Raw genomic sequence first — 72,089 nt, forward strand, 5'->3', positions numbered from 1 at the left:
CATCTTCATTTTAGTTGTCATTTATTCGCTATTAATAAAAAAAACAGTGTTTTATTTATAGCTGTGTTTAGAATATTTGATTATTGAAATATAAAACATATTTTTGAATATAGAATAAATTAATATATCAAGAAAAACATAATTACAATATACATAATCTTTTCCGCGTTAGAATAAAAAAAAACAAATTAAACTTTGCCCATAGATATAGTTAAACCCTACAAATTTATATACATAAAATATAGTCAAAATGTTTTATTTTATTAAACTAACAAAAAATAATAATAAATGGGGTAAAAATACTGTGGCTATTGAGCCATTATAATTATTTGCAATTTCTTAAAGATTTATTTTTATTTACAGCAGAAATGTAATATCCAATGACATTCTAATAGTGTTATTATTGTATTTTGATATATTTATCAATGAATATTTAAATTGATGCGTTCTAATCTCAAATAAACAAGAACTATCTGTTTGAGAGGGGAGCGAGAGTAGATTGAAGAGCTATATAAGTTGAAGCAACTGGCTATTAGATCATAGTTCAACATAGTTTGTAACATCACAACAACAACATGAAATTCGTTAGTACCATTATTCTAATTAAAGCATAATATTAAATCATGCTTTTTATTTCTTTGTTCATAGATTGTAGCTTTCGCCGCCCTCGTTGCCGTAGCTTTGGCTGCTCCACAACACCAAGACAAGGATGCTCACATCGTTAAATTCGACTCTGACAACATTGGAGTTGAAGGATACAAATACGGGTAATTAAAACATTTAAGGAATCTTTACAATGATACTAAATCTTGTACAATATTTAGATACGAAACCAGCAACGGAATCGCTGCTTCTGAGGAAGGACAAGTAATCAACGCCGGTACCGACAACGAAGCCATCGCCGTCAGGGGTGAATTCAAATATGTTGGCCCAGATGGTGTCACCTACACTGTAACCTATGTAGCTGATGAGAACGGTTTCCAACCACAAGGCGCTCACATCCCACAACCAGAACAATAAATAAAAACGATTTTCCATCCTGATATTCTCATGTAAATAGTAGCTAAATAAATTGTTGAATCTTAAAATATTTAGTTTATTTATTCTTTGAATCTGCACACCTCAACTTTTGTCGCTAAGATGAAAATGTGACATAAACCATGAATAGAAGTACTACATAATTTCTCAACCAAACATTTTAATTTGTACTTCTACTGCAAACCAATAGTTTATAATGGTATTGTACTACAAATATTAACGTCACTGCGTTTTTTTATGCATGGTAACAGCTGTCATTTCTCTACACATTAATCATTTAATGTATTGATTGGGTCACGATACATAAGTTGAAAAACGCTGATATAGATACAATAATATAAACTAAAATTCTATTTAGGCAAAAATATTACAAGTTTCCTATCAAACTTTATAAGTCTAGTTATTATATTTCTCACTTAAGCACGTTTTTATTCTATTTTATATAACAATGTCCCTCCATTACCTAGGTTACATCAATGATTTTTTCTTTTTCAAAATAATGATGAATCGAAATGTTTTTATTTTATAGTATGAATATTTTAGTCTTTAAATAATATATATTCAAATTAGTTATACATTTTGTAAATAAAAAAAACATATTGAAAGTCATTGACCCTTGCACATACGAAAAATAAAGTCTGTCAGTCACTCTGTACAAACTATGAACATAACGAATGTTTGGTTACATACTTCTGTTTTTGCTTGATTTATGATATAATTCATCTAATGCGACTAGTTTTTGAATTAATTTAGTATAATGGATGATTTTCTAGGAAGAGTAACAAGTTTTAACATCCGATTCAGCAACTTAATGTATATTTTATGATGAATATACTTTAAATGTTATTTTTATTGATTTAATCTTTATAACAGAATAACACTGTAATTAATGGTAACTTTATTTGGAAGTTTTTATATTGTTAATTTAGAAATACATTTTATTTACATTGATTTGTTATTAATCTAAAATCAATTTTAATGAACAATTAATTTTTTCAGAATATTTTCATCCTATATTATTCTTCTATTCTTAGTTAGCAAATGAAAGAAATATGCTAATATTTTTATAACAAAAAAAACTTGAAATCATGTAAAAACAAGAATCCACTTTAATGTTTCAATATTAAAATTATTATGCACAAATGATATAAAAACTGACTAGGGTTAAACCTTGAAATGCTCATATAATAATTTGATAATCATGAGACTAAAAGAGAGAGTGCATCTGGACAAATCTCGACAGTATAAAAGATTAACTAATCAAACGGATGAGCACAGTTCTACACACACTCGAACTCAATCAACAACCATGAAATTCGTTAGTTACAATTCGTTAATTACCAATTAAGCAATGGATAATAATGTTTCTTGCAGATTGTTGCTTTCGCCGCCCTCGTCGCCGTAGCTTTGGCTGCCCCACAACATCCAGACAAGGATGCCCATGTTGTGAAGTTCGACTCTGAGAACATTGGAGTTGAAGGATTCAAATATGGGTACTGTTATTACTTCATCATTTGCACAATTATTGTACTAATATCAAATTAAATATTTAGATACGAAACCAGCAACGGAATCGCCGCTTCTGAGGAAGGACATGTCATCAACGCCGGTACCGAGAACGAAGCCATAGCCGTCAGTGGTGAATTCAAATACGTTGGTGCTGATGGTGTCACTTACACTGTAACCTACATCGCCGATGAGAATGGTTTCCAACCACAAGGCGAACACATCCCAAAAGCTGACCACTAAACATACCCTTTGACTTCGACATTGATTTCCTGTTGTAAATAGTATTCCAATAAAATGTTTGTTTCATATATTTGAATTTTTCTTAATGGAAACAAGTAATATTGCAAATATTTCCCTCTCAAATCTACACAAGTTTTTTCTTCTAAATCACATCAATCTAATCTATATTATTTTGATACACAAAACATTATTTTGAAAACATAATTTGACATTTGACAAATCAATAAAAAGCATTCTGACTTTATCAACTAATGACTAATAAACATTAGGACTATTTATAAAATAAATATAGTTGAAAGATGTCAATCGATGTCTACTTAGAATATTAATTTCTTTACAAACAATATCTTAATTTTTCAACTTAAAACAAATAGAGTGGCAATTACATAATGTGTTAAACTAAAATATGTATAAGTTGTTCTAAATGTGTTTTGAAGTGCTGAAAATATATTGAAATATTCAATATATTTGAAAACATAAAAAATCATTTGCATACTTGGACATTTACACTTTATTCAACAACCCTTTGATACAAATTAGTACCAATACAAATGTGTATATAATATTTTTTAATTATAAGAGCTGACCTTCATTATCCATGAATACTTATTCAAAACCCCGACAATCCCATTAAAATAGTTAAATAATATAGAGGAGAGTCAAATAAACAAGTGCTGAGAACATGTCGAAATGGATATGCATTAATTAGAAGAAGAAAAAAACTAGTTGTCTAAAGTTGTTGACTTTGAGATGATTTTTCAAATACCATCTCTTCGATTTATTATTGCAAGTATAGAAGATAATTAATTATCTACTTTTTTATCAACTTTTTGTAATTAAATTTTAAATAAGTAATATAAACGATACATTACAATGTGTTTATTTTAAATTAAATTAAATTAATATATAATTTTTCTTTCATTAAAAACACATATTTTTAATAATATTAAAAACTATTTTGGCTTTGCTTTCTCAATTTGCATTAATATCTTTCTTAATCTTTGAATTATCTTGATTTGGTATATATGCAATATAATTATCTTAATATAAATATTTCATTAACTCTAACACTAGCAACTCTCGTTTTTATAATTTCAAATAATCCATTAATCCATTTACACTAAATCAATTTCCATCATGTAATATTGATGTTTAATGCAATGCAGATGTTCAGTGTTCAATCTACTGATGTTTCCATATTATATAAGAAAGACACTTTTTTTATTAAAGAGTTGAATATTATAATATTAGATAGTTTTAGTCTATTTTATAATGAATTTTTGATGACATCAAGGTGGGGGATTCACCGTATAAAAGATTGTCAAAACTATGATTCTTCACAGTTCACAATAGACTTGTAAACATCAACCAACAACATGAAATTCGTAAGTTGACTAGTTTCACTTGTTTAGGGCAACACAATTTAATAAATGCCTTCTAGATCGTCGCTTTCGCCGCCCTCGTTGCCGTAGCTTTGGCTGCTCCACAACACGAAGACAAGGATGCCCACATCGTAAAATTCGACTCTGACAACATTGGAGTTGAAGGATACAAATACGGGTAATTAAAGCATTTAAGGAATCTTTACAACGATATTAAATCTTGTACAATATTTAGATACGAAACCAGCAACGGAATCGCTGCTTCTGAGGAAGGACAAGTAATCAACGCCGGTACCGAGAACGAAGCCATCGCCGTCAGGGGTGAATTCAAATACGTTGGCCCAGATGGTGTCACCTACACTGTAACCTATGTAGCTGATGAGAACGGTTTCCAACCACAAGGAGCTCACATCCCACAACCAGAACAATAAATGCACCTATTTTCCTCAATTTGATCTTGATTATGTAAATAGTATCTTAATAAAACAATTGTTGTAATTATATTCTTATTTCATTACTACGGTAACCACCCTTCATTCAAATAATAAAAAAATATAATTTAAAAATTCGTAATTTATATTAGTCAAATATATATAAAATATTTTATTATCTTATTATTTCGTAAGATTTTTATTAAAATAAAATATAATACATTGATTTATTAAATATTAATCTTAATAAAAAAATTACTTAACATTAATGAGGAGAAATAATGAATTTTCAAAGAGCAAAATATATTGCATTATGCATAATTAATGTCGACTAATAACCAATCGAGGTATGAAATGGACGTGATTAAAGCATGTGTAATTTCATCTCGATTTGCCACCGATTACGGCGCTCGACGCGACTGGAATGGAAATTGCGGATTGTGCATTCCGTATGCAACGCGAAAGAAGCGCATCTCTGTTTTTAGCATTAATATCAATTGTGTGTGTGTTTATGTATGTATGTATGTAAATATGAGTGTGTATGTGTGTACAAGGAGGGTACATTAACATATAAATAAATAAATGAAATAAAACGGAGAGAAACGAGTTCCAAAAGGTTACATAGTAAGAAGTAGGATGCGGTTGTGGAGAGAAAAAAAAAAGGTATGCAGGAGAAGAAGTAATGAAGATGCAATTGCACAAATAGCTTTGGAGTAAGCATATAAAAGCGCTAATTGTCGAAGCAGTCGTCAGTTATTAGATATTTTAGCTATCAAACGCATCGCCGATTTTCCATCAAGAACAACATGAAAGTGGTCAGTGCAGAAGAAAATCCGTTTTGGTTACGTACCTATATTATTGTAAAATTAATTAATCTTCCAGTTTATCGCCCTGTTCGCACTCGCCACGATTGTTTTGGCCGCGCCGCAAGGAGCCGACAAAGATGCTCAAATTGTGAAAAGCGAATTGGAAAATATTGGCGTAGATGGATATAACTGGCTGTAAGATTCACTCATTTATTTGATAACTAATTCATACAATTAATATCATTTGTGTTGCGTGAAAACTGGTTGTAAAATTATAAAATATTTATTGTCTTCGTTAATATAATAACATTGGTTTATTTGATGCGACTGAAACAATCTATGTTATCTGAAAATTTAAAAAAAAAATCACTAATTATTTATTTAAATAGTTTTGCATGATTTTAATGATTCCAATATGTTGCTTGAAAATGATTAACACGCTGTTATTACCAATATTAATGTATCTTTATGAAACTACAACCTATAATTTATATATTGATTGGTATAATATGTATAATTTTCTAAACAATTTATCTACTAAATATTAACATAACTATGGTTGTTAGAATGATGGAATAATTGTTGTCGTGGAACAGATGAGAGGATGTCTTCTGGTGAATCGATTCATAATTGCGTGTGCACTTTCTGTCATTAGTTATGAAACAAGCAATGGAATTTCCGCCAACGAGCAGGGCCAATTGAATAATGCCGGAAGTGAAAACGAGGCAATCTCCGTTCGAGGAACGTATTCGTATACCGGAGCTGATGGGGTTAAATATACAGTGAACTACGTCGCCGACGAGAATGGTTTCCAACCGGAAGGCGCCCATATTCCCAAGTAATTGGGCATCATCGATTGTGATACAGTTTCTATTGCGCAGATCTGCAGTGTACATATTATATTTTATGTTATATAATAAAGCAAATTGAAAATAAAAATCATATATAAACATTGATTATATTCATTTACTTAGAAAACTGTCTCCTCAGTCTAGAATTTACAATTTTAGATTTAGATTCACAAGGAAATTAAAAATGTTAAAATTGGATTAAATAAATTAGTCCAAATCTACAATTGTGTCATATCTTAGACTTGAGTACATAAGGAAGCATATTATGTTCTAAGAGATTTTCTACAAGTTTATTTATTTAGGTGCGACTCAAGTTTACAAACAAACTTTTCACTAAATTAGAAATTACATAACACTATTGAATAGTTGGAAAGGTGCGTTAGCGATTATATATTGAAAATAACAAAACATTTAACTCAATGACTTGTTATTATAGCTTACCGAAAATAATCATCATCAATTACTAAATTATTGTAAAATTCAATGAGTATAATATTTCAAATAAAAAAATGCATATACAAAGTGCAATTAATATTATTTGCTCATAAATATGTAAATATTAATTATTACTAACAGCGATGAATAAATTAGTAATAATTAATTTCACTTGTAAATATTATATCAATATCTGTAATTGTTTAATGCAGTTGCAATAAGAATACAAAGTAAAAAGTTAAAGTTTTCCAGGATAATTCGATTTGGGTTTCGACAGAAAACAATTAAACGTGATTACAGTGTAACGTTATTAAAACTTGTGTGGAAACTAAAGAGTTGCGCGGCATTTTGCTCCTTCCTTCCAATGAGCCGAGAAAAAGAAACAATAAATTTTAATTAAGGAAGGCAAATCTATGACCAAACAATGATCAATATAAAATTTCATGGACGAAACAGTCTCTTTTATCCGAGACAATCACGCATGGAGAAATCATGTCGCAACGGTCGCCTCTTCTTATCCTCTTCTCTTTTTTTTTTGTTCATTCATGCAATAAAATCTATTGAAATAAATACGTTTTATTGCACTTCGATTTGCATTAATTGTAATAAGCATCCGCGCTCACCCGTCGACATTAATTCGATAAAACTACAAATAGTATTTGCATTTTCTTTTTTAATATAACAATTACGCAATCGTATGTAAATCCTCCTTTCAGTTATTAATTACGTCCTTTACGCAGATGACATTTTGCAAGTCGTTTTCGCTTTTACCGTGTGATGATTAATCAATTAACTTATTTCAGAATAATTAATAAGTGTGAAACAATACCAAATTGAATAATATATAATTGTTTGAATACATAATACGATTTACATAAAATGATAGACCACACTTAATAAAAAAAATCTTTAAATCAACATAAATTACATCACTTAAAGTTTCGAAGATTCGAAAAGAAACCCGAAAAAAACAGTAATAAATTAACATTCTTTCGAAGGTTGAAACACATCTTCAATAACTTTTACTTGAATCTAACGATCATATTTTACGGATTCACAAATAACGATAAGAAAATGTCAACGACATCCATTTAATTACTATGTAACAAACCAAAAAACTGGTTGAAAAACTCCAACTTATTATATTTCGATTATTTTACTATAGCGCCAGATCAAAAAAAAAAAACACGAATATTATTGCGTCAAGTTCATCCTATGGCAATAAAGAAAATGTGAATATTATGATAATTTTTGGCCCGATGTCCTCTTCACTTGGAACCTGTTTTATTTTTTTTCTGTTAAAGAAAAGGTCAAAACCAATTAATCAATGGTATTGCAAATTAGTATATAAACGGTTTTCGGCAGTTTGTAATCACACTTGAAGTCTACCCACAGTCCCATCAAGATGAAACTGGTAAGGATTTCTGATGGTTTAGTATCAACTTGTATTTATTTTTAATTGTTTTTCTAGATCATTGTTCTCGCCGCTTTGGTTGCCGTGGCTTTGGCCAAGCCTTTGGACTCCGACAAGGATGCCCAAATCTTGAAGAACGACTTCGACAACATTGGAGTCGATGGATACCAACACGCGTAAGTATTATTTGCAATTGCGAAATGTGTTTGTCTCTAATGGAAAGTATTGCTTGCAGCTATGAGACCAGCAACGGAATCTCCGCTTCCGAAGAAGGACATATCATCAACGCCGGTACCGACAACGAAGCCATCGCCGTCCGTGGACAATTTTCCTACGTCGGTGCCGATGGTGTCACTTACACTGTCACCTATGTAGCTGATGAGAACGGTTTCCAACCACAAGGCGCTCACATCCCACAACCAGAATAAGAATTGACCCAAGCTATGAATTTGAACTCTAGTACCTTTAAATAAACATTTCAAAATCTAAATTTGTTGTTTACCTTTTCTTTGACACACAATCCGTAATTCTTTTGACTATATTAAACAAATTTAATATTTAATAATAATATACAAAAAATCTCAATTCAAACTAACCAATTTTGATAAACTTTAATACTTTACATTGATCTTTTAGTATTAAAATAAATTATTTAATAATTTATTAATTAATAAATTATTAAATATTTATGAGTAATATTTTAATTACAAGAAACCGGATTCATCGACAATTAATAATAATAAGGTTCAAAATAGAATCTATGTAAATATTTTATAAAAATATCGATGTTCGAATCTATTATTAAGCGATTATATAAGCATTCATTATTTATTAAAATCTTCATCCCAAACAAGGAATTATTGTTTTTTAGCATGAAAAAATGTAAATATAATATTATAATTTATCGGTATAATAACACTTCCGTGATTTTTACATAATTCAAACGATATTTCATCGAAACTTCCATAATATTTACATATTATTAATTTCCTCTATTTAAATACACCAAATCGACGTATGTATTCAATTAAGTAATGAAAATTGAATTTTTATAGAAGCTTCAAAAGCAATTACGTTACTAGCTTGAAATAATAATAAAAAAAAACTTACGTATGTTTAAAAAACTTTTTTTTAACAAATCTTGCAAATGGTTATTATGAAACTTTGATAAATAAAAGGTTACATTCCATGATCGCATACAATTATAGTTATATAAGATTTAATATAGAAACATTTATGCAAGAAGCCTCACGATTTCGCTGTAATCAATCGATGGGGTTCGCACTTTGAAATGTGTAGCTCATCTGCATTCAAATATGCCAAACGTTACATCAATTAAATCTTGTATGCGGTTTTTTCAAAATCAAATTTAAAATTTCTTTTTTTTATTGATTATCAAAACTGACATATTTTAATATTTACTTTAGAAATGAATGTATCTTGAATACTATATTTTATATCTAGACTCGTAAATTTATCTAAATATTGTGGAAATGTATTCATTTTGTAAATGTAATAAAGGTGATTTGATTAATTAAAAAAAAAGTGAGTTACCAGTCAATACCATCTTATATTTAGTAATCATATTATAAAAAAAACAACTACAGGTAAATTTCAGTGTACAAATTAAAAATTATTTTCTTAGTTTCAACATATCTTGAAATTAATTTACATCGATGCAAAATGTACTAGTGGTTGATATGTTACTATTCTAATCAAGTTCTCATATATCTTATCTCATGGTGGCAAGTTGTCCATTTGAAACGGCATTATAAAATATAAAATTGGGTATCCATAAAATAATGTGATGTAAAGATTGCGTTTCAAATGGAAACGGCCACAGCTCATACACAAATAACAACGATAATAATATTAATAATTGCACGAACAAAAATATAAGTTAACATGTGCATTTAGTAAAAAGGCATTTCTGTCGTTAAGTATAATCTCTATACATATCTTATGTACACATAATAGCAAGAAAAAAACAACAACATCTTAAAGCGTCTTATTGTTCTTAACATTAGGTAGGCTAAGTTTCGGCCTGGCCGTTGTTTTGTCCAACAGCGAGATAGGATTGGACGGTCTCAGCACTTTCACCGACGTGGACTTCTCCTTTTCAGACGTGAGCGTCCTTTTCGCTCGTTTAACTTGCTTCGTTTCCTTTTTGGCGTCTGCCTCGACCTGCAACAACCACCCATTCTCGTTGGTCTTCGGTGTCGATGACTTAACACTCACTACTGACGTTGGAGTCAACTTTCTTTGACTACTCCGTCTTGGGGTCTCGTCATTTCTGTCAACATATAATTTAATGCTGACGATTGCAAACTCACAATCCATCTACGATTACCAAGCACGACCACCAAAAGCGGGGAACATCGACATGCAATCCCCGTCTAATTACAAGAATCTTTTTTTATGCAACAACAAATAATAGCAGAAATGAATTAACGTACATGCTAACAGATTGAACCAAAGTATTCTAAGAATGTATATAAACTATCTACAATTGTATTAAAATCAACAAATTAGTAAGTTACACTATAAGTAAAATTTATTAAATAAAAATTGTTTGGCAAGAGTTGGCAATTCCATGCTCAATATTATACGTTATACCAACCTCTTTGTCGTTATAACTCGCGCTGCCGACGAAGCTGTAGGTGTTTTTAAAGTAGACACTGGAGATATTTTGCTTGATCTCAAAACGGCTGTAGTTCTTAATACTGCTGTTTTTCTATCGTTGATCCTACAAACCAAAACATGTAGGTCAACACCGCAAACATCATTATCATCTTACGGTCTTGTAACCAGAGGTCTGGTCTGCCTTCTCAGTGCCTTTATTTGATTCAGCTTATCGCCTTGAGTCAAAGGCGAAGCGTTCTCTTCGCTGGGCGATTTCACTTCTTCCTTGTCATTCAACTTCATCGTGTTAACCTTCTTCAGAATGCAACAGACCTGCTGCGGCACATCATCTTCGAGTCCTTCTGTCGCCATATCAGCATAAATGCCTTTCTTATGACAAAGAGGACTTTTCAGATCCCTCGCCATTCGATACATCTCGCCTTCCTTCCACATTTGATCTTGTTTGCTGAAAATAAGAAAAAATATTTCAACAGGTATAAACCATATATAGTTCGCGAATACTCGTAACATTTCGTGCATATTATCGATTCAATTTAAATTGCGTAGTTACACTTGACAAGGTGACTTCAAATGCAGATAGGAGATAAGATAAAAAAACACAAGAATGAATATTAATATAGCAATGAAACGAAAATATAACACTTGAAAAACATACCATTCCAACCATACTTGTTGATGGCTAATAACAGATCCCGGTCGGCACATACGGATCCAGGCTACAGCTTCTTTAGCGGCAAACTTATAATGCTTCATTAAATAGCAACCAATTAAAGTGCCTGTCCGTCCAAGACCAGCTACAAACGAAACAGAGATAGATTAAACTTGAAATTTATAAAAAAAATAAATAATAATCTTTGTGTGAATTAAGCAAACCTTTGCAGTGTACAGCTACAGCTCCAGGAGCTCTTTCGCAAATATTCATAAAATCGTGCAGAATTTTGTCAGTTGGCGTGCTACCATCTAAAAAGTACAAATCGTAGTGCTCGAAACCGGCGTTCACAAACTTATTAGAGTCGTAAATTTTCTTATTCAACCTAATTATAGTTGTGACGTAGTTCTTTTGAAAATAATTGAAATAAAACTCAGGGGCATGTAAAGGGTACCCATGATGCACTCTGCTTTGGTTGTGAGGTCCACAGAAGCCAAGAAATTTCTCAGGTACAATCCAATTAAGATCGCCGTTCTCCACGTGCTCATAATATTCATAAAGTGTTTGATTGAAGTTTGTGAAATCAAAGAAGCCACATTTCTTTGCTTTGCTCAGGCCTTTCAAGCAGTCCATGAGAGAGATAGTGTATGGCTCTCCAATTGAAGCATCCCTATACTCAATGAATGGTATATGATTGTTCATATTCAAAACATCAAAAGCTTTCTGTGGTGTAAAATCTAAATAAATTATCTAAAAGTAATCAAAGTTTGTTATATATTCCATAAAACTTATTTCAATTGACTACTCACTGCATAGCATCCAATTAAGCAAGCTGCATTTAACCGGTTCCTCTTATGATCTGTAGTTGTGTGTACAATACGTTTGTGTTTCAAAGTTACTGCATTGAGTTTCTTGTTTAGTTTGTTGCAATAACTATATAACATAGAAATATTCAGTGGACCAAAGTCATAAAAGAAACTCTCATAGTTATATATTTTCTCTACAGTAAAGTAGTGAGTGCATGCTGTAGCTCTAGGCTGCTCTTCTGTTCTCAATGTCACAAAATAAAGTCGATCTAGAACATTAACAGTAAATTAATTATTATTAAATTCATATAACATTCAATTGTTTCACATTACCTTTAATGAATTCAGCAGCACTGACCAAAACATCCTCGTCCTGCATTTTGTAATGTATTCTATAATAACCAGTTGTAAAAATAGAATGGCTTCTTAATTAGATCTAACTCAATGTATTACTTTATTTGATCAGAACAATCCCACTATGTGTAGGTGTTGAATTAGTGGGTATACAATAAATATATAACACTAACTGCGTATTTTCTTGAAACGGATTTGGGGATCGGCAGAAAGCGTACACATTTATCGCTGCCTTAAATATATATTTGCATTTTCCGCCTAGGTCGACCCCAGGACAGAAGAAATTGCTCAGGTAAACATAACACCTTCAGACTATTGGGATTTAGCTTTAATCACAGAACGAAAACAACACAGACCGTACCGCCATGACACAATAACAGTTACTAAAAAATAAATTCGCTGCCAACCGTAGGCGACTTCCAAACAAAACAAACAAAATCCCCAAAAGTTATTACAGTTGCCTATTAAATAGATATTATTTGAATTTCATCAGTTAACGGAAACATCGCTGACATTCTATAAATTGTCTAGACATTCTATACAATTCCGTATGGTATTTGATAAAAATAATGATTTTATATTGTATTAGCAGATGTTTATGACTGGAGGGTTATTATGTAAAATAATTATGTTTACAGACAGAAAGATTGTATAAGCATTTTGATTCATACATTGAATATTACTTTACTTATATATTTAAGGAAAGAACCATTAGCCAATTTATTTTTTATTTATGTATTAAATATTTAAGAAGTTGTAGATCTGTAATATTAATTATAATTTTTTATTTCGATCAAAGATGTATCGATCCAAATCTTTCTTTTCTACATAAATATTATATTTTGATATTCTACGATTTGTTTCATGAATTTAAATTAGTTTATTGATCAATGATGTAATTATAAAATACAACGTATATTTTATAATTTCTGTTTAATGTATGTACATTTATTTATTATATATCATAAGTTGAATATCGCTAAAACAATAATCATTAAATTGATTGATTTAATAACCAAATCCATAGAAACAATAGTTTACATACAAGTTCAACTATTAATTATACATGTAATATTAAAATAAGATTCACGCATTCCATATTTGAATGTTGTGAATCGTCTCATCGATTATGGAGTTTCAGCAATAAATTTCGTCTAAAATTTCAAATGGAAATGTCGTCAGTCAAGGCCACTTGCCCGGTTTTTACTCTTCAATTTCATCTAGCATTTCGCAATGTCCCAGTCGATTTAATTGTTTTTGATAAATTACCCTAAATCTTCGTCTCAAGGATTCGATATTCCCAAATGAATCATGATTACGTTCGTATACGGTGTGAAAACCCAAATATAACCGAAACAAGTAATTTGGATTATTGGTAACTGGAGTATATAAATTTAGATTAATTTTATGTATGTAAAGATAAATTGTTTACAATTCTAATGGTTTATTATAATACATTTTAAATAACATCGTATGTTGCATGAGCGTAAAATGTCAGAAGAATAGAAGTTGTTTCCCAATCAATTAATCACCGGTCGCTTAAAGAAGATTTGTACTTTTCTTCTTAGGTGTTACGCAATAATTGATTGTGAATCATATCTGTTCGATAACTTAGTCGTTTGTTACTTTTACTTTTTTTTATATTGAAAAAACCAATTGCAACAACAATTATCCAATACGGCTAATTACGTGGTTATAACATAATAATTGTAATTATAATATTGGTAGTGTAAACGCACATTTTTTGATAATTATGTAACAACGCATTTGCCAAGCGGATTTTAGAAGATAATTAGGATATAAGTGATGGTAATTAACGACATTGATTTGTATGTGTCAACTTATAGAAGAATCATTATTTATTGTTATTGCTCTGGGCAAAAAGCGAAGAAGATAGACGTTCCCAAAAACTAGTTTTGGGAAAGGTTAACATCACTCGGATCAACTGGAAACTTCATTAAAAAAATGTGAAGGATGTTCAAATTTACATGCTACACATATATTTCTATGGTAATAGTTCAAAGAAGACGCGCTCTTCGGGAATGTAAGAGGGGAGAATTGGCCATCCCAAAATTTGCGTATATAAGTTAAATTTGGCGATGGCTTAAGTCACAGTTCACACACTGACTAAGCAAACACAACATTCAAAATGAAACTCGTTAGTATTTCGAATGAACACATTTGAATTGCTTTAAATTAACTTTAAATTATCTTTGATTGCAGCTCGTTGTTTTCGCCGCTTTGGTTGCCGTAGCTTTGGCCAAGCCATTGGATTCTGACAAGGATGCTCAAATCTTGAGGAGCGACTTCGACAACATCGGCGTTGATGGATTCCAACACGCGTAAGTGTTACTGCAATTGATAAATTGGTCTGTTTTTAATGGAAAATCCCGATTGCAGTTATGAGACCAGCAACGGAATCTCTGCTTCTGAACAAGGACAAGTCATCAACGCTGGAACTGAAAACGAAGCCATCGCCGTCCGTGGACAATTCTCTTATGTTGGCCCAGATGGTGTCACCTACACCGTCACTTATGTTGCCGATGAGAACGGTTTCCAACCACAAGGCGCTCACATCCCAAAAGCAGAATAATAAGTATCTCAACAATAACTGAAAATGTCTAAATGAAAAATCGACTCTGTATACGCATTTTAAAACCCCATTGTACAGCAACCAAAAGTAGTGTATTTAATTCTTATTTTGTACATATTGATCTAAAATCGACAACTATTATAATATTTTTCTCAATATTGAAAAATAATATAATAGAAACAATGAATATTACATTAATAAATACTTGATACGATATTCGTCTTTTCATATTTGTGCTTTCCTCAACTGAAAACATTACAAACATTATCCCAAGCAGACAATAATATTTATAAAATAACCATACCTCACACGAAACCAAATGATAAACTAGAATCAAAATCAAATCCAACTTAATCTAAAATTGTAAATAATCAAAAAAAAGTTAGAACAGATTTCTCTAAAACTATGTAACAAAAAGTATAATTTATAAAACTCAAAAGAGAAAATGAACAGTGAGTGTAAATATGTAAATTATTAAATAAATAAATGTAATTCATTTTTTTTAATAATTTACAATATTTTTTAAAAATAATTCAAATTTGTGGTTCATACTAATTAATTATTTATGCTTTTTTCTCTTTAATTTAACAATTTCCTATATGGAGTTATTGCATTTCTTAATTTCGTTGCTAACAAAGATTTATAAATCATCCACATTCAATAAATTTGCTGATTGAGACATCTGAACAACTTCATTTATAATGTCATTTTCTCCTTTCGTTGCGGATTTTGTTATTCGAAGCTTCGCTATCAGAGATATTGTTAACCGAAGTATGACTATAGCTCAGTCTGCAGACAAATAAATCTATCTTTTTTGGATGAGTTAAAACAAGGTGCAGTCATCTCCAGAATCCTGCTTTCACTTGTTGAATCTTAAAATGCAGATTCTGAATAAGATAATTGTAGCTTATGCAATAAATGACTTCTCATTTTAGGTTCAAGAAGTCTTAGATTTATACCAAGAAAATGTAATTTAATAATTTCGAAACAAATTGTACTGAGTTTATATTCCAATCTTATTAAAGAAATAGCTTCGATCGGAGTGTTAAAATTGGTTCTTGAAATGGCACAATTATCGTAAGGCAAATAATTGTGTTATAATGATGATGAGGTTTACGAAAACTCGCCAATTTAGGTGATTATATAGAAATGCGTGATTATTTCAGTGCAAATTAGATTTCTCAATATTCATTTCTCGCTTTTAAACGCTAAAAAACAAAATAATAATTTGATTCGTTTCACAATGAAATGTAAAACTATTAAGGATAAAATAAGAAATACCAATAAATAAAAGTTATTAAATATATTTCAGGGATAAGATTATAGTTTCTTTTTATTTCATATTTTATATACTTAGTTATAAATGTATATCAAAGATTTTTGTACCTGTTTTAAAATTAAGATACTAAATGGGACTGATTGAGATGAGCTAATTTTAAATGCATTCAAATACAAACAAAATTTACATGTCACAAATTAAAAAAGAAGATTGTACTTATGAAATATTCCACAAAAATTCTCAAATTCAATGTTTATTTTCATAAAATGTTAACCTAATTTCTACTAGCACTATCTCCTCTTGAAACCATACTTCTTCCTTTCGTAGAACAAATCTGTTTTGGAACTGCCAAGATTCACAATCTTTGGGCATCCATCCCTGTCCTTTTCTTGTATTGTGCACTCTTTGCAATAATATGCATCCGAGACACCAGGACCTCCACAAATGACACATCTTCCCTGGTATGATCCGTAATTGCATTCATCACAAATCCTAACCAATGTGCAGGGTCTCACATAAGAATCACAGATGACACATTTTCCATCGCACTTCTCACACAAACGACCAATAGCTACACCTGGCTGCTTCCTACAGAAGATCAAATCAGGATGATGCTTTGCCATGGCTAAAACAGTATTATTAATAGGAATGAAAAAAATATGTGAATAAAATGTTTGCTTACCTCAGATGCGGACACGTATAGAACTTTATTCAATAAAATAGTCAAATAGATACAAAATAATACGAAATGGTTATGTTTTCAAATCAAAACATAACCAATAAATGCAGACTGTAGAAAACTCACAACAAATACCAACACCAATAATATGATTTTGGAGACAGGCATGCCAATAAAAGTAAAATAAAGTTATATCAGCAACGTGCTATGCAACCAATATAACACGTAAGGGGATTCACCCATATATTATAACAATTAAGCATTGTGAAATAGAAAAATAGTTAGTAATTCGAAATAAATCAGTTATAATTAATTTCTAGTTATATCAACTGAAAAGCGTTCTTCAATTTATCTACATCAGCGATTCCCAACCTTTTTTTTATAAGCGTACCTCTTGACATGTAATTTACCTAGATTGCACCCCATTTAAGAAATTTAGTAAGTAAACGTCAAGTTAATTGTACGTGTTGTATCTTTAAATTAGGTGAAGAAAAAGACGAAAATTTTGCACATAGAGCAATGAAGAAAGACAAGACGTTCGAGAAACCGATCCTGATTTATGATGTAAGCATACGCATAAGAGAAATTGCTAGAAAAAAAGATTTATCACATCGAGTTATCGTGTTTCAAACTAGGATAATTGCAAAAATACAAAAATTGAACACTGTTACACAGATCACAAACGTTTCTGAAACAATGGCATCTGATGGCATCAAAACTAGTCATCGCCGTTCTCTAAAGTAAACAAATCGTCGATCTCTAAAGTAAACAAAACTATACGCGTCGCGCTTGCGCATTCTCATAAATTGTAATCACGGATCGGAGATCAGACTCGCTTCTATAAAACCGGAGCACACGCCGACTCATAGAGCAACGATGTAACAGCAGAAAGTGATGCCAACTGATGTTTAAATTCAAAATTATTTAATAACATTAAAACTCCCTATTGTGGATCAATTGATAAACATAATAGCGCCAATATGACAAAAATCAATATATTATTAATAATAATCCAATTAAATTAATGTGAATTATAGCCAATACAAAACCAAATAATTGTTAATCAATTAAATGAAATTCATTGAATAGAATATCAAATCACTTACAGCCCAATCGATTAGTTTGCATTTGAACAAAATATTAATACATCCTTCGAGTTTAAATTTGCATCTATTTTATTAGTCATTCACTCACAACTAATCGATTAGGCACTTTTAGAACACTGATAATTCTTTTGAGTCTGATGTAGCATTAATCTACATCTCATATTAGCAGATACACCTAATGATACAGATAGTTTTAAAATAACTATCCAAACAAATTTAGTATAGTTTCAGTTGGGAATCGCTAATCTACATAATTAATCGAAATTACGTATAAACTGAAATGTATATAGTACACGCAATTTACCACATTTTGAACATGCCTAGTAGGGCATTATTTTAATTTTCTATCAAATATACACGAAAAAGGAATTACAATTTTTGGTTCGTCAAGAGATGAATGTTAATAGTTCATACCATCCGAAGTTGTCTGATTCAAATTTGCTGGGTCTAGAAATTTAGTAATTTCTGGTCCCTCAAAGAGTTAATAAATTTTGTAACAATATAAATTTCAATTACGACAAAACTGATGAACTATAAACTTCAGTTTAATACTGATAGATGGCACACACTTCAATTATTAAACAAGCAAAGTTATATAAAGTTTTCTACATAATTTGCTACCAAATACACTATTTATTTACTTTCATCAAAACAGTATATATCTAACACATTTTCAGGCCCATATGTATTCTTGAATTCTAATTCAAATATTTTTTGTGGACCCTAGTAACCAGTTATAAAGTGATGACACTCGCTTCATTAAGGTTGTGGAGGGTGTGTTTGAAGATTTGAGGACCCCTTGATTTAAGAGGTCACAGCCGGGCGCGCGCCTCCTTCGGAAATTCTCCACTGCAAATAAATTGTAGTTAAGCCTATCAATATTTTTTTAAATTTTATGTTAGAATTTATTTATTTTGAGAGTTATTATAATTTTTTAGTTTTTATTATTATCATTTATTTATGAATAGAATATATTTTTTTTCTTTTGTATTGATGTCTGGCCAATAAATCATTATTATTATTTGAAGTTATATTAACACTAGATTAATATAATAAATAAGAAAAGCTGTTCTTCTATTTCAAAATATGATTGTGAAATGAGTATATCTGCAATATTTTTTCATAAAATATAGTAATTATTCAATGTATGAAATCATTACTAAAGATGGAATAACCAAGGACGACAGCCCTTGCATTTGTTTGTTTTATTTAGTATATATAGCTAATAAATGATTAATATTATTTCACTTATTTGTGACTTGGCACTTTCGTGCCAATTGCTCTTCTTTGCCGGGGCCCTACCTGGGCCCTAGGGCGCTCATTGGCCGATAGATAAGACCTTGCGTAGGATGTGGGCCGTTGCCAACAGTGCGATTTGTTTTTCAGTTTTTATAATTCAATTATATTTATAACGTATTACTAGCAGGGTTCACCCTAATTACAGTACTAAATAGGTTATAGGCCTGGGGGCGGCAAATGTTTTCAATTATGAATCGCCCCTATTCTTCTCCTTGTATTTTCTTATGAGCAGGGGCGCATTATTCTCAGTATTTAACTGACGCCAAATATGTTAGGACAGTCCTGATTACTAATATGTGTTTTAGGTTCTCATTTAAATATTAATAAATATTATAATTATACAGGTTATTTACATTTTATCTTGTGTGAGTAAGAAAAATGTCAAAGAATATAACTACTTTTCTATTATTGAAAAAACACGGATACAAAAATAGATTTCGGAACAAAATGTACTGACGTTGTTTTTTTTTCTAAATCGTCAACAGAAATAGTATAATACTGATTTATTGTAATTGGATTTGAGCACCTTGTCGAAATGCATTATTTATGCTCGAAACCATGGACAATCGATTGCAAACACAACACACACACAAACAAGTAAATTGCCAATTAAATCTGTTAATCAATACATTTGGTGACTCGATTATCTATTTGTGTGTGCTTTTTTTTGTTGTTTTCCATTGAAACCATCCTTGATTATCGAACGAACGCAACTCGAATTTCTCGGACAGATATAATAAGTTTATGATTTATGGAGAGCCATTAAATTAATTTAATTGATTTGAAGGTTCCCATTAATCAGGACTCTACGCCGCCATCAGGAAACGGAGAGGATGGGCAAATTGTGAATGGCGTATCCTTGTACGCATTGTTCGTTCATAATTGATATCAAAAACGTGAAGAAAAAATACCGACGGATACACGATATCCATTTGTTGTTGATGCACTTGATATACCGTCACGAAGATTCGACTATGTAAAAGAAGAAGAAAAAAAATGTAATTTAATTTACATAAATATTAATAAGTTGTTAAACCCACGTACAATTTGATTTAAAACGCTCATCTTTACTATAATTACTACAATTCCAAATCCACGATTATCCTAATCGCATCAATTGAATTATAATTCCATCAAAACGTTGGCCATTATGTTCAATTAGTAGATAAATATTATATTTAATATCAGTAATTTATAACTTGATTATTGCAAGTACAACATGAAATTTCTTTAACCTAAATATTTAGATAATAAAACAGAAGGTTAATAGCGATAGTATAAATGACAAAAAATCAAATAAATAAGAGGATTGAGAGTGTTTTCATCAATGACTGACTGACTTTAAATGAATTTTTTTCGCGGTTTGACACGTATGAATAATTAATTCCATTAGACTTTTTGGACAGGATTTTTTTTGTACATATATTGCAATGAAAGTGGTCATAAATTTGATTATAGATGCAATATAATATACACAATTTATTTATTTTTATTTTTTCGAACGGTTATCCCATACCGGATTCATTCTTATTGACATATAAGTGCGGAACGTATCTTTGAGATGGTAAATTCATATTTTTTTTCTCCATTATTCTTGTGTTTGCCTGCAATGTGCATGATTTGCAGACACGGTGATTTGGTTTATAATTGTTTTTAACTATTAAATCACGCACGCGTCACATCTCCATTTCATTCATTAAAACAGCAATTACTTCTGTAAAAATAATTATATATGCTGAGCATAAGTAAGTACTTTCCTGAGTGAATAATTGTATTTCAAATGACTAAAAATAGATCGTTTATAATAAATTACATAACATAACACAATAAATATAAATTATTTTTAACCAATTCAATATTCAAATTGAATGAAAGTAGATTTAAATTTGTTTTTTGTTGCATCTGCTACTGTTTCTTTTCATTGTTATTCCAACTATTTCAGTTTGGAGGACATCGTGTATTCTCTTATTAGTGAACACCATGAACTTTATTAGGATTATCAACTTAATTCACCTATAATAACATTACTTAGTATTTGGCATATTTTCTATCTACATTGAAATTTTTTGTCCCTTTTATTTACGTGACTTTCATGATTAGTTTCCTGTCTAAAATTTGTCTACGACTTTCATATTTGGCAATAAATTATATACTACAATTTGATTTTCAAAAATTGTTTAGAACAGCGTTTCTCAAACTGTGGGTAGTGACCCAACATTAGGTCGCAATAAATGTTATAATGTGTTGCGAAATGACTGCTGTTACATTGTGTTAAAGCGATGATCAGGTGACCCAAAATTAGATCGCAATTTTTTAATGTGTCGTGGAATGACAGCTGTCATCTTGTGTCAAAGCGATGATCAGGTGACCCAAAATTAGGACGCAATAAATGTTATAATGTGTCGTGAAATGACTGCTGTCACCTTGTGACAAAGAAATGATCATGTGACCCAAAATTAGGTCTCAGACAATTTTTTAAAGTGCACCGAAATGACAGCTGTCACCTTGTGTCAAAGTGATGATCAATTGACCCAAAATTAGGTCACAATAAATGTTATAATGTGTTGCGAAATGACTGCTGTTACATTGTGTTAAAGCGATGATCAGGTGACCTAAAATTAGATCGCAATTTTTTAATGTGTCGTGGAATGACAGCTGTCATCTTGTGTCAAAGCGATGATCAGGTGACCCAATATTAGGTCGCATTCATTTTTTTAATGTATCCAGAAATGACAGCTGTCAACTTGTGTCTAAGCGATGATCACTTGACCCAAAATTAGGACGCAATAAATGTTATAATGTGTCGTGAAATGACTGCTGTCACCTTGTGACAAAGAAATGATCAGTTGACCCAAAATTAGGTCGTAGTCAATTTTTTATTGTGTTCTAAAATAACAGCTGTCATCTTGTGTCATCAACGGATGATCAAGTGATGATGTGTAGCTCGCTCGGCGAAAAGTTTGAAAAACGCTGATTTAAAAAATGCTATCGAAATTGTTATGAGTAGAAGCGGAAACTGTATATTAAAGACTTATGTTTCCTGAAAACTTACCGAGAATCTTTCAAGGTATATTAGCGCCTACGCCTGCACACGGTCATGCCTCTGGCATTATAATTATCCAGCTTTACAACATTTATTAATAAAAGAATTTAATGGGTATTTGCATTTTTCAATTAAATTTAACTGCATTTATCATCATCGCACAATGCTAAATATAATTTATTATATCTTACATTGTTCACGGTATGACCGTAGGAAGTTATGCATAAGATTTATTCTTTTCTGCATATAAATTTTATTTTACACATTCATTTTATATGTCTTTATTTACAATTCCTAAAAGGTCAAAAACTAAATTAATTTATCAAGATTATTATCTTATTAAAAATGGAAATCACAAATTAAACATGTATATTTGTTTATTTACAACAATTAATTATAAGTTTAAAATCTTAAGATTATATAGAAATATAATAATAATAATTTATGTACGTTTATAGTAACAAAACTTATTTTAATGAATAATCATAGCATTTTGAAGTAATTTCTACTAGATTTTTAAAAATAAATATATATTTTTCATAAAAACAAATATATGATGGCCGAAAAAGACAATAAATTAAAAGTATAAAAACATATTTTAAAGCTTTACTAATTGTTTTATTAAAATTTAAATAGAAGAAATAGTAGTAAAACCTTGTCAATATGATTTTGTACTGCCTACATACAGAAGTGAACGTCCTCAGTTCAAAATGTTGTAAATTTTGTTAATTTATCGTCCGTGAAATTGTATCTAAATTTCACAAAAAAACAACAACTATTACACACTTTGCAACAGTTGTAAAATCATGGCTATAAATTTGAATATGTTTCGAGTCATCTGAACGATGAATCATTGCGAAATGACAAAATATTTAATAGTGTTATAATTAGCGCTTTCAAATCTGATTAACTTCATTGATTCTTACACAGTTGTAAAAAAAATCTTTAACAGTAATTTTATGTAAATTCATCAAATCTTGTGCAAAATTTATGAATCGATTGAACGTTTGTTATATAATTATATATCGTGTTTCTTTAAAGCATCCCAATAGTTATAATATGTGAAATGAAGTAATTCAAAACATGTTATTATTAGTAACAAAATATTTACTAAACTTACAATTAACGCTTTTTAATTAAATATTAATTAATAATAATAATATATTTTAATGTTCACATCCTGTTAGACATTTCTTTAAAGCATTCAAATAGTTATAATATATGAAATGAATTGATTCAAAAAGTGTTGTAAATAATGAGAAAATGACAAAATAATGACAAATTGTACAATTAACGCTTATAAATAATATTCTTTAACAGCAATATTATGTCGATTCGTCAAATCGCGAAATTTACGAATCAATTAAACGCTTGTTACATAATTAGAGATTTCAATGTTTGAATCCTGGTAAGCATTTCTTTAACTCTTTGAGGGGATACACATTCTCCCACCTGTAGAACATACCTAGTGGTCATTATTTTAATTTTCTAGGAATTGTCCAGGAAATTGGAATTATCCTTTTGATGTCAAAGGATCAAGGTAATGCTATTATATTAACGATTATAAATAATATATTTGACAGTAATTTTAAAATATGTATATTTTAATGTTTAAATCCTAGTACGCATTAAAAAACATTTTATTTTTTAAAAAGATTTATTATCATAAAGAAATAATAAAAAAAATATTTAATAATGATATAATTAGCACTTTAAAATCAGATTAACTACATTTTCGTAACATTCTCGCATAGTTTAAATATTCTTTTATTATTATGAATCAATGTTTCATAATATATTCCAATAATAACATCCCATTAGACGCATATTTAAAGCTTTTAAACTACACCAACAGTTATAATGTTTGAAACACACAAATTTCGTTTTTCGTACGCTAATTTTTCTAAAAATATTCGAAGAAATGACGCATTCCGTAAAGGTGCCCGACGGTCTAATAAAATCAAACTCATTATGGAACCACGAAAGCTAACTGTGTTAACAACCACCGCAATTCCAAATTTAAGTCATTAAATCATTAAATATGAAATAATTATATTTAGATATAATAGAACTAAATTTGGTAAGGTTACAATTCAATGTTTCTTCGATTGCTTTTTGTGATTGTAATTAACAGATTCGTTACACGTGGTTATTGGATGCTTCTGCTGGTGAGGTAGCGGGAGATTCGCATAGAAGATGGTCAAGGAAACTATAAAACATCTCAGTCCTCAATAAAACGCCCGATTTGCTAACAATACACTGCCAATATAACAAGTGCCATATATTATTAGTAAACTGAGAAGTCAACAAACAATTTTTTTGTTCTATTGAATGTGCTTAGTGGTTTCCACAACAAAATGAAGACAATTGCAGTAAGATTTTTTATATTTATTTATTGAACAATTATATCAATTTTATTTAATTTTTAATTATTTCACTAATTATTATAAATTAATAAATTACTACTCTTATTAATATATATTTCTTCTATTTTTTAAATAAACTACAATAAATTAGAATTATTTATATATTAATAATAAAATGAGTAATTTCATTCAATGTTTTTAGAATTTGCTACAATTATATCATCGTTATATTTTAACAGTCTTTAATTAAATGTTTAATTTTTATTTCTTGATGAAATTTATATAGATATAATCAATTAATTATTTTTGTTTTAAATGGAATTTAATTAAATAAAACGCTATGTTTCCTATTATTACATTTTCTAAATACTAGTTAACATCTACTTATTATTCTATTAAGATGATACTTTGTCGAAAATATCCAGACGGAATTTAGTGAGTAATCCAATACATAATGCAATAACATGAATGAAATTCAATATGAACTTACCCAATAAACTACCAAATATTTCATTCAATTATAACTTTTAAATTGTTAGAAATAACTTACGAAAATATATTGAAATAAAAATGTATAACAAAAAATTGTTAAAACACATGTTAATGTCTTCTTAATTTATAACACATTGCATACATTTTTTTCTCTCGATTCAAATCTCGTGTAGCCTAAAGCGACGATTCGTAATTCAGAAGTGTATAAATCAAGATTCGACTAATTAGCATTTCGTTTTTTTTTTATTTGTTATGTAAAATGTGTGCAATTGGTCATTTTAAGTATATGGAACTGTCATGTATACGTGGTAATCAGCATTTTTAGTTGAGTTATTAGTATTAATTAGATGTTTCATAAGGTTAGTTGCACGCACATAAAGTATGCACTTATTTAAGTATTCAACTTAAACTATGTGACCAGACATAATTATAAAATAAAACTGTGAAAAAAACTTATTCTATACTTAAAATATTATAATATCAATGTCATCTAGTAATCTCTTACCTTAATATAATAAATAAAACACATTTAAAATTTATATTAAACTTACTTTTCTTCAGATAATTTTCAACACAAATTTTCCAATTATTTAATTGACTATTTGATAGTTATTTAATCTTCTCAATTATAATCAAATTTTAAGATATATTAAAAATACCTTTTAGAACAAAAAAAATACAAATTGGCCAATTATTTATTTGTAGTTATTGCAACGTTAAGAAATTGTAATGTGTCAAGAAAATATATTTTTTACTGTATTGAAATAAAAAAAACAAGAATTGTTAAATATAATAAATAATTAATAACGAACTATAAGAATTTAATATAATATAAAATATAAAAAAAGATGAGTTCAATGCTAAATGTATAAATTGATTATCTTTTTATAATGTAATTTGATGTGTACACAATATTAGAATTAAATGCCGGCTCACTATCAATCGATTATCGACCTTGCGATTCCACCGATTTTGTAATGAATCTTGTTTGTTTACAATTGTATAATCTTATTAAAGTATCATATTCTACTGTATAATAACCTTAGGAAGACCATAAATCCCGGATGATTAAAACGCGAAATAATAAATTAAGATGTATTCGTTTGGATCAAAAAAAAATAGTATTTTGATTTGTCCTCGTTTATGAATAATCTCGCCATTAAATTATTTATGAAATATTCAGCAAAAAAAATATATTCTATCAAGATTCGAAATGGTGTGAGTTTATGTAACTTATTACAAAATTATTGTAACTTATTGATCGTAAATATAGATTTATCCGTTTAATTTCTATTGTTAATATTAACATACTGATTTGCATTATTTAAATCTAAGATATTGAATAAATTTTATGTATAAAAAAATAAGCGACTTTAGTTGCTTAGTAGTTAAACATTATGTACCGAAGATAATTGAATACAACCAAAAGGGAAACATATATTTGCTAGTAAGTAAATGCATGATTGCAATACAAAAATAAAAAAATTGATTTTGACATACGAATAAAATTATGAATTAAAGTTGTTTCACGAAAATGTTTATGATGATTTCTTAATATTTATACAATATAATTAACTGAAGAAATAGTTTTGTTCCAAAGGGTTGTTCGTAAGTCGAATTTGTTGGTAAGACGGAGGAATTTAAAATTTCAAAATATACTTAACTTACAACACTTTTATATATGTTAAATTACTGGCTGCATAATTTTGAAAATAAAAATAGATTAAAATAAAAAAAATATTTCTTACAAATACTTTTCAATGTAAATATTATAATTATTTAATAAAAAAAAACGACAAAAGAAACAAATTCAACAAAACAGATCTTCCAAAAATATTATATTTTATTAAAGAAATTATCAATTTTTATTAGGACAGTTATTTTTTTATATCTCTTTGTAACAAGTTAAAGCTTTTAGAATTTTGTTCGTAAGTCTGGAAGTTCGTAAGTCGGGGGATACCTACTTTATTAATAGTATATTCATTTCATTCCGAAAAAAATCATCACTTTTACATAAAGGTTTTAATCGTTAATGAACATTTATATTGAAAAATTCAGCACTTTCAGGTTACAAACACAACTTTAATTTTTTACATTAATAGTTATTATATTAATAATATAATCATTGTTAGTAATAAAAATTCAATGATTCTCAAATGTTCTTAGTAAATTGAGAAGTCTATAAACAGTATTTTTGTTTTGAATTTTCCCAATAGTTTCCACCACAAAGCAAGACAATTTCTTCAAAATATTTTATAAGATTATCTAATAATTATCGATAATCCATTTCAATTTCACATATTACAATACATTTGTGAATTACATAAGGTATTTATACATTTTTTTTTGTTGATTTAATGAATGCAATGACATTTACATCATATCAGAATAGTTTATTTCACAATCGAAGTACAATAAAAATGATTTATTGCACGAGATTAAAATTAGTTTTACGTCCATCGTTACGTGCACACTCGAGTCATTAATTTTTCTAAATAAATTACGGATTCTTGCATTGATTGCAAGATTGTTTCGCTGAAGTCGAATCCAAACAATTCTCGCTTTTCGAATTGTCTTAAGAAATTATTCAGCAAACACTAACAATTACAACAAACAATCAATATAATAGATGGATGACATCATGTAAACAATGTCCTTATACATATATAAATTTGCACAAATTTTCCATGCAAAGGCCTATTCCGCATTCAAAGAGTGCATCCAATATTGAACGTAAAACGCGTTTATATTTATTGATTCGTTGCGATGAAACTGCGTGAAGTGCAGAACATAAATATGAAACGTATTTCGTAATATTTGCAACTCGCAAGTAGTGTTTTATTAACAAAGCATTAAATTATTGCAGAAGTGCGCTTCAATGTCTACTTATTATACCGTTAGTCATTTATTACTCTATTGGTATTTAGACCTCCGTAGGCAGAAACAGGAAGATGCTTTTTTACTATGACATTTGTTTATATTATTAGCATTTGTATTGATTGAAAAGGTCTTGCATTACAATTAATAACAAATAATTACTTAGCGATGTTTAAAAATACATATCTCTCGACAACTTCCTAATTTATTTGCATTAAGATGATAAATTGATCAATGGTTAATGAAGAATTTAACTGTGAGTTTTTTTTAAGTTAATTCAAGCGTATTGTGAACATAAAATATTATAAATATTTATGATTCCGCACAAATAATACAGGAAAAAAATATATATTTACTATATATAAATTTAAAAAAAAAATCATACATCAGTTAAATTTATGTCATTTCTAATGGAAACCTTGAACTTAAACTGTAGGCTCCTTCATTTTTTTTGTCGTTCACACACAGCACTTACGTAGTTACGTAACTGCTAAAGTAGTGGATACATCCTAGTGTGTAGTACTCTTCAGCAAATCACGGAAATTTGCATTAATCGATAATTTTGATGAGAACACGCGACAGATGAAAGAAGCTAGCTGTACTTTATTGTTCGCCGATTCATTTGTCGTCGTTTATATGATAATCGGATTGGAGCAAGACTATAAATATGTTTTTTATCCAACGGTAATTAGTAGATAACTTCGTACATTGACGGATTGACATTTCATTAAGAACATGAAATGGAAATAGTTATGAATACGTAAAAACTCGTTTTTAAACCCAAATTTATGAATCTCCTAATCCTATATCTATTTTTTTTTGCTATTAGTATAAAAGACATCAGTAACTCAGAATCTTTACATGAATATTTGTTAAATATTATAAAACAATAGTAAAAAATTAATCAACATTATTCTAATTAATTGTTCGATTAATTGTAAACTTTATAAAAAAAAAATTGATGTTTAAGAGATTTTATAATTATTAAATCTTGTTCTCAGTAAATATTAATTTTCTAATTAATTACATTTGATCGATGAAATTAAAATAGATTTATATTCGAATGCAATACAATTAAATTAATATTGATTTATATAACATAACAAAAATGTGTTTATTTGAATATTACAAAATGAGTTTTATGAGGAAATTTCGAGTCGTTGTATGCGCGAAAATTGAGTAACGAGATGGAGAAAGTCGATTTGGGAAAGTTCATTTAAGAATGAATAATTAGTTTTTTTTATCATTGCTTTAGTGGAAATTGCTGTTTTTTTTTAAATCGATGAAATATTTTGGAATTAACATTATTTATGTGTTATTTAAATTATACCGTAATAAAACGTCTGGAGTTTATATTGATTTTTTTTTGTAAACTTGTCCATTAGTCACTTATAGATGTATTTATTATACTAGAAACGAAATTTATAGAAATTCTTAAAGATTTCTAAAATTGTATTATTACAATTTTACTATATTATTAACAAAGCGTATAATAATTATGTTATGATATTTGTTGCAGGTAATATTTGTTATTACTTGTATAGTATTACAAGTCCAATCAGCTAGTAAATACAATAAGGATGGTGAGGACAATCCGTATGAGTTTGGCTTCACTATTGATGGTCAGCAACATCGTCACGAGAAGAAAGGTATTGCCTTGTCCTATACTAAGCAACGAACTGTTATATAATATTTAACAATTGCAGACGCGAATGGAATCATCCAAGGAGAATTCGGATTCATCACCGCCGATGGGGTGTACCATGTAACAGTTTACGCAACCGATGAAAACGGCAGCTTTAGAATATTGAGCATGAAAAATATTAAGCTGAGTCCACGTAAGTCTGATTTTTAATGAATTACCAACATCAATAAACATATCTTTTTTCAGCTTTGGATGGACCCGACGTAAAATTACCAAATACCAATCAATTCAGCAAGGATACACCGAAACAAGTTGCGCAACCGAAACCACTTACCGTTGCGCAACCACTTCCGTTGGCCATAGACCCGGCACCTGCACCAATCCAAGCGTTGACAACCCCCAAATCTCTGGAATTCACCACATTACCCACGGTCGGACCCGCTTGCGCCGGATGCGGTTACGTGACAACGCAAAAGAGCATCGACGGAAAACTTCCTTTCCAGACTCAGGCTTTCCTGAACCCTAAACCGGGCACGGTCGTCATCGGAGATAAACCTGTAGGCAACACAAACAGCAAACCCGGAAGTCAATTTGGAACGCCATCTGTGAACGTAAACGCTCCATTTGTCTCTAAACCTGCAAGCCCATCCACTGGTAACACTGCTCACACAAATGTAGGAACAAACGGAAATTCAGAGTCCTCCGGATTCGGTAACAATGGATTTGGTCAAACCTCTGGTGGTCAATTTGGAACGCCACCTGTGAACGGAAACACTCCATTTATTTCTAAACCTGCAAGCCCATCCTCTGGTAACACAGCTCACACAAATGTAGGAACAAACGGAAATGTCAATGCTAACGCTCCATTTGTATCCAACCAAGGAAATGTTAACTCTGGAATTCCTCAGCACGTTTCCGGAAACGCACCATTCGTTTCTAAACCCGCTTCCGAAACAGGATTCGCCCAAACTCCTGGAGCTCCACAAAACTTCGCTAAACCAGCAAATAGTGATGCTCCATTTGTTTCTTCACCAAACGCTTTAGCAATTCCTGCTGGCCCTGCTGGCCCTGCTGCTAACGCCAATCCTTTGGCAATCCCATCTGCAAACTCACCATTAGATCCAAGCAATCCGTCAGGCATTACCGTAGCTGGCAACGAAATCCTTATCCCCAATAATCCATCCATCAAGATTCAAGATAAATACCCGAATATGGTTGACGGTTTACCATCAGGCATCTCGAAAGACGACATCACCGATATTCTTTACAAGTTCAATTACACCATCGGTTTCCACGGTCACTACGAAAAGGGTTACAAGAACGGCGCCAAAGTTGGTGGTTACTTCGTGAACGATAGGGATGGAGTTAGCAGAGTTGTTACGTATGTTGCCGACGAGAACGGATACAGGCCTAAAGTGAAATTCATCAGGCTCGACTTGAATTCCGATCTCGTACCCAAGGAAGGCACCGAGAAGACGTTCGGATTGAAGAGCTTCGAATTCGTCTGGTACCCCATCAATTGATTCTAGCTTTAAGTTATTTATGATATTTAAATGTAAAGTATGGTATATTTTACCTATAAAATTACCTTTTTAATTTTTGGAAATTGCATAATAAATAATATGCGATTAATAATAATTGATCAGTGGTAATTGTATATATATTCAGTTTTAAAATACATTTGTATTTTGATAATAATAAGTAATTTTTGTTGTTTAATTTCATCCTCACTTTTATCAATTCCTCTGAACAAAATAATAATATATTTAAATTACTAGTTATGATAATACAGAAACATTCTGTTTTTAAATCAATTATTTTGAAAATGTTTAAAACGGAAATCTACAATTTGCGAACTGCTTGTGTGTATCAACATTTATTTTTATTCTGCATATGCAACCATATAAGCATTTATTCACAATAAATATGTAATACAAAAATAGCTAATTGTTACTAACAAAGAATACTATAAATTTTTTAAATTATTAAACAAAAAATGATAATATCAAGATTATTATAAATATATATATATAATTGATATTTGCTTATATAATATTGTATAATTTAGCAAAAAAAATCTTTGGAATATCAATTGCATCAGATAATATCTACAATAATGTTATTTAGAAATAGTATTTAGCCCACCTCACATACCACTGGGCAATCAAGCTTAAAATTTCTGGATTTGCTGCATGTAAGACTCCAAAGATATTGCGTGATTCGTTCAAAGCGTCTGGATTTTTTTTAAATTGATGCTAATGCAATTACACTATAAGATTTCATGCACTTGCCCCCTCTTATCGTGAGGGTAGAATAAGAAGGCCGTTTTGAAGGTATAAATAGTAAGCTTACTCTAAGCAAAGCATACTATTCCACATACATTGTGATAACACACAATCTATCAACACAAAATGAACACTTTTTTGGTAAGTTTATATTGATATATTTCATTTAATATTATATTATTTCATTTATTATTTAGATCTTTGTATCCATGGCAATTGTGGCTTCCGCATCTGCCTCAGTTCTTCTGAAAGGGATCAACTTAAATTATGAGGGATCTATTGGACCGAGCGGAATCGTTACTGGCCTTGGCGCTAAAGGACCTTCAGGATCTGTTACTGGAGCTGGTGCAGTTGGACCTTCTGGTATTGTCACCGGAGCTGGAGCTATTGGACCAAATGGACCCAACGGACACGGAATTATTGGAATTGAATCTTTGGGTATTGCACCAGGTCTGCTCGGTCTTAAAGGTTTAGGATTGGGACCAATTGGAATTGCTGCTCCATCGTCTAGTATCCTCATCAAAAGCCCAGGTCTTTTAGGATTGGGCTCAATTGGAAAAATTAATACTGGTCTTTTGGGACTTGGCTCAATTGGAAAAATCGATAATGGTCTTTTGTGGTAAAAAAAATCCTGAAGTCATCTCTTTCTAAGAACAACCATATGTCATTTATATCTATATTTCATGATTACCATATTTTGTGTATATCAGCTGAAGCCACTTCATGTAATAAGTTTCATCATTTTATTTATTTTTAAATATTATGAAAATGTGTGTCATAAATAAAAATATATATTATTTCTAATTATTTTTTATCTCTATACTATTTGAAACCTGGAATTTTCTAAATTTAGTCAAATTCAGTGAGAATAATTAGTTTACTAACACTAAAAATAACAACTCATATTTTTAACCAAGAAGTCGGAATTTAAATCACAAGGTATGATGCGAAAATTTAACTAAAGGTTCATGTGTCTTAAACTGTATATTTAAAGGTTGATATACAGACATATTATCAAAAAGTTTAATAAAGTCATTTATCATCTTTTATAGATACAATTAAGAAAGTAAAGACATTTTATAATTGAGTTACAATAAATAATAATGCAATAATTTCAATTTTCATTTAATCCTTTGTTGTCTGACGGTACTTATAAGAACCTACACATTTATGTCACTATTTAAATTATAAAGAGATATGAAACAGACCTAAATACTGTACTGGTATGTAATCCTTATATTGTATACACAAATGATTTGTTTTGCAATTGGAAACACCAAACCTAAATTCAAGTAATACTTATCACTTCTGAAAATTGATTCGTTTTTGTGATATACATCACTATAATTCATTTAAAATTGTCTAATTTTAATGTGTTTTAAAAGAAATCTAAAGAAACTTTTTATATTTTTTATTTTAAGGTAAGAAAGGGTTAAAAGGAAGCGGCAAACTTGCTTTTTATTGAGGTCGACTTTTTTACTTAAAGATCAGACTTTTCTACTTAAAACGTGATTGTTATATATCAGATTTATTGAAATGAAATTTTTCTATCATTTTAATAGTGTTAAATTCGAAATAATTAAATGTTTCAACGATCGATGCGGCCGCTGCTATACAGAACATTGCTTTGAACAAAAGTCTATTGGTTTACAGCCAAGCTCTTATAAATTTCTTGTAAGTATATAATTATTTAATTATAAAACAATAATAATAGCAGATGTATTTTAGTACATTCTAAAAATTATTTTTTTTAATAAATTGTTATTGCAAAGGTAAAGATTCACAACAGCAAAGAGGAGTTTAAATTTTCATACATATTTATTTATTATACAAATATACATAAGAAATACATTAATGAGAACGAGTTTCATGATACGCCAGCTATAGTTATAATTGATTGAGCAAGTGTTATTTGACTTTTGTTATGGCATAAAGAAACCATAGGATACTTAAATTACCATTCATCATTTTACATACATTTATAGAAAACGTGACGATTAGGAAAATAAGTTGTATGGCATAAGATGATTTCGTTTATGCCTAGAATTGAGTTTTTTTGTTTACCACAAAAGACCATTATCGATTCTACTAACTGAGCCAAGACCTAAAATACCAGTATTGATTTTTCCAATTGAACCAAGTCCCAAAAGACCAGAATCAATTCCTTTGAGAACAACACCAGACGTTGGAGCGACGAGTCCAATTGGTCCTAATCCTAACCCAATGGGACCGAGACCTTTCTCGATACCCAAGGAACCAATTCCAATGAGACCGTTGGGTCCATTTGGCCCAATAGCTCCAGCTCCGGTGACTATACCAGAAGGACCAACCGCTCCAGCTCCTGTGACTGATCCTGAAGGTCCTTTAGCGCCAATACCAGTAACGATACCGCTCGGTCCAATAGATCCTCCGTAGTTCAGATTAATCCCTTTCAAAAGAACGGAAGCTGATGCGGAAGCAACAATGCCCATGGCAACGAAGATCTGAAGAATACAACAAAATGCATAGAATAAATACAATCTAATATAAAAACTGAAACTTACCAAAAAAGTATTCATGTTGTGTAGATGTAGTTTGTGTGTTATCACAAAGTATTTGGAATTGTATGATTTTGCTTCATATGAGTTTAGTTTATATACGTTTAAAACGTCCTTCGGTTCGTTTCCTATTTTACCCCCACGATAAGAGGGGGTAGATATATTCATCAAGAATTCACATGAAATCTTATAGTGTGGTTGCATTTACATCAATATTTAAAAAAATATCCCGTTTACAGGTCCATAGAATCGAATCACGCAATATCCTAGGAATCTTACATGCTGCAAATCCAGAAATTTTCAGCTTGAGTGCCCATTGGTATCCGTAGTGGGCTCAATATATTAAAAATTAAATAGATTGGACTATTGCATAAACTAAATTCAGAACAAATGTAACAATAAAACCTATTTTAAAATCCAAAATACATAATTTAGTTCCGTTTTTAGCTTTGATTTATTACTAAATTCTTTCTAAGTATTACTAAGATTTATTAAAAATATTTTTACAGACTTTGTAATATTATATATTATACACAAATTATACAAATGTTAGTATGGTTTTTACTTCGTTACTTTAAATTAATGTCTGAACATGTTTAAAATTGTCATTGTAAAATGGGTTGCATACAATACAAACATATTTTTACATATAGAGGACTTTAAATTTTATAACTTATAAAATATTACAAGTATAAATCTTACTCACCGTTAACTTGGGTGGCCCTGGGCTAACATTGGTTGAGGGCTAATACTGTTAACTCAAGTTTGGATTAAAAAACAGGACTCTGGGCTGTAGCCCATAAAGACCATACCTAAATCTGCCCCCAATCTTACTGTAATATTCACTTTTTCTCTTGTGCGTGTAAAATATCAGGAGTTTACAATTGACTGTTATTAATGTACATGAGGGTTTTTATATTTGTTTATATCACAGCTATTTTTGGTAATATATTTATATTATTAATTTACTTTTTATTAAATTTTGTATCCAAATCCTTTCTAATTCGAATGTACTTGTCCATCTATTATTGCATTTTTAAACAAGTTTATTATTTGTTAAAATTGTTAATTTATTTATCTTCCTCTAACTGCGTCATAAGAACTAGTTTTTCCATATTATTGCTTTCAAAAATAACTGCGAATTGTCTAAACGGTCTTTAAACGCATTAAACAGTTGCGTTTATAACAATGCTATAAAATTTAAATAAAAAAAACAATAACAAAAAAATAATATAAACGTAATACAGTTGATTTACATACGCGTTTGAAAATTCTAATATGAAATTATTAATTGTATTATGCAAGGCAACAGGACAAGTATGGAAAACGTTAAGATAAAATGAACTAAATAAATATATCTGTTGTTTGCTGCTAAACAAAACAAGTAGCATGAAGCAATGGACGAGTAGGCGATGAACTTGAATCGTAATCTGGAGCAGGATCTTATTGAGTCACAATCTGTTATAATTAATGTAACCATATACATTATTTGTACACTGTACCATATGCAAATTACGTCCACCTACTTACATGACAATGTCTCAAAAGAAACACATACATTAGGTAAGGTAAGTTTTTTTTTTGTTAGCGGTAAGAAGTTTCGCAAATAAGTACATCACTTAAAAAGTTATTACTTTAGTTAACTTTATTGTTTTTGATATGCTTATCTAATGATGTATAAGGACAATATCATAACAATAAATATACATAAGAATTAAGTTAATATGTCCAAATGTCTATGACTAAAACAATAAATAATGATAATAATGATAGTATATATAGATGATAATTTATATTACATTGTATAGGTTATATGATTTGTATAAGTATTTAATACTGCAACAAATTATGTATGTATCATGTTTGAATTAATCTAGTGTTTATATGGTTTATTTTTGAATAAGAATAATGACTAATGCAGTAAGTCAAAATTTGCATACGCCAAATGTTCATAAATACCGAAAACTAAGAAACATTTATATGCTAAGTCTACAATGAAAAATTGAAGTTGAAATCTTTATGACTAAACGACATTTAATAATGATATTTTGATGCGATCAATAAAACTAGTTAAATTAAGATTATATATTAGTTACATTATTTCGATGACGTAACTATGATAGTATCAAACAAATCTCATACAGTCATACCTCGATTAACGAATACGAAATAACTTCTTTAAGCGATTCTTCTTTTTTAGAGATGAACATGCTATGACTATAATAAATTTTATTAAATATATAGTCAACTTAGATACAAAGTGAAATAACATGTTAAAATGTTATTGTTTATACTATTTTTCACTTTCATGTTATGTTATTGTATTTAACAATTATCGCTTAACAAAAACATTTTTTCTTAAATCGGTATATATTTTTATACTTTAGGAAGTTTTAACTTCATTTAATCATGTTTTTTCATCTTTGTTTGTTAACATTTTTTGATATGAAATTATTTAATTTCGTTTTAATTTGTTTTGTCTTCATCCCCTGACGACGACTCAGAAATAATCGATTTCCTAAGCACCTGATGGTGTTCACCACAGAAACGACCTAAACCTCCCCTAACCAAACCCTGCCAATTAGTTCAAGTGCTCCTCACTGTATACATTTACTTTGCATCATACTATACTGTTCTTCATTTTCTTTCAGCACATTAGCATAAGTGCAACCCATTAGCTAAGTTTTTGTTCCTTTAATATTATGTAGATTTGTCCTGGCTAAATGAGCGATAAGCTCACATCTACGCCACCTCAACAACAACAACAATTTCCTGTATTGTATCTTACATAAATAAAGTTTATTCTTGAATTGAAATTGTCTTTGTTGTTAACAAGTTTTCCTAAACCTTGTACTGAAAAATTATCTTTTGAATTCGATATATTTTGACTTTTATTAATCCTATTGATTAAGCCACCAGGATAAGTTTATATCTAATTTCCAGAATGTTGTAGTACATTTTTTAAATTTAAAATACATTTTTTTTATGTAAAAAGAGGCTTAAAATTTCGAAATTTGTCGTATCAAAGATTCGATATCAGAGGTAACGTTAACTGACTGTAAATATCAAAATCTAAGTAAAAATTATTTAAAACAGCAATGAAAAAATATAATCATATCAATTAGATAATATAAATCAAATCATGTAAATTATATAATTAGCTAAACCAAAATTATACCTATTAGTTTGATTAGTTAAATTACTAGAATTTAAATACTAATATTATTCAAGGTATATTAATGGTATAAATGTTGTTAAAGTTATGTTTATTGTTGTGAATTTTAAGTGATACGTAATGAATAACAAGGTATAATAGTATTTCGCTAATTGAAATATGTTTAGCATTGAGGTAAATAACTTGACGAACCCATTGTGGCATTAAAATTTAAATAAATGTGCAGCGTTGCGCAATGGCCAAGGATCCGAGAGCAATAATTATCCAAGCTGGACATGTTCACAATCGTAAATTAATCGCATGAGAATTATGTCAAATTGTTTCGCACGCGTTACGGAGCCATTTACGGCCATTTCCTGCAAATCAGACGAATTCAATGGATAGAAAATATATAGAAAACAAAAACGAAAACATAAACGTAGTGTATGGTTGTATACAAACTAATCACTTAAGTATCGTGTTAAGCCTGTCAAACGCAAGGAAAACATTGCAATTGTTTTAGTTGGAATGTCGCTGTGGAAACATCATGTGACATACGAGAGATTAAAGTGAAATCAAGCGTTTAGGAAAGACGGAAACGTTTTGAAGACTCGCAGTAATTAGATTGTAATTGGTACATTAATTTACTTTAAAATAGATTATCCAGACTTTCGTTCGAATCAAATTTCACGCCGAATGCACTTTCGAATTAGATTCAACCATAAAAAAATACGTTTTTTTTTTATCAAAATTGGAAACAAAAATCATGTTTCTTTATCAAAATATTAATTAAAATAATCTATAAGATTAATTGAAAAAAAATGATATGATATTTTAAGGGCAAAAAAGTTTCCCTAAAAAACCAATAAATCAAGATAACAAAAATATATCCAATAGTAATGAATAAATATTAAAGGAAAAAACTGTATCTGTTTAATTAAGAATTAAATTTTGTCTAAAAGCTAATGAATTTATTATTAATTTATTTATTAATTTCCTAATTTGGACCAAAAGGCTGGCGAGCGAACTTTTTCTGCGAAACAAACATTTTAGTGTAAATTCTTCAATGAATACGTATTGATTAATTTTATTGTGATTGCAAGGCGAGTTTAAAAGTTCATTGAGGGATTTTGATCCTTTCGATTATTCATACATGAGTCTTGCGTTGCGATTCTTCGCATTCTCCAATTTAACAATCGATTAGCATAGACCGCCAAAGTGGTGCGAATTATAAATAAAATCACGCAAGAAACGGATCCATTTTTTTTTTACAAAAATAAAAACAAATAAGTCCAATTTGTATATATTTAAACACCAATACTGAACCCATTAGTCTACGTTCATAACAATAAAAAAAATGTAAATTTATAATTATTTAAATATACGTAGGCACATTTCCTTGTTGCACAGTAATTTCACAATTGATACAGTTTTTTTTTATATTCACCATTATTATCATTAATATGTATTGATTAGTTTCCCATGTATATGAAATTCGCGTAGGTTGATCCGTATTTGGCGCAAAGAGCACAAACATATCGCAATAAAATAAATGAACAAACTGGAACTGTATCCGGATTCGAAATTGTTTTCACATTAATCACATTGCTTGGGAACCTTTCAAAATGTAATTACTTTTCACTTACAATCGAAAATATGTACGTATTACGTATATTTAACACGAAAACTATAAAAAAAATCGTTTAATTTGGAATTCAAAAAATGCTATGAAATTTAAACTTTATCGATGAATAATCAATAATAATAAATTTAAATAAGTTCAATTTATTTATAACAAGATAAGCAAAAATGTGTAAAAAAATATTGGAAATACCCAAACATTTCAAAATTAATTTATTTTCGATAAACATTCTTTTTTTATTGCAAAAGTAAAACAATTATATGTATTAAAAATAGATAAAGGGAAATGATATTCTGATTTACAATTTTATTATAAAATCAGATAAGATAAAGAGAAAATCTCTGATAAATTGAAGAAACTTTTGTTTAAATCCTATGTTAAAGCGCAATCAGCAAATAATGATTAATTAAATGACTGATTAAATAAAATAATCTAACACGTTCACAACTAAATGTGTTTATGAAATAATAATACAGAAATACTATTATAGTTTTGATGTTTGTTTTTGTAATCTTGTACATTATATTATCATCCTTTGTAAGAGTTGATATTTTATTATTATAATTAATATTAGATAATAAACATTTACAAATTTGATTACTAATTGCGGTTTACCTTATCAAAAATAACATGTGTATAGAACAAAATTGTAATAAATAATTTAGCCAAAAAGGTTTTATTATTTTGTTTTAATTAATTAATATTTTATAAATCTTTACTTGCATAAGCAAACAGTAAGAGTATGTAAAGTTTAGGATTTACAAGAATGCGCTTCATATATCTATGAAGCGCATCTAAAGAATTAAAATGCAATTATCGCCATGCAACCTATGTCAATGTCGTGACGATTTCCAAAAAGCCGGAAACGAAAAGTAAAAGGAACATAAGTATATAATGTTGATTTTAAAAATTGTAAAATCAGTTCAGTTTGTGCTTTGAAACAAATACATCAATCATCATGATCAAGGTTTGTATACATTTGTTAACATTAAAAAAAAAAGTTAATAAAAATATAAGTTTTATTAAAATTAAAATTTTGTGTTTTCTAGTTGTGCTTATTCGTCGCTGCAATCTGCGCAGCCAGCGCAAAACCTCTTGAGAATTCCTATGGGGTTCCGATCAAACCTGACCAAGAATTCGTGATTCCATCCACTTCTTACGGTGTACCGGATGTATCGAAGCCAGTTTACCCACCAGCAGTACCACCAACGCAGGAGCCCGTTTACCCACCAGCGGTACCACCAACGCCGAAGCCTGTTAAGCCATTCGAAGTTTACGGTTTACCAACGACCAAGAAGCCAACACCAAAACCAACACCAAAACCAACGACAACAACAAAACCAATCAAAACTTCGTACAGCTACGAATTGCCTAAGACCACGACGGTAGCACCGGTCAAACCATTCGTCGAATACGGATTACCTACGACCGCAAAACCAGAAGTGAAAACCACCGAAAAACCCATCGAAACTTCCTATTCCTATGAACTTCCTACTACCAAGCCGACGCAAAAACCGACCAAACCACATGAGGAATACGGATTGCCGACGACCTCTAAACCAGTTGAAACTTCGTACTCGTACGAATTACCAACTACCACCAAGAAAGTCCCCAAGCCTGATGTAGTTGTACCAACGCCTGAGCCAGTAAAGCCTTTTGTTGAATACGGATTACCAACCACCGCAAAACCAGAAGTGAAGACTACCCAGAAACCCATCGAGACATCCTACTCATACGAATTACCAACCACGACGAAGAAAGCGCCAACACCTGATGTAGTCCCAACTAAACCCTTCGACGTTTATGGACCACCAACCACCACCACTACAACAACCACTACTCTTAAACCCGTTCCAATTAACCCATACCCACCAACACCCGTCAAACCATACCCACCGGCGCCAGTCGATCCCGTCCCAACTAAACCCGCCCAAGAATATGGTGTACCATACAAATTCGTGTAAACCGTCAACAGATGCTACAGAGATATATATTTTTTTACATAAATTTAAAACACAGAGATGCTATATAGATATAGATTTTTATATAATATATTTACAAAAGATATTTTAAATTTTCTATGAACTTTGTACGACTATGATGAATAAATACATATTTTTTTATAAACTTTTGTTTAGTTCAATTTGCAATTGCAACATTATTATTGCATTGAAGTCCCACACGTACTTATGTCATATAAGCATACCTTACACGTACATCGGTACTTATAAATTCATATTGTTATTGCTAAATAAAACATGGAAAAAAAAAATATCCAATGACAAAAATTGGCGAAAAAAAATTCTTAAAAAACTAATTGCATTCCTATGAGATGCGCAATTCACTTACAAATCTTGCATAATTTTTGGAAGTTTAAATTATACATCAAAATTAAATAAATATAAAATTACTTATAATTAACTAATTACATACCTTTTACTCTCCAGTTACTTGTATCAGTAGCTCAAATAACACTTAGTGTAAGTTAATTAACTGGTACATTATTTACATTATTACACAAATGATACATAAGAAAATTACAAATTATAAGTCAAAATTGACAACTCAATATTAATGACAATATAAACTTTTGTTTTTATTATTATTATTAATTAAATGTCACTAGAAATAAATGCATTTAAAAAATAATAATGATTACAAGTTTTGGTATTTGTTAGAATGATTTCTTCCAATCTGGAAATTTATATATTTCACGACTTTATATTATTTGTTGCTCTTTGTCTCAAGTAATAAGTTTTTTTTAGTGAATATTACGATGAGGAAATTGGAATTTATGATACGTTTGTGTGTGGTATGAAAATTAAAATCAGGTTTCGACCACGCGCCGCCACGCGAATTTGTGCGGACACGCGGAATAAATCGCAATTTGCAAAAGTCCTTCGGAATACTACAAGAGACGCCTATAAGAAATATGTAATGTAAAATAGATCCGAACATTAAGTTTTAGATGCCAATTTGGCTACGGTAACTTATTTTAGTGCAGACCAGGTGCCAATTACAACCCACCGACTTTTGTACTAAATGCTTATTGAAACGATGGAAGCTTCCGTGTTATTGTTTTTAAAGAGTAACGAGTGTCAACAAATTTAGTATGAAATGTGTGGGTAGAATGGACTTTAGGTCCGATGAGCTATTGACCCAAGCGTTCTAAATTAACAACTATATTATGATTATCATATAAGTGAATGCTAAATACCTTTTCCTAATTTATTGTTCTTCTGAGTTTGGTCTTACGGATGGAGTCGACAAAGATTTCTATATATTTATTTTAATCTTGAACGTCTTCTGGAATAATAATACAATATGAATCAACTTCCAATTCTGGAACATATTTAAATAATAGTTCTTAAATCATTGTTTTTTTATTTTTGTTTAAATAATTATTATATAAAAATTGTTTAATATTACTTAAAAAATAAATTAAAACTAAAATTACAAATTTGTAGCAACAAATTTGGTGCTTCAATAGATATCCAAAGTTGATTACCTTAAATAACCATACATTCCAATTATAAGAGTGAATTTACTAATTAAAGTCAAAACTATAATTTTCAATTTGTGTATATAGCAAATTTGACGCTTCTGGTAGTAAACTGTCAAATTTTAACAATTGAACATTTAAGTCTTTGTCTTTTCAATATTTTCTATATAAGAACGAATACTCTAATTAAAGCCAATACTGTAATTTTTAAGATTCATCTAGAAGAAAATGTATAGCTGTTACCATTTTACTAAAATAAGGTGTCAAAAAAGAAAATTAATTTCTTATTAAAAAAATGCAATGTCTTCAAATCAGTAGTGCACATAAACCAAGTACACATAGTCTAATTAAAGGCAAAAATGTAGGCTTACTAATTTCTGTAGTAATCTGTCAAAATATAACTTCAAAATATAATTTTAAATCTCAATAGTGATTAGTCTTCATACTTTATAGTATTACTTAATAAATACACCGGCCAATTTCAATCATAAATTCAACCGGAAATATGAATTATAATATTAGATATGATGTTCTATGATGATCAAACACTTTCCATAAACAACACCTATAAGAGACACTGTATAAAAAAATTGGTATTAGTAATACATATATACAAATACACAATTTACATGTTTTTCTTATTCCTGTTGCAATTTAAATAAAGTTAAATCCAATGTGTTACGAAATCACTTAAAAAAATAATAAAAATTACACATACTTAATGACTATATTAATAACCGATGTTTTCAATTACTTGAGACACACAGAATTTCTATGAAGAATGTTAATAATAATTGCGTGTGTTTGGTTGATAATAATCCTTTAAGCGTGTATTAATGTTATATATTTAAATAAATGCCAATGAAGGTTCAGTAATGATGATGATTCCTATTCATCAAGTGCAGTTTTTATATTACGTGCAGTTTCGTGTGGTTTACCTTTCATGAATTTTAAAGTTCCTTTTCGTTATAGGAAGCATTATTTTATATTCTTTACTCTCGACAGATTCTAAATGAAAAAATATATCTATATAAAAATTAAAACAACAAACTTAAAATAATTACAATCAAGTCTTTTCATTCTTAACAATTTACATCAAATAACGTTTATTGCAACTAGATGGTAACTTTTCCCAGTTTATATTTATTAAAAAAAAAAATATTTAGAGTATTGAAAATAAAATTCAGCCATTTTCGATAAAATCTAACATACAAAAGCAATTAAATATTAACGATTCAGTGACCTATTTTTTTCAGGAAATTTCTCGTTTTTATTTTCTACCAAATACAAATTAGAAAAATGACTCTCAAATTACAGCAGTAAAAATATTACATAAGGCTACTGATAAAAGTATTTTCGTCATTAATATATATTTCTTTAGTAAAGTTAGAAATAATAAAAAAAAATTGTTAGAGACTTTGTTGCTTGATTACATAATAAAAAATATACACAAATGTATCAGAAAGAAATGAATTATATGCTATTGTTTTAACAACCTTGATATACTGAATGCGAATTAAATTTTTTATTAAATTATTGTATTTGGAAATTATGAAGCAATAGTTAAAAAGTAGAATTAAAATGTATCTATATTTTATTATATGTTTTTATGTTAAGAACTTTGTTGTGGTAATATAGTAATTGCATTAAGAAGTAAAATTTATAAAAAGTACAATTAAATGTTATATATTTTTATTCTAAAGATTGCAAAAATAACTTAATATTGAGTCAACGTTCTTAAAATAATACATGATTTAGTGTAGTGAATAATAAAGTACAGTAAGAATCAATGTACTTATAATTTGCGTTTGGTGCAAAATCAATTGACTCGTGGTGGGCACAATTTACAGTTTTCCTGTGGATGCGCGTGGGATGGTCGCGATTTCTCTTCGGACCCCCGAGTCCTGCGTGTAATGATTGGTTGGACATATTAGGATGAGAGGTGTGTATATCCAGAGCGCCTACTTCTTCTATCTGCCTGTTAGTTGGTTGACCTGACACAAGGACAAGAATAATGCTCCAGTGACAACAGCATACATGAACGGAGCAGCTCTAAATTGCATTTGCTGGCATTCCTCTACCAAGAAACCGCGCCATCGATAATCAGTTCCAATTTTTACTATGCTACACACAATACCCATAAAAAAGTTAAATAAATTGAAAACGCCCGAAGCGACAATATGCAGCTTGAACGCAACGAAAAAAAATCAATCTAGTCGAGATGAGTCTCAAATTTTTTAAATGAATTTATTCACCACGGTTTCTAAACTACTTCCTCATATTGTTTCAATAAAACCGTTTTTTTTACCAAGAATTACAAATCCTTGACCCCAAACAGAGATACAGCTTCAATGCAAAACTAAAATAATATGCAATTAAAACTCTTTCAAAGAACACGGAATTATAAGCGTATTCACTTTATTCTTGCAGATTACATCAAATTTTAAATAAATACAATAAACAGTGATGGAACAATCAGGGTGAATGAAAAAAATACGTTTTTTATTTAGATATCATTAAGTTCAGGAAACTCTATTGGCTATTACGAGAAGACTCGCCAATTTCGAAAGATATCATGCTGCTGATTTATAAAATCTATCAAGTCCTACGGAATACAGATGTGGGAAGACAGTAGCAAGTCTAATATTGCAACCATACAAAGATTCCAGTTCTAAATCCTAAGAAGGATCATTGGTGCCCCATAGTATATTACGAACAGGAGAATTCATGAGGATATTTAAATGGAAACAGTGGAGGAATCAATTATAAAAAGAATAGCCTATAACAAATATATTAGCTGTCAATCTTCTTGATAATAACTTAAAAACTCAGCGACTAAAGGGACATAATCCACTGAATCTTCTATTGAAATTCAATACCTAATCAATAAGTAAAAGTTTAAATTTGTCAATCGCTTGATCATTTACTGAATGTTTTTCTTATAAAATAGATTGTAAATATAAAGGATGTTAAAAAATATATTTATCAACACATGAAAACTTAAAACAGAAACTCTTCCTGTGAACCAAAAAATCAAATTTTTCTCAATCCTTCCAATAAAAAAAATATCAAATTCAATCAAATGGTTCATTATTTTAACATTCCTGTTACGCCACTGGTAATGAAATTTATTTTTCTTAAAGATTAATAAATGTATAAATAATATTATTATTCTCTACTATAGATAATTAGCAATTAGATATGAATCTTTTTGTTACAAACACATTTGATTTAATGAAATTGCAGAGTAATTTATCCACATATAGAACGCTGCTAGTCATCAAATTATCTATCTCAATAACAACACTGTTAATTGCTAGTTACATTTATAATTATATAGAAAAGTAAGTAGTATTTACTGTCTATGACCAAAAAACCTTGTAGTTGTATAAAAAAGTAGTACTTATTTAAGTATACAATTTGCATTTTAATATATTACGTATTTTTTTTACATAATTAGTGAATTATTCAACTTATTTATATTTTATATAAGTATTTTTTTATTTATTATTATTATTTTATAAAGTAATCTATCTATAAGCAAGTAATATTATATAATAAATATCTGTATTTTATATAAGTAAAAAATAATAATAAAAATAAAAAATTGATATGAAGAAATTACTAATAATAAAACCAAAAGCTTGATGAATTATTTCAACAAATGAATAATATTTGGATGATTCAAATTAGTATTACAGATCAATATTTGTATAAAACGCATCATACGAACTGCGTCAAATTAGCGTTCTATTGACATTTTTACTCATTGTTAATTAGATAATAAACGGAGGGAATGCCCAGTGCATTACGGAGTGCAAAATGTTAATAATACGCATTTGTTAATTTTAGACATGTTTGAGATTATCGTTGCTAACAATGTAAACATTACATAAATAGTCCTTATCTCAATTGATGACATTTCATTAATGTCATTTGATCAATCATCATTACAAATGTAAACAGGATACTGATTGGGATAACAAAATATAGAAGTCATACAGTCATACCTAGGTTAACTTTCTGATAACGAAACTTCGTTGTAACGAAGCAAAATATGGCAGAAATTTAGAAATGGAGTTATCCAGATGAGCCAATAGGTTTATAAAATGTTGATGAAAAGGATGTTGTAAATGTGTTGAATGCAAAATATGATGATGGAACATTTAGTTAACAACGAAGATAAAGAAAATTTAGTCATTTTTTTTTGTATTTTACAAAGCAATCTATCTACAAACATAAAAAAATGAAAAACAGATAACATGCTCTAGTTCTGGGCTTAATAAAGAGAAAAATTAAAATATATATTAGAGATTGATACAGCGACCAAATTCCACAGAGTGCTTATAAAAGAAAAACTCACGAACACATATTCGTAAACAAGTCTTATTGTCAATTTAGACATCTCTAGTCGTTTAAATCGTTTCAATCTTCTTTGATGAAATTCAGTTTGTATAAGCTCAGAGGCAAGTTAGTTTGGATGATTCTCCAAATTAAAGAAGTTCCTGCAAAAAAAATGTTAACAAACGAATATTTAATAAAAGTGCTTATATGACATTAAAATCGTTTTATTTTTTAGTTAATGTGATTCTGATTTAAGAAGAAGTGTTATTCTTCAGCGACAAATGTTAAATCCGTATAAGCAATTTGTTAAAGGAAAGAGGAAAACAACTAGCAATCTTTAAACTCATATTTTATATTGTAATTTCACTTTTAAATAAGCAGTCAACGTAAGTAAATAATTTTTTTCCTTGTTTCAAAAAAGCTTTGTTTACATCAGAAAACAAAGTATAGATTAACGAAGTAATTACTATTCAGAATTTACTACAAAAATCTTAATGTACTATACAAAAAATGAATAATTAGAGTTAGAAGTAATTTATAAAAAATCCAATATAATTACTTTATTTTCATTCATCAATAAATATTTTAAAGACAAATTAAAAAAAATCAAATTATGTATCAAATCAAGTATTAATTTTAGCTTCAAATTAAATTAATCATTAAAAGATTTGCAAATTTCTAAAAAATATTAGAGAGAAATAAGGAAATGCAGTCGAAGCTTATGTAATTTATAAAAATACTTCCGTTAGCAATCAACTAAACTAGAGCTATAAAACGTAAATATTTTTTTTTCAACGCTTGACTTTCTAATTATTGATTGGCTTATCTAATATTAAAACATTTTTTTACCTTAATCAAATGTAAACTAAAAGAATTTCATCTACAAACGTAATCTGTAAATTTGTATATTTAATAAGCTTTCGCCTTTATCATATAACAAATTAACTACTGCGTATTAGATTTCATTGTATGATTGAATTAATTTGAAATCATTCCTTTGTTCGTACGTAATAATGACTAATTTAATATTTGATTCACAGGTGTGAGTCGCACGCAGAATTTATGTTAATAATAATATATAGAAAAAAAAAGTAGGTAAGTGTTTCGATAAATATTAGAGCAGACATCATAAAAGGTAATTGTTAGGTGGGCGTCAACCCATTTCCCTAGTTCATCCAAAATAGATTTAGAATCTCTGTTAAAAAAAAACACAAATTAGTTGGGTTTGTTCTAACGGTTCAACAACTCGCATAAATAAACAATGATGTCAATTAATTTTTTGTAATAAGAAAATTGAGTTAAAAATTAGAATTTTACACTTAACAAAATAATTATATTATAATATAAGTTGGAAAACAATTTATAAAAATGCATGCTTCTTGTTTAACTTTTTTTATAAACTATTAGATATTTTAACTTGATTATTACAGAAACCTTGAAAACACAAATATATTTAAATATTTTTATGATTGTGTTAATATCAAGATTATATATGTAAAAATATTTACTGATTAAGAAGCAGTAACAAAATTGTATTTAGACATAGCGAAATATGTTTTAATTCCTGACTTGACAATACTAACTATAGAATAGAACATCTGAATCAGTATTTCCCAACGTGTGGCCCATTCGAAAACTCATGACACGTCTAGAGTTTAATCGTATTATGTATATTACAGAAGAGGCATAAGAATTTCAGAATTTGATGGGAATAGCATAAAAAAGGTTGGTTCCTTGAATTATCTAGTTCAATATTACATAATTTTTATAAAATCTTTTTTTTTATTTATCAAAGCTTAAGAACAATTTATTGGTATACTATTAATCACATTTGAGGCTTTTGACGACAATAGTTGAATAGTCTTTAATCACAAGATTCTTAATTTATTCGTATCTTATTTTTTCTATAAACAAATATAGTAAATATTATCAGTCCATTTTAAATGAAAATAGCATTTAATTTTATATACTGTTCAGATACTGCTACAACTTTGTTTTTTCATAGATGTACCAAGTTCCTTAATCCATTCGTATTTTATTGTTGTTTGTAGTTATAACACATTTCATTCTTTAAAAAACATATTTAATCTATTCTACTTATTAAAATTCTAAATTTCAAATTAGTTGATTTACTGTACTAAGTGAATAATTGAGTATAGATTATAAAAATATGTCTGAAGGGCTAATATCTTATTTATTAAGAGTAACAATTAGGAAAATGTAAGAATTGTAATAATCTTAGTCTATATCAGTGTTTTTTTAACCTATGGTCCGCGAATCTATGCCGATTCGCAGATATTTACGTATATGGTATTATATTAAGTAAATACAAGTATACCTCGCATAGTGCGGATTCGATCAGTCCGGATTCCAGTTTCAAAACAAACTACATTTTAATTCTGAAAAATTAGTACACAAAATTATTTAATATCTTATTTATTAAGAGTAACAATTAGGAAAATGTAAGAATTGTAATAATCTTAGTCTACATCAGTGTTTTTTAACCTATGTTCCGCGAATCTATGCCGATCCGCAGATATTTACGTATATGGTATTATATTAAGTAAATACAAGTATACCTCGCATAGAGCGGCTTCGATCAGTCCGGATTCCAGTTTCAAAACAAACTAAATTTTAATTCTGAAAAATTAGTACACAAAATTATTTATAATGAATGATCGTTTTCTTCCTTATAAAGTCAAATCTCTTTTTGTACAGTTATTTTTTATGCGTTAAAAGTTCTCGTTTAGTCCGTTTTCAAACAGTCCGCGATAATAGCGCAACCGATTATCCGCACTATACAAATAAAAATTGCAAGAAGTAGACTTCAATGTAGACGATGCACCATGGCCTGTTTAAAATTCTAATAAATCGTCGATAAGAGGTAAAGTTCACGGTGGTAGAAGATGCGATGAAAATGATTCGGAAAGAAAGGTCAGTGAGTCGAAGGTGTCGAGCGGCAAAGAATATTATTACATGAAGTGCATTTGTTCTGGTATTGAGGTTGCCAGTTGCGAACGATTCCAGTCAACATTATCTCGGTGATCAGTATGCAAACTCGGCACCGCGAAATGCGTGAATCATTGTTTAGAAAACGTCTCAAGAATTCCCCATTGTCTCGGCCGTCACATTATTGTTAAAACTGGATCGAAAACCCGACGAAATTGTCCCAATGAAACGAAACGCACGAAGGCGATTGTTCATGAAAGGAACATTGAAATCTTTGAAATGAAAATTTAGCGCAGTAGGGTACGAAATTTTTTATTTTGGACATATTACAATTCACATGTTGTATTCATCAATCGCATTGGTAATAATAGAAGGAGAGTGAGACATGTAATTTGTACTTTTTTGGTATTCTCTGACACTTTTCGACCATCCAAAAACAGATCTGACTGAATATAATTATTCATTTTTGTCGTTCGCTTTGAATTCATCATGAGATTGACCCACACACATGTTTTGTCCTCTAAGTGAGAAAACAATAAACGCATTGTACATGAAGACTCAAGGGCAGCACTCGACCAAAATAATACATCAATCGAATTTTAAATAATCGCCCGTACCGATACGGAAGCGGGATTATGGCATCAAACGATTTCGAAGAAAACGATTTGTGGGGCTTTTCAATTAGATGCGAGACAAACAACAGCACATTAATGATTCGATTTGCAAGTAATTTGTAGTACTATTCATTATTTATTTTGCAACGTCCTGGAATCGACAAATAAGTGGAAATATGGACGCAGCGAGTGGTAAATTATTGTGAAGCGCAAGGATTATAATTGTCCTCTCATTCCGTACTTGTACTCCACTCATATTAAAGCCGACACGGGACACCAACGAGGCACATGAATAATAGTTTGCAACGCGGAGAGGATTATAAAAATATATTTATCGGAAAATTAATAGGGAATCTGGTGAATATGCAACGTGGAGGTCGTCCAGATAGTTACTTCCAAGGACGAGATCTTGATAACTAAATTCTCGTTGTTTACGTTTCAAAGTTCACGGTAAATCGCGCTATTATATAGATCATTTCTCATAAACACTATTTCTTTAATATCCTGCAACAAATTTTTATAATCACATAAATCATTTTATGCAAATTACATAAATAATCAATAGCAAAGATATGTATCTCTTTCAAAGAATACCTTGAATTATCTAGTTCAATATTACGTAATTTTTATAAAATCTTTTTTTTTTATTTATTAAAGAGTAATAACATGTTATTGCTATATCATCAAGTACATTTGAGGCTTTTGACGATAATATGAGAAAACTTGACTTAAACCCTTAAAAGAGTGCTAATTTTATAGGAAATTTTAACACATGCTCACATTTATTACGACTATACATTTTAATTCATATAGTCATTTCATACTACTTTATTACTCTACAATGTAAGTAAAGGTCTTATTAAATAAACGACATTAATAAAAGTTCAAGTTTGAAGTTTAAAAAACTTAGATCAAAATTACAAAAAAAAGTGATTTAAAGAACACTCGTGTAAACAATATTGCAAAAACAAAAAAAGTTATTAAAGAACTGATTTATTGATAACAAAAGTTATTTAAAATAACAATATAAATTATTGTATACAGAAATTATACTAAGATTTCATTAAAAAAATCATGAAACCAAATGTATTTGTTTCCAAATATTACAAATAACCCTGTCAGTTACTTTGGTAATAAATATACTATGAAAATGAAAAAAAAAATAACCAAGAACTGCATAAAAATAAACAGCACAAAAAGAGATTTTACTGCATAGAGAACACATATTTATTTTGCTCAATTAGTATTTCCTTTGTTTTTAAATTTTCAAACCGTACTGATTAGTGAAAATCTGCACTGATAGAAGTTACACTATGCGAGGAATTGTATTATATGAATCTTTAAAAAATTTAGAAAAAAAATGTTATTATATAAATAGCCACCTCAATTTTAGGTATATTTCTTTATGTAAACAGATCTGAAAAATATAACATTTCAAATTAAACAAACTTGGCCTTTATGTGAACATAATTTAATTTATAAGACTATTGCAGTATGTAATTATAATGATATGAGACAAGTGATGAGAGCATAAGTCCTAGATTATGTAATGCCAATAAATGTTTATAGGGAAAAGGACCTCGATGATTTTCATTGTCAATGGTAATGACTCATTGAGTCGTTTAATCCAGTAACGATAATTGTTCGAATAAAATCGCCACAAGGAAGGAAAACACGTCCATAAGAAGTAGTGTTTCATCATCGTTGTGTGCTTTTCATTTGCAATTGGATGCGATAATATTTCCAAGATGAATCAACAACATAAACGCACGGAAGGCGTGTGTGTGTTTTGTTGTGTGCGGTGAAGGTGATTAGATGCGTTGCATATTGAATCGTTCGTTAATCTAATAACCTACACCTCGCAATGAATGACATCAGAATGCGAATAATACAGAGCGGGGAAGTTGCCCACTCTTACTCCGATGCCCCTGCATACTTACATACCTACCAGAGCACAAGGCTCACTACCAAGACCAAGCAAGAGACAGCAGTGGCCGTGCGGAAACCGTCTGTGCAGGATAACCGATAGATCCAGCCATCCACTTTTTTGATGCAAACGCACAACTCCCGTGATCTTCGTGTATAATTTTTTTTTTACGAAATCATTTTTTGTTGTTCATCTGATTTCATCTGAATTGCGAGAATTTAATTGAACACCAACACGACATGGGGATACGACTTTTGGCCACATTCACATTGGTTTGTAAACATTTAAAACAACATTAGTTAATGAAAACAAATTAACCTAACTAATTTATTTTACACATTCTTTGTTTATTTAACTCCATTAACTAAATCAATAATTCCAATTTAAAATTAGTTCAAATTGTATTATTTCCTGATTATTTTCCAATTATTCTTTCTTTAATTAATTATTCAACTTATACATTAACTTAACATTTATTTGATGTATATTCCAATAAAACATTAAAATTGAACAATATACAAAATCTGTGGGAAGCGTCATATTTAAAGAAATCATTTACAATAAAAACGTATATGTGATGTAAACAAATTCTTTTAAGAGAAATATTTTCTTTTTCGAAAGATCAACAGGCTAACTTATCTAATATAAAAAAATACAAATATTTTACAAACTACATAAATATCAAATTATATAAATGGTCAATAAACCCAGTGAGAAAAAAAATACATGCCTTTATATTAATTTAAATATATAAAAGTAACTCAATTTATTTGCTTTAAATTATTATTATTCCATAGTATTTCTGGAATATAGAAAAAAATCTTACATTATTATATAATTTACTTCAAATATAATTATAACATATAATTATTAGACTACAAAAACTATAATTAGTTATTCCAAATAATTATAATATTGTAACAATTCAAAAAAATAATTTAATTTTTCCATACAATAATAATAATAATGAAACCAAAAGTCATTTGCTGCAAAAAGGGCTATTGACCATAGGTCTTTGTTCCCTAGTTAATACATGTTTAATTATTTTTTTTTATATTTGAAAACTAAATTATTTGTATTTTTATTTCAAATTATCAGCAACATCACTTTTATAACTTTTGGCATATCAAGTATGCGAAGGATCTTTAGAATAACATGTTTTTCTACAGTGATAAAAAATATGATACTCGCGCATTACTTGACAAGTTATTTGTCAAATAAAACATAATATGTATATAAGTTTATTATATCTTAATTCATAAGTTATAATATTTCCTTTTGCAATATATTTTTTAAATTACCATAATTATCACAAAATTATCTAAATTCGTATTGTAAAAAAGAGATTTCATTTAAATGACTTATTTCCACTAATTTAGAATTTTGATTAATTAGTTACAAATTAAATGATCAAGGTTATTACAAAAATATATGCTACATATCAAAATTGTCAAAATTGTTTAATTGAAGAAAAAAAATATGAATATTTTATTTATATCCAGTAAAAATAATTAATTGAATTCCATGATTTAGTATTGTTTTAACTCGAGGTAATTAGTTGCAAATTAATTGATCAAGGTTATTGTAAAAAAAAATGCTGTAAAACATTTGCAAATCAATTGCTTGTTGCCATCTTTCAAATCACATTACAGAAAAACAATAACAAACGTGCACTGGATTATAGACGAACAAATTGCTACGGTGATCTAGTTAATTGAATAGCACGCATCTCGATCAAGGATACAGCCTCCATTCATAATCTGTTCATATAGTAAACAACTGATTTACATCTAAATGCAATGAATTATTTCCGCCTTTTTTTTAATAAATTAACATTAGTCGAGTTATTAGCTAATTAATTAACAGATTTTCTCAAAAGTTGTAAATTGTACAAAGAAAGAAATAAGATGACCTAATTAAAAACACTTACAGTTTTTAGTAAAATTGTAATTCCAATTACGACAGATAATTTAATTTCACTGCAAAAAATGTGTTTTCGTATACGTCTGTTATTCGTAAACAAAATAAGAAAGAGAAATAATGTAATTTACGCAAATAGAATAAGTTGAAAATTGCAAATGAAAACCACAAGATAAATCGATATTCTTTACTCCGAAAATTGTTGCACGGTTTGTTTATTTTTGTTTTGGTTCGTATTATTACATAGTTGGGTAAATAATTCCATTTGTATTCAGCTCGTGATGAATGGAGAGCGAATGCAGCAGGTATGTGCAACGTTTGAGATGATCGTTTTAATTCGTGCGCGTCTGTTCAAAATTCACGGCGTTGAACCATTTGGAATGGTCCCAAATGGCCCTTCACGTGTACGTAATTGCGCACAGACTTCGGATTAGAAACTGTGTCAAACGCTTTCCGTTGCTTTTTATTTTCGAACGAAACAGGAGATCCCAAAAATGGAGAGATTACGTAGTCCGAAAAAGAAAGAAACATCATTCCCTATGCTCACTTTTGGTAACATCAAATGCAATACTTGCTACACTTTTGTTCACTTCTTCAATTGCATAAGTTCAATTACTCACGTAAAATGAATGTGAAAATCATACTTGAAAATTACAGATGTTCCAAAATTAATTATTTAAATTTAAAGAAGAAACAGTTTGAAACCGGACTAATCGAAGACTTTAAAACCATATAAACTACCAACAATGACACTTCACTGAGGATAAAAACGATAATTTGTGAATTCTAATTAATTTCGTGTTTTCAATTTACAATTTACTTTGTTAAGAAATGTTCATAATAGAGTGAATCTGGACTATTCGAAACCGGACTAATCGAAGGCTTTAAAACCGCTTATCAATAATTTACGTATACAAAATAATCGAGGTATTTAATTATATAACATTTTCAAAGATTTAGTTATCCAAAACTATTAATTTTTGTTGTTTAATTATGATAATTATTTGTTGACTAAACCTTTAATTATTTATTAATTTAGGAATTTTTGTACAGTAATCATTACAACTATACAAATCAATGTTTATTATTAGATTTTTAGATAATGTATTGTATAGATATACATTTCTTTACAATGAGTCAATTATTGAATAAAAATCGAAAGTATCTCTGACCGCAGTAACCCACTTAATGCTTATATAACCACCGTCTGCCTGAGATCACTTGTCCTTAAACCAGTATCACGAAGACACCATTAAAACGAACACCATTTCCTATTCATTTCCATCGCATAATCAATTCAGAAACGAACGAAAGTTATTAAATAAAACGAATAAATTCCAAATTAAATTATCAAAACTATACGCAAATTTCTTATAAACACCCACAAATTTGTTGTAACAACATTAACAATTTGGCAAAAAAACATGCTTTCTCCGGACGTTACCATAATTATACAATATCCTTAACGAGGGAAAGAAATCATCTTTCCATTAATGAAATTATGTAAATTCTCTAATGTCTCTTTAGGAAATTGTGATTTATCGATGGTGGCATTAATAAATATCAACGACCTCATTGCATCTCGAATAATGAACTCATTTATTCATTTTCTATAGGATATTCGATTGCGTGTGAATTCTTAAATAGTATTTATAGGATGTTGGTATTCCGCAATTAATCCAATCAATTGGCGTGCTAGAAATATTTTCGTGTTACCAAAAATTTCACTTTCAAACGTTATCTTAAATATAATTTGTATTTATATTTTTTTATTGTTCAGAACTATGAAATAATAGAAATACTCCCACTTGAAATATTGTTCATTCGTTTTGGAACTTTCTCCCAGATAATAATTCTATTTAGAAACATGAAAACATCATTAACTGTTTGAGATGTAATCGATCCAACGATTTTTTTTCGTTTTATATTTTAATGTGCAACAACGTTTAATTTTTAACGTAAACATAAATGCTGATAATTAGTTTTTTGTAAAATTTTCTTGTTTAAAAAAAATCGTGATTGGAATATTTTAAAGAAGTTTAATTAAAGTTTTATTAATTAAATAGATTTCAGTTAAATTCTGTATAATTTATAATATAATAATTATTAATAGTTCACACTGATAGTTTAAAAAGTTAACAAGATTCGTCGATGTTTGTTTAAATATCAGTAATGGGTTTTGCCAATATCCCGGACTGTTTGAAACCGGACTAATTGAAGAATTAAATGAAATAGAAATAAACCATCTTGACTATTTTTATTTTTAAATTTAAATGTTAATTCGGACTGATCGAGGCCACAGGTATTGCTTGTACTTGGATTAACATCTCAAAAGTAATAAAAATTTTCTCTTCAAATCACAATAAACTCGAATCAAAAACCATTTGGTTAATGATCAATTAAAACGAAAACCTTCTAACACATATAGATGGGAAGTCTATTATAATAATTATTTATAGTAAATTATGATTATAGTAATCTTTAACTATATGGAAGATATATTTAAATCATTAATAAGAATTACAAGATTATTTAAAAACTCTTGAACGTTGAAATAATTACATGAAAATGTGCAACAATACAAACAAAAACTTAATAGTTTGTATATTTACATGGTAAATTAAGAAAAGAAACTTTCTTCCGTTTATTTAAAAAACGAAGCAACAACAAAGTAATTACTTGTAAATTAAGCACGTGAAGTAATTTGATTAATGTGATTATGTAATAAATAAAAAATATATATTTTTTACAATTATTATATTAACATAATACAGTGAAACCTCGCTTAACGAACTTAATCCGTTCCAAAATTTCCGGATTTTTACTCGTATAGTGAAATATATTCAAAAATACACATAATATGTGTACAAGTTTTAAAAATGATGTAGAAGGCGCGCAATCCGGGACTTCTCATCGTCACTCGTTATGCAAAACGTAGCTCGTTAAGCGAGTCATTTTTCTTATAATTAATTTTGCTCGTTATGCGAGATGCTCTAATTTGAAAGTTAAGCAATATCGATAATAGAAAATACTTGAATTGGTTTTCGATTCTCTTAACATTACCATTCCTGTAATTAACAAGACATGGATATAATCTATATGAATTTGTGATCATTGGTTAAACGAAAGAGAAACCTATTAACATTAGTATATGTAACTAATTGTAAGTGAATATTTTATTAGGAATTAGCTGTAAACCGAACTTGGAAATAGAAAATTGCATTAAATTTCGCTTTCGTTTTTGTGACCAAACTAATATTGTTATTGTCCATTTATTTATGCTACGTATTGTGTCATCGTGTATTTCACATCCAGTTATTTTTAATTTGCGCATTTTGTATGTCGTGGCATTTAAAATCAATTAGAAACTTATTATATTTTTTAACAACAATCATTGATATATTATGAAAGTAATAGCGATAGTTAATTGAATTACATGTAATTAACGTATGCATAAACAAATAATACAATTTTATTAATTAACATAAAGAAAACTACTTACTACTACTATTACTACTTAAGTTAATTGAGTACGTCTTGATTGATCAATAGAAACAATGGAAATGAAACACAAATAATTACCTCTAAAAAAGACACTTCTGCTTATTTCAATGGACGGAAACCACGAATAATGCTTGCTCGCACTTATTACATAAACGATATAAGGTGGCTCGATTCAATGTTAATTTGTGTAAATTAGACAAATCGTTTGATGGGATTCCCATTGTCTACGAACACGAAAATTTAATTGAATCAAACAAACAATTTAAATAACTTCGTTGCGCTTAATTTAAATATGGTTATTAACTATTTAGTTTTCTATTTATACTATGTAGAATTTATTTACATTTGTTAATTGCAAAAAAACAATAAAACAACAGTTTTTCAGAATCCCTGGAACTGGTATGAGCGGCAATTTCAAAATATTTTCAATAATAATCGAATGATTACGAAATAGTTCACGGATATTTAATAATTAATGTCGTATAACCACACATAAATTTTCTATTGTCAATGTTCAAGCCGTTTTTTGTGTTATTTTTTCTTATTAAATAAAAAGTGATCACGTAAATATTTTGATGTATATTATTTATGACCGTTCAAAAATTTAATTACAACCATAAATGTTATGAACAAAATAGGATTAATATTGCTGAAAAGACTGGGTAGAAGACGTATGTGGAGTTAGGTAATAGTGGTGAAGTCATACCTTGTTTTTTGCATGAAATAAAATAAAAAAGTAAGGAACTTTGTCCGCTAAATGAGCAAAAGAAAAATGCGTGTTACAAAAGGAACTCTTGCTAAATGGGTAATTGGGAAATTAGCATTTCGTTTGCGGACGCGCGCATCGCGTCTTTCCGTCTTCTTCGTTCCGCAGAAAAGAAAACATCTCGAAAAATGCATCAACAAATTACGCAACATTCCGTGCATGTCGCAAAAACAACATATTCATTGATTGTGAATAAACAGGACCTATACTTGTTTAATAAATCAACGTAAGTGATTTCTGTTTATTCCTTGAACATTTCGTTAATGGAATTTACTATGAATCGACGAACCTCGATTCCGACTGGTTAGAAAAGCGATACGAATCAATGCAATCGATCAATCAACTAAATGATATATTTGTGTGTAGTTTGTATTTGTCTAGGCCCTTACAACACGGGTAATTTATTGTGTTGAAATATTGTAACACTCGAAACAACAATGATGAAATATTTAAACGTCTTTATAAATTCATCTTTGTTTATAGAAATAATTTAAATAACTGTTAAGTTCTTCTTCCATTATTTAAACAAAAATGTTAATAAGTAAAACGTGTGGAATATGTAATCTATTGTTCAAAATATTTAATATCCAAAATTGTGTATAAAAATTCTTGAGAAATGTTCGTAAAATGACTTATCTTCCTGTCCTAAAATGTCACGGTCAATAAATGTGGTCATCTAAGTTGTAAATAAGTATTTTGTAGACAAAGAATATGCATTTTTTTTGATGCACACACACTCTCTTCTAGTGAAAATTACCTTTACATTTTTGTTGCAAATACCAATCATTAAGTCAGGCAATAGTGTTTGATATTTAATAAAAAAAATATCGAAAGGTCAGTGATAAGTTTGCAAATAATTGTCTATAATTATGTTTTATGTAATAACTCATCATTAAAAACAATTTAATTGTTGATATAATTATTCTTGAATTAAGTCAAATTATTAACAAATCAAATAAACTATATCATATAGAGGTCTTCTAGAGTTGGTAACGTTACCTCTGATAACGAAGCTTTGATATAAAGAAGTCCACAATTTCAAATCATTTAGTAAAAGAATATTATATCGAAGAAATTAGAAATCAATAGGTTTCAAAATGTTGATGAAGATGATGTTAGATTGTAATGGAGATGATGGTTTTTCAGTGGAAGATTTAAAGAAGTTCCAGTCTGAAAATGTTAAGAAACTAAAGAATTTAAAAGGTAGTTAAATGAAACGTTTTGTTTAAAAACGATCCTGATTTAAGAAGATCAATGTTGAATGAAAGAGGTATAAAAAAAAGAAACAATCAACTTTCGAATCATATTTTAAATTGTTTTCATTTATATGTAAATTCACTGTTTATTTCATATAATTATTCTTCATTAAAAAATGATCGTCTGTAGTAAGGAACATATCTCCATTCTACCTCTCAAAACGAAGTTTCACTTAACGAAATAATATACAGATAAATTCGTGCAAAAATTTGTTAATCGAGGTACACTGTACATTAAAACGAGAAATGTATGCATTTTTTTTTAAATTGCTATGTTATTATAATTGTTAAATTATTCTAATCCTTTATGAATAAGTTATTAGACAACAACAAAAAAAGACTTCCCATTTCTCTGTGGAATTTCTCAATTTGTATTCTAACAAGCCGACCGAAGAAAGTTCAAAATTTAAAATACTTTTTTTTGGTAAACGAATTTGGATGACCAAACGATTACATCAGCGTGGACGAATTCGATATGCAAATTTTATATTGAAAAAAACGAGGTTCCTCTCGTATACGGTAAACGGAAGAAATGGAAATCAAACGCTTTCCATTTTTATTAATAAATCACTACGTATTATTATTTAACATGCTAAACTTGTGTTTTCTTCATGTGATGATTTCTAAAGTATTTCAATATTAACATTTTAAAACAATCTCAGAAATTATTTAAACATATTACAAAGACAGATGAAAATATTGAAAATATTTATGAATAATAAAATCAGTTATATTTGTTAGATGCTAGATTTGATAAGAATCGTTAATTTTAAGTTAAATTTACTTAAATTAGATTTGCTAGAAATAAACTATAACCAAAATTATGAATGAACTTTTACAGTTGATGCCAAATAAATACTCAATGCACGAAATCGATATTCAAATTGATATTTTCGAAAATCAATATATGGCGATCAAAATAAAAAAATATATGTTTACAAATTGCGTAACAATTCGATCGTTGTATCGTGCTCAAATTTCAAATTCTAATGCGACTTTCTTTTCCCTCTTAGTATTTTCAATTGGCATTCGCAAATTGACTTTTTTTCACTTTCATTGTTTGTCCTTACAACGAGTAAAGCGAATAATTTTATCGATTGGAATTACGAAAAAAAAATATAAATGTTTGTAAAACAATGGTATGCAGATCTTTGGTAACCGTACTGTTTTTTCTTGAGTAATTTATTGTTTTCTTTTTGTTATTTTCTGTGCTCCTTGATAAATAGCCAGAACAATATATCGCAATTAACCATTTAGAAGGTTATGATAAAGAGAAAACAAAAGAGAACAAAACAAGGATATTAAATATTGAGCACGATTCTACGAACGTACAATTGGTTTTAAGAAATTTCCGATTTAGTTTTAAAAAATAATAAAAAATTCTTTGTTTGTAAATTTGTAAGAATTCTTGACGTGATCATAAATTGTAGGCGAAAGTTCTAGGAAATGTTTCTTATTTATATTGCCAACCCACGTGTGATATGTAACCAGAAATAAAGTGACACATTTAATCCAAAACCAATCGATTAAATTCGAATTATAAAAATTGTTTTTTTTTTACATATTTTGTTATATAATTCAAGTTTGTAATTAATTGTTTATTTCAATATTTAAAAGTTGTTTTTATTGAAATTATGTAATTGCTGCTCATCATCAATATTTTGATTATTGATCAAGTGGGCGATATTCCGAGAAACCGTTTCTATGGTTTCAGTAATTTCATCCCACGAATGGTGATGTTGACAGTAGTATGCGCAATTGTCCTTCTAGATCCAATAATATTTACGTCATCAAATAACTTACTTGATTTAAGTTTTATTGATTTCACAATTTTGTAATTTTTCTTAATAAAACTGTAATAAATCTTTGTATTAATTAGTAATTCAATTACAGGTAAATAATATCTTCTAGTTATGAAGAAACTAACTAAGTAAATAGACTAATGTTCTGCACATAAATGAGTCTAAAACGTAATTAAAGTATGCTTCGAGTATAATTTATGGTCTTCGGAACGGGTTACAGTAAGTGTGTGTCGACAAATGGTCATTGTTATTGGCTCAGACTGATTTATCTGCATGGATGGAATATGCCGAGAGCACGAGGGGGCAAAAAAAAGTGAAATTGGAATTCTTCTGTTCAAGTTAATGGTCGTGCGTGCGTTCAGTGAATTTCACACTCGGCTCGGATGAAAATGCATTATAATAAACTAGAAATGGATTTAATAGATTCGGTTAATCTATAATAGATTCCGCATGAAAAAACTATATCTTATATACAGTATAAGTAAATCTTGCAACTTCCTCCTCTTCCTTATATAATTGAATTCCATTCGGCGACTCCAATTAAGAAGGAAAACAATTTCTGTTCTTTAAAAAAAATGATTAACGAGTTTGTTCGAAATGTATAACTGGAATTATGAGCTTGTATTACGTAGGAGGTCGCCCTCCTGCCAAGGAACGAGAGATTATTGCTGCTCCTGAAGATGTGTTTAACTATCAGAACGATTACAAAACATGAGCATTGAAATCAATTTCGAAACTAAAGTTCCTTCCCGAAAAGATAATAATATTTGATTTATTGTTTAATGAATTGATTTTAATGAAATGTAAATGGAGAAACTAATAAGTTAAATAGTGAACCGAGAAAAGAGGAAGTTGATATTAGAAATTTCCTATGTCACTTATGAATATTCGTTTTAATCGACAAAAGTGCAACAACCAAGTTCCTGGTAAAATAATTATTCATTTGCAAGTAAACTGTTATATCATTTCTAGCTTATAACATAAAAGAATCATTCAAAAAGTGAAACCTTTACAGATTTAAATTTAATTAGTATATGAGATTAACTAGATTATCTTGTATAAATTTCCTTGTTGACTATTCAAATCTTAAATGAATTGATGAAAATATTTTTTTAAGATTATCCAGCAATTTTTAACTACATTTTTCAGCTGATTTGATAATTTAATTGAATAACTATTTAAAAAATAATTTTAAAACTTATATAATTGCATAAAGCCTTTGGTTATTTAATTTAATAAGTATTCGAGAATATTTAGTCTACTGCGAAGATTTCGCAACGTCGTTGGAAACAGACGAAAACAAGTTCTTGGATTTCAGAAAGTTCTACTTCTAGGACATAACGATACCGCGGATTAGCAAATACCCGCCACGAGGGATCGAACCAATATTCCGATGTGTGTGCATTTGAAAGTAAAGAACTTATACATATGCGGGTTAAATTAGAAGAAGTAAAAGAGCACCGTCTTGCACCGAATTCAGTTCCGAATGTGTTTCACTTTCACTCCGCACACTGTAAAAGTAATGCGGCATATTGGAAGGCGCGGTCGTATTCGAGAAATGTGGAAAATTTCGCAAATAACTCAAAAACAAACAAAAAACGGATCCATAAAAATGTCCATTTTTTTAAATTATTATATCGAGTGTGCGAGTGTCGTAGTAGTAGAATTTATAGCGATTATAGTAAAAGTGGATTGAATTGTGACAAATCCAGGCTATAAAAAGAAACGAACACATAAATAAATACAAAAAAGAACGCGCACGCGAATTAAACGATGTTATGTAATTTTTTTTCTATTTCCGTTCTGAGCGAACATTTCGTTACGCGGTTATTAAATTACTTTTGAAGACATTAGAAAGAACGTAAAATTGTTAAACAACGTTTCTTAATTCCCCGATGGTTGCATTCGCTCGTAAAACGTTGCTCATCCTTTCGGTTTCAATTAAAGTATCAATGTGATTAAGGTTTTCATTCATTTTCATTTCACTTACATTGAAATATCGTAAACTTGTTATTATTAATCCAAAAAAGTGATATATTTCATCCAAATTTTCAGAATTTTCTTTGTTTTGTATACGATTTTAGACTAATTCTTATGGGAAAATAGTTTCGGTTTTCAAACACATTTAATGATATATAATAAATAAGATTTTTATTTTGCCAATTTGTTTAAAATAGACATTTATATCAACTTAAAAATTTGTTAATGATTACGTTATTATTTCATCCACACTTTTAGTGCTTATTGATGGAATTATATTATTAAATTTAGTCTGTATTTCAAACTCATGTAATGATATATAATTATGTATAGCTAATTAATTAATTGTGTTAATAATAAGTAATGAATTACAAATTTTAAAACATACACTTCTGTATGCAATATTTAATAAATACCAATCATTAATTTAATACTTTTACCATTACAATCCATTCTTAAGCAGTGTTTTAAAATACTTTCATTGCCATCTCGTCTGTCAATTCATTAAATATGATATCTTACTAGATCACGGCAAACATTAGTCGCCACTTTCTTTTAACAATCACCGCATTAAAATAATTATTATTGTTTGCAATTAATCTTCATTTACAATCTAAGTCATTTTGATTTAAATTCATAATTATGTATGTTTAGATTGCAGTATTAAATTATCTGCTTTATAAACAATACATTTTTAATCAATTCATTTGTTATTATTGTTAATTTTAAAACTTTGACGAAACGATAGGTTTCTTTAAGAATTGACTATAGTTAAGGTTAAGTTAAGTAAGGATACGTACAATAAATTAAATTAAGCAAATGTAAGTTACTTTAGGTTAAATATGTATAAAAACAAATTTGAGGTTAAGTTACGCTAACCCTAAGTTAGATTAGTATTATTAAGTGTTAACTAACAATCATACAAAAGTAAAAAGTATTAAAAAAATAATGCAGATTTAAAATTTCAATAGATAAAAGTAAACAATTTTATGTTTATTTGTCTCCAATTTAAGATACTAAAACATATATAGTTACAATCTTATAATTGTCAATAGATCATTACGTCGTATAATTGTGTAGAATTGAAATTCAGGAAAGGCGCTAAGATTGAAGATCCTTTTTCACTCTCAACAATATTAACACACTTGTAAATGCAGATGTCGTTTCAGATTTCATGAAGGAAACGTCGACGTGGAAATCAGCTGCATCTCATTTCATGAACATCTATAAGCCATTATATCGAGAATATACGCCCGTCTCGGTTTATGCAGTGTGCAATTCGCGCATAACGATATTTCGTCGTTGACCTTAGCAAGGATCAAGAAATGTTGAGAAACGCAGAGGTCAAATTCTTTGTTGTACCTACACAAAAGGCAAACCTGGAATTGCTAGGACGACGCCAGTGGGCGAATTTATTTATAGCTTATTTAAGAGCAATTCATTTTGAAAACAGACAAAAAGAGAACAATTATAATATATTAATGGAAACTGAGTGTTTGTAGATTTTAAAATCGAGCAGATTGGAATTTTCACCATTTTTAAATAGAAGTCTGCGTGCTGCTAGAAATGTACGTGGGTGCACGTTGAGAATGCTCATTCATAGACAACGAAATTTCCCAAGCATTTCTAATCATTTATTGAATGGTTAAAGATGTTCCTACTATTGAAGACATCGCTTATATAAATCACATATGAAAAGTAAATAAACTGTGTTGTAATAATAAAAATAGGTTTTTCTGACTTAAATCAAGTCTTATCTTTAATTGATTATAATTATAAAAACAGTAAGACTTCATTTAGCGCTAAACGAAACAGCGTAATTTGTCGCATTCTTTCTCTTTCATTAAGCAAATGATAACACAGGCGATCACACCCAAATTTCCTCTTCTTGCTTTTGCACTGCTATCGAAATGTGGATCATGTAACGATTTCAGTTATCGTTTTTAAACTTTTTCTAAGAAAATCTGTAGTATGTTCTTTTGCTTCATCGTCTTCAGAATCAATATTTTCCCGTTGTTTTTAAAGGTCGTCGTTGGTAAGACCCTCACCAGAAACCTGCAGTAACTCCTTAATATACCAATCAATGAAATGCTGCGATAATTTGAATCTGGGTAAATTTTGAGCAAACAGCAAAATGCGTTAAAGCAATCAGCGTTAATCGAGGCAGTGCTAAATGACGTCTTATTTTATATAAAAAAAGGCATTATTTCATCAATCATTCAACACTTTCATTGTTTCTTTGAGAAACATGATTGAATGTATTGTTAGAAACAGATCATAAATGTATTACTAATAATACATGCTATCTGCAGCAGACTTCTCAAAATCGATTACGCATTCGGTAATCCAAGATAATTAGTGAATGCCGGATTTGAGCTCGGCACGCCCTTTCAATTCTGCAATGCCCGAGGACGCTTAATCGCCGAAGCAAGAAAAAAACAGAAGAAGAAATAAGCATAATACACTTCAACTTTCACACCACTCTTTTATATATACGTACGATAGTTACATAATGCAATCATGTTTATTTTTACACTCTTATATAGAATTCGGCCAAAGCAATCTCAGTAACAAACCGAATGTAGAAGTTTATAATGATTGAATAATTCTGCAATAACCAATAAAAAGTTGTTTTCTTTGTTAATCATATAGACACTAGAAAAATTAATTCAGTACTATTGTAATTAGCAAATAATTAATATTGATTAAAGTTTCTTTCTTTCTTAGTCTACAAATTTGAATGAATTCAAATTTTATTTGCAAGTCAAGTATCTTAAACTTTAAAATCTGTTACCAGCATAAATGATCTGTCAAATAATTTAACAAAACAAATATTTGTATGTCAATTTTTTTTTAACTTTGAGGACAAAGAGATATTTTTATTATTTTTAATGAATTGAAATGAAGTTAAATTTGAAAAAAAATAAATTATTATATCAAAGTAGGTTAAACACATGTCAGTATAAAAGACCTTTGAAATGTCATTAAAAATATAATTGACGTCCAACAAATTACACATTAATTTACCGGTTCTGATAACGTTATATAATTACACACCTTACCTTCTTACCTAAATGTTTCAAGGATCACCACACGCACTGTGTCGTATCATACAAAAAAAAACAAATCAATTTATTTATAATCTGGGGCAAATTTAATTGATGAATTGCATTGCATAATCTGGCATTGCCCAGTGTCGACCTTGCGTGTCGCGAATAATCGCGGAGAGGTCAAAAATCTACCAGTCGATAGGAGGATGTAAAAATAAAGGAAAGCGATGGAAAAATGGCAATTCTTAGTTAAATGTTACTTGTTTGGTCATATTTTTTGCCGCTAAAAAATAGCCAATTTGTGAGTCATCTGTGATTTATGCAGAATATGGAAAATACAAGTCGAAGATGAGCACCGTTCCCCTTTTCTGTTATTGGTGAACTGGCTTCATATAGGAAACCTTGTATTCTTAATTTGAATAATATTCAGACACTTTCATATTTTTTGTTTGTTAATATATTATTATCTAAACAAGGTATTATTTTGATATAAACACTGCAGCAATTTGGACATTCAAATTACGATTCATTAACTTAAATGAAGTATATCATCGGATTATAAGAAAGAATATGAAATGATTGATTTTACTCAATGTTAATTGTATGCATTTAACAGATTTATAAATAAATATTTTAATTTTCTAAATAATTATGTACTTTTAGAAACAAGACTATTTTCTTGCTTTTCTAATGTTATAAGAGTGATTTGAAATTATTAAATATATAAAGACGTTACTTGTATGACAGATTTGCTACCGAGTGTCATAAAAGAAACGTTATTATTTAGATTGTAAATATTAGGTGAAGCAAAAAATTCTGAGCGTTTTTCGTTAGATGGCTTTAGTGAATCATATCTCACGATCATATCTTAGGCGACATAACGTTCTTTGATAGTTTTGTGTTTAGTGAATCCCGTTGTGTGTTAGATCGTTCCAAAATGGAGGTAAAAAAAGAGAAAATTCGATACATTCCAAAAAATGTTTTGTTTATGGACCAATTACAGTATCGAATGCAACAGCAAAACGTCTGGTAATATGGACGTCAAAGATGAGATTAAATCATGGAAATCGTTGAGTCAGACCGGAATGCGAGCACTTATTTCATTGCCCAGGAACTGAAGATTAGCCAGAAAACTGTTTGGAACATTTGCACAAGTCTGGTCTCAAGAAGAAGCTCAATGTATAGGATAAAACGCTCAGAACATTTTACTTCACCATATATGTTTTAATTGAAACAACTTTTGAAACATAAAGTAATCAATAATAAAATTGTATTATTTATATTTTAATAATTTCAAATTAAAATTGATATACATAAAATATAAACAATATATGGATAAAAAGAAATAGCAATGTCTCTTTTATAACAGCCTCTAAATATATTTAATATACTCAATTAATTTTGTAATAAAATAATAGAATAGTTATATTCTGTGCATTATATAATATTTTTAAGAAAACAACGTCTAAAAATATAGCAAGTAATAAATCTATTGAACAACACGTACAGACATATTAAATATATCTTAGTTAAACATTAAAAACTTCCTAAACACAGTTTTTCCGCTGCATTTGCGTGCGTCAGTTAACCGTTCGTGTTCTGATGCTGTAATAAATGTAACAGCTCCCACGTGTTATGCCGTATGCAAATTGCGAGCGAAAAATAAGTGTTACAATTTCACCTAGCAATGTCAATGTCAGTTCTAAATTGTTCTGCATATGAAGAGAAACATGGTTACTATGAGTATTTATTTCGCGACGCAGTGAAAGCCATTGATCGATGATCTCATTGACGATACTGATAATTGATTAATTAATGTATGCGAAGGCTTGCGCGCAAAATGCAAGTAACATTTAGGTAATTCAATGTTGCTGGCGTAGCTAGAAAGGCCATTGCGTTGCGACTTTAATTTGCGAATACAGCTCATGCATATTGACATGGATAATAAATATGTGATCGTTATATTTTAAAAGCATTTGGATTTTGAATATTTGTGTGAGTATTTAAATTATAAGTAATGGAAAACATAAAGTAAATAGATTCTCGTATGAAATTTTTTTAAAACGATTTTCAGGTAAATATTTGTTTAATTCAAACTGAATAAAATAAACTTAAAGAAGAATAAAAATTACAGTAAGATACAAGATACAATTGTACTTATTAACATTAAAGTATAGTTAACTATATGGAAACACTGTTGAGATATACAGTGGAACCTCGCATAACGAGTTTAAAGATATTCAAAAATACACATAATATGTGTACACAAATTTTATCAATGATGTAGCAGGCGCGCAATCTTGAACTTCTCTTCTCATCGTCACTCGTTATGTGAAATGTCGCTGACAAAACAAAATTTAATTTAAATTGATATGTTGCTAAACTTGTTATGATTAACTTCTGTCTTCTCAAGTTTAGTTAAAGATTTTGTAAGGATTAAATAATCAAAATGTGAAACTAAAATGGAATGAATTTCAAAGATATAACATCCTGTCCGACAACGTGGGCGACGCTATAATTAACTTAAACCATATTTGAAGTGTATTAAGAAATTATCATAAATTTACGTACTAAAATATAAAACTGTCGTCTGCGAATAAAATTGTTCTTTTGAAAATTCGAATTTCACATAATTACGTTGTGATGAAAATATTGCGCATTTCGCTGCCGCCACCGGCGTCACGCTGTTCTCGTATTCAAGGAGTAGGATGGTAAAAGTGGTCGAAACCATATAAGGATCAGCGCGGAGAAATAATAAATCACATTCTATTCAATTCGCTCTCGATTCTCGACATACCTCGTTAATTATGTGATTGCGAAAAAACAATCTAAATTGCATTTTTTTTTCTTTAATTTTAGGTGGTGTTATTCGCCTCACCGCCTATTGGAGCGACTGGAGGTTGGAATGATCCAACCAGCGACCAATATCACATCCAGACTGATGAGGGTCCAGAACGGTACTTCAGGTATCAGACTGAGAGTGGACAGTACAGGAAGGAAAAGCGTTTGGAGGATGGCACAGTTGTAGGATCTTACGGATGGATAGACTCCGACGGTTTCCTGAGGCTCCGAGATTATATCGCCGACAATGCCGGTTATCGAATTTTGCGAACGAAAAACGTTTACGTCGGTCGTAACAGACCGATATCACAAGCCATCAAAGCTGCCAAGAAAGTTCCTTCGTCTGCCGGGGTCCTTACTAATACTAAAACGACCAATTACGTACCCCCAACAACGAATCAACTTGTTAGTACTACCACTCAGTCACCTCCTACTGTTAGCTCAACCCCTGCTACCAATTTGTACACACCCTCATCCACGCCATACCCTGCTGATGTTTACACACCTTCTTCTACTCCAGCTCCTGCTTTGTATATCCCTCCAAGCACTCCTGCTGTTAACGAACAAACACAGTACACGGCTTCTCCAACTCCGAAAACCCCTACAATCAACCCTTACGAATCCATACCAAGCACCTATCTTTCAACACCATCTCCATTTACTCCTCCAGTAACTGAAACCAATTACATACCATCCACGCAATCGCCACCGACCATCTACATCACAAGCAAACCACAATTCAATACCCAACCAACAATCGCTCCGGCCATAAACTCGAACTCTTTAGATTATTCACCTCAATACGAGCATTACGATCAAAACCCATACATTCACCATAATGGACCCACTTATCCGATCGATCGTCACGGCAACACTTACCATGGTTTGAATCAGATTGGCAATGGTTACGACCCGCAGTACCCGAGTTACGACGGCGTCTCCGTCACAAACGACGGTTTCCGCTATTACATCCCAAGGGCTTACCACGAAGAACAAAACGTCGGAGAGGACAATAAGGCCGGTAGCTTTGGGTACATAGATCCATTTGGTATTAGAAGGGTCATCTATTACAATGCAGGCGCCAACGGATTCCAGCACAGGAAGAACAATAGATACGTGGGTTTCGATGCGACACCTTACGATCCAAGGCCGTACAGCAAATAAATCTAGAATGGATTATGTATTCATTAGAATGACTGAAAAGTATGAGCGTGTGTATGAGTGTGTGTAAAAGTATGATCGTGTGGAATTAAATTATTAATCTTGCCTAATGCGCGCGTATGACTTGGAATTTTAATCACGGTGCTAAACAAAACTACTAGTAAATCCATTTTACGAATTGTATCTCAACGTAACACTTAACGTTACTCTCTAAGACACACAATATTTCGAACGTATATATTTATAATGAAATCATCACCATCTTTAAGCAATGTATAATTTTGTAGTGTTTAATGTAGAGGGGTGCCACTTAATTGGTCCTACGAATTACTGTCTATAAAAAAATAATTTATTCATTCTTTAAATCATCCTATTCACGCACATCGACAATTATAGACTCCAGTTCTAGGACCAATATCAGACACTTTCATTTCTTTGTGTAACAATTTTATTTTACAACAAACTAAAATGTACAAAGAAATGTATCCTTTTGTAAATAAATATTTATTAACTGTTCTCATTTTTTTAAATTATTTACCATTCCAAAATATTTATAAATGTTATGATAATGTCTAGTACAAATATCTCGATTTCAAATATGCAAAATAAAAGTAATTAGAACTTTCATTGATATAATAACACAGAACTCTTATAGTAATTAAAATAATTTGACAAATATTAGAAACATTAACTAAAATCGTTTTCCAAATAATAGTCCTTTAATAGTTAGTATATCTTAGAAAATATTTGAAATTTGAAAATATTAATTAAATAACTGGAATTATCAATATTTATTTATTTCATTTTTATTTACTTTTTTGTGTGACTATTTCAATAAACGTTATTATTAAAATTAAACATAATTTATTGCATACGTGCTTACATGCATATAAAATGCTATAGACCACAGTCTATCTG

The 72,089-nt window shown here is 29.4% G+C and overlaps 13 protein-coding genes across 14 annotated transcripts; 10 read left to right on the forward strand and 3 right to left on the reverse strand.

Annotated features, from left to right (window-relative positions):
- The first annotated feature begins 575 nt into the window (after positions 1–575).
- LOC108569665 (flexible cuticle protein 12-like) lies at positions 576–1,057 on the forward strand. Its single transcript, XM_017931301.1, has 3 exons — positions 576–584; positions 649–767; positions 825–1,057. The coding sequence occupies exons 1-3, from the start codon at positions 576–578 to the stop codon at positions 1,018–1,020; spliced, it is 324 nt and encodes a 107-aa protein (XP_017786790.1). The 3' UTR covers positions 1,021–1,057.
- Positions 1,058–2,329: 1,272 nt separating this feature from the next.
- On the forward strand, positions 2,330–2,829 carry LOC108569669 (flexible cuticle protein 12-like). The gene is made up of 3 exons (XM_017931307.1): positions 2,330–2,356; positions 2,413–2,531; positions 2,592–2,829. The coding sequence occupies exons 1-3, from the start codon at positions 2,348–2,350 to the stop codon at positions 2,785–2,787; spliced, it is 324 nt and encodes a 107-aa protein (XP_017786796.1). The 5' UTR covers positions 2,330–2,347; the 3' UTR covers positions 2,788–2,829.
- A 1,308-nt stretch (positions 2,830–4,137) lies between these two features.
- Positions 4,138–4,634, forward strand: LOC108569668 (flexible cuticle protein 12-like). The gene is made up of 3 exons (XM_017931305.1): positions 4,138–4,172; positions 4,229–4,347; positions 4,405–4,634. Exons 1-3 carry the CDS (start codon positions 4,164–4,166, stop codon positions 4,598–4,600), a joined length of 324 nt encoding a protein of 107 aa, XP_017786794.1. The 5' UTR covers positions 4,138–4,163; the 3' UTR covers positions 4,601–4,634.
- A 623-nt stretch (positions 4,635–5,257) lies between these two features.
- Positions 5,258–6,356, forward strand: LOC108569671 (flexible cuticle protein 12-like). Its single transcript, XM_017931309.1, has 3 exons — positions 5,258–5,415; positions 5,483–5,601; positions 6,062–6,356. The coding sequence occupies exons 1-3, from the start codon at positions 5,407–5,409 to the stop codon at positions 6,246–6,248; spliced, it is 315 nt and encodes a 104-aa protein (XP_017786798.1). The 5' UTR covers positions 5,258–5,406; the 3' UTR covers positions 6,249–6,356.
- A 1,657-nt stretch (positions 6,357–8,013) lies between these two features.
- LOC108569684 (flexible cuticle protein 12-like) lies at positions 8,014–8,596 on the forward strand. The gene is made up of 3 exons (XM_017931324.1): positions 8,014–8,106; positions 8,164–8,282; positions 8,342–8,596. Exons 1-3 carry the CDS (start codon positions 8,098–8,100, stop codon positions 8,532–8,534), a joined length of 321 nt encoding a protein of 106 aa, XP_017786813.1. The 5' UTR covers positions 8,014–8,097; the 3' UTR covers positions 8,535–8,596.
- A 1,060-nt stretch (positions 8,597–9,656) lies between these two features.
- On the reverse strand, positions 9,657–12,953 carry LOC108569686 (dual specificity protein phosphatase CDC14A). 2 transcript variants are annotated; one of them, XM_017931327.1, is made up of 8 exons: positions 12,658–12,953; positions 12,538–12,596; positions 12,208–12,473; positions 11,623–12,148; positions 11,405–11,543; positions 10,904–11,194; positions 10,727–10,852; positions 9,657–10,399 (listed from the first exon to the last, which is right to left on the reverse strand). In XM_017931327.1, exons 2-8 carry the CDS (start codon positions 12,581–12,583, stop codon positions 10,105–10,107), a joined length of 1,689 nt encoding a protein of 562 aa, XP_017786816.1. In that variant the 5' UTR covers positions 12,584–12,596; positions 12,658–12,953; the 3' UTR covers positions 9,657–10,104. The 2 variants fall into 2 exon arrangements, with proteins under 2 accessions (XP_017786816.1, XP_017786817.1); XM_017931328.1 differs by having other exon boundaries at positions 10,109–10,290; positions 12,538–12,953.
- A 1,639-nt stretch (positions 12,954–14,592) lies between these two features.
- On the forward strand, positions 14,593–15,279 carry LOC108569677 (flexible cuticle protein 12-like). Its single transcript, XM_017931318.1, has 3 exons — positions 14,593–14,716; positions 14,782–14,900; positions 14,959–15,279. Exons 1-3 carry the CDS (start codon positions 14,708–14,710, stop codon positions 15,149–15,151), a joined length of 321 nt encoding a protein of 106 aa, XP_017786807.1. The 5' UTR covers positions 14,593–14,707; the 3' UTR covers positions 15,152–15,279.
- Positions 15,280–16,667: 1,388 nt separating this feature from the next.
- LOC108569680 (PHD finger-like domain-containing protein 5A) lies at positions 16,668–17,239 on the reverse strand. The gene is made up of 2 exons (XM_017931321.1): positions 17,113–17,239; positions 16,668–17,055 (listed from the first exon to the last, which is right to left on the reverse strand). The coding sequence occupies exon 2, from the start codon at positions 17,051–17,053 to the stop codon at positions 16,721–16,723; it is 333 nt and encodes a 110-aa protein (XP_017786810.1). The 5' UTR covers positions 17,054–17,055; positions 17,113–17,239; the 3' UTR covers positions 16,668–16,720.
- A 7,583-nt stretch (positions 17,240–24,822) lies between these two features.
- Positions 24,823–31,549, forward strand: LOC108569674 (protein lethal(3)malignant blood neoplasm 1). Its single transcript, XM_017931312.1, has 4 exons — positions 24,823–24,929; positions 29,812–29,941; positions 29,999–30,130; positions 30,184–31,549. Exons 1-4 carry the CDS (start codon positions 24,915–24,917, stop codon positions 31,458–31,460), a joined length of 1,554 nt encoding a protein of 517 aa, XP_017786801.1. The 5' UTR covers positions 24,823–24,914; the 3' UTR covers positions 31,461–31,549.
- A 767-nt stretch (positions 31,550–32,316) lies between these two features.
- On the forward strand, positions 32,317–32,932 carry LOC108569685 (collagen alpha-2(I) chain-like). The gene is made up of 2 exons (XM_017931326.1): positions 32,317–32,363; positions 32,420–32,932. Exons 1-2 carry the CDS (start codon positions 32,349–32,351, stop codon positions 32,843–32,845), a joined length of 441 nt encoding a protein of 146 aa, XP_017786815.1. The 5' UTR covers positions 32,317–32,348; the 3' UTR covers positions 32,846–32,932.
- A 1,350-nt stretch (positions 32,933–34,282) lies between these two features.
- On the reverse strand, positions 34,283–34,884 carry LOC108569666 (collagen alpha-2(I) chain-like). The gene is made up of 2 exons (XM_017931302.1): positions 34,766–34,884; positions 34,283–34,705 (listed from the first exon to the last, which is right to left on the reverse strand). Exons 1-2 carry the CDS (start codon positions 34,778–34,780, stop codon positions 34,283–34,285), a joined length of 438 nt encoding a protein of 145 aa, XP_017786791.1. The 5' UTR covers positions 34,781–34,884.
- A 5,455-nt stretch (positions 34,885–40,339) lies between these two features.
- LOC108569682 (proteoglycan 4-like) lies at positions 40,340–41,568 on the forward strand. The gene is made up of 2 exons (XM_017931322.1): positions 40,340–40,522; positions 40,605–41,568. The coding sequence occupies exons 1-2, from the start codon at positions 40,514–40,516 to the stop codon at positions 41,517–41,519; spliced, it is 924 nt and encodes a 307-aa protein (XP_017786811.1). The 5' UTR covers positions 40,340–40,513; the 3' UTR covers positions 41,520–41,568.
- An 11,339-nt stretch (positions 41,569–52,907) lies between these two features.
- LOC108569687 (cell surface glycoprotein 1) lies at positions 52,908–71,189 on the forward strand. Its single transcript, XM_017931329.1, has 2 exons — positions 52,908–53,163; positions 70,029–71,189. The coding sequence occupies exons 1-2, from the start codon at positions 53,131–53,133 to the stop codon at positions 71,172–71,174; spliced, it is 1,179 nt and encodes a 392-aa protein (XP_017786818.1). The 5' UTR covers positions 52,908–53,130; the 3' UTR covers positions 71,175–71,189.
- Positions 71,190–72,089: the final 900 nt, after the last annotated feature.

Source organism: Nicrophorus vespilloides, unplaced genomic scaffold (assembly GCF_001412225.1).
Source record: "Nicrophorus vespilloides isolate i.1.1-1 unplaced genomic scaffold, Nicve_v1.0, whole genome shotgun sequence".
In the NCBI taxonomy this organism is placed as follows: domain Eukaryota; kingdom Metazoa; phylum Arthropoda; class Insecta; order Coleoptera; family Silphidae; genus Nicrophorus; species Nicrophorus vespilloides.

Bases quoted from the DNA above. Each gene is read 5' to 3' on its own strand.
- LOC108569665 (XM_017931301.1), top strand. The intron at 768-824 runs GTAATTAAAACA...TACAATATTTAG, and splicing joins GTTGAAGGATACAAATACGG to ATACGAAACCAGCAACGGAA.
- LOC108569669 (XM_017931307.1), top strand. The intron at 2,532-2,591 runs GTACTGTTATTA...TTAAATATTTAG, and splicing joins GTTGAAGGATTCAAATATGG to ATACGAAACCAGCAACGGAA.
- LOC108569668 (XM_017931305.1), top strand. The intron at 4,348-4,404 runs GTAATTAAAGCA...TACAATATTTAG, and splicing joins GTTGAAGGATACAAATACGG to ATACGAAACCAGCAACGGAA.
- LOC108569671 (XM_017931309.1), top strand. The intron at 5,602-6,061 runs GTAAGATTCACT...TTCTGTCATTAG, and splicing joins GTAGATGGATATAACTGGCT to TTATGAAACAAGCAATGGAA.
- LOC108569684 (XM_017931324.1), top strand. The intron at 8,283-8,341 runs GTAAGTATTATT...TATTGCTTGCAG, and splicing joins GTCGATGGATACCAACACGC to CTATGAGACCAGCAACGGAA.
- LOC108569686 (XM_017931327.1), bottom strand. From the start codon at position 12,583: ATGCAGGACGAGGATGTTTTGGTCAGTGCTGCTGAATTCATTAAAG. The intron at 12,474-12,537 runs GTAATGTGAAAC...TTAATGTTCTAG, and splicing joins TGCTGCTGAATTCATTAAAG to ATCGACTTTATTTTGTGACA. The intron at 12,149-12,207 runs GTGAGTAGTCAA...GATTACTTTTAG, and splicing joins GCTTAATTGGATGCTATGCA to ATAATTTATTTAGATTTTAC.
- LOC108569677 (XM_017931318.1), top strand. The intron at 14,901-14,958 runs GTAAGTGTTACT...TCCCGATTGCAG, and splicing joins GTTGATGGATTCCAACACGC to TTATGAGACCAGCAACGGAA.
- LOC108569680 (XM_017931321.1), bottom strand. From the start codon at position 17,053: ATGGCAAAGCATCATCCTGATTTGATCTTCTGTAGGAAGCAGCCAGGT.
- LOC108569674 (XM_017931312.1), top strand. The intron at 29,942-29,998 runs GTATTGCCTTGT...TAACAATTGCAG, and splicing joins ACATCGTCACGAGAAGAAAG to ACGCGAATGGAATCATCCAA. The intron at 30,131-30,183 runs GTAAGTCTGATT...ATCTTTTTTCAG, and splicing joins AAATATTAAGCTGAGTCCAC to CTTTGGATGGACCCGACGTA.
- LOC108569687 (XM_017931329.1), top strand. From the start codon at position 53,131: ATGGGGATACGACTTTTGGCCACATTCACATTG. The intron at 53,164-70,028 runs GTTTGTAAACAT...CTTTAATTTTAG, and splicing joins TTTTGGCCACATTCACATTG to GTGGTGTTATTCGCCTCACC.